Below are 57,849 nucleotides of genomic sequence, written 5' to 3'. Positions count from 1 at the left end.
ATGGACAGAGACCTATACATCGCCAACACTCTAATAAATTACAGGCCAGCAAAAACACTGCGATCATCAGCTGCTGGACTACTAGAGGCTCCCAGAAAGAGGATCAGTGATGCAGCCTTTATCAACTACGCCCCAAAACTATGGCACAAACTATCCAAAAACATCAGGGAAGCCAACTCGCTAGACATCTTCAAAAGACAGCTTATTTCTTTGCTCAGGCATTTAAATGAAATATCAGGGACATCCTGACACAAATTGTACCTTACCTGCACTTGTCTTACCCTGCCTACTTGTATACACTTCCTATCAAATTCATGTGTCGGTTCTATGCTAATTTTATCTCACTGCCTCCTATGCACTGTAATTTTAAGAGCGCTGCTCTGTTGTAATTCAAAACTGATTAAGAGCGATGCACTGCTCTGTTATATTTTTATTGAACTATTTTATCACACTTTTTACTTTTCACTGATGCACTGCTCTGTTGTATGTTAAATACCCTGTTGTGTGTCCGTTCTATTTTATAATTTTTTGCCTATTTTTTAAATGAATCAAACCGCACTTTTCTTTAAAACATTAAATTTTTTATTATTTGTATTATTGAATGAAACTCTAAACAGAGAGCCTATTGGGATGCTAGATCCTAATGTGAAACACTGTGATTTAGTCTATTCTATTTTTATTATTTGTATTACTGAATGAAACTGTAAACAGAGAGCCTATTGGGATGCTAGATCCTAATGTGAAACACTGTGACTTACCTTACCTCTCTATCTTTTTTATCTTTTTTATGCTCGCTTATGCCTGTATTTTTCACTGTTGTGAAGCACTTTGAACTGCAATTTCTGTATGAAAAGTGCTATACAAATAAAGTTATTATTATTATTATTATTATCTTGTGCTTAGAGGGGCCATTTTCTTGATTTGTGCTGAAAATTATTTGTGCATTACTGGTCCATATACACTGAGAAACAAATTACCATTAAAGTATTGTGTTTGCCCGCTATATTTCATATTGCAGTGGTTACATATTACCTGTGTACATACTTGGTCCAAATTTGTGCTTACATATTAGTGGCATGTGGCTTGTGCCAATTAACCATTTCAACTCTCTTGTGCTTTCATAGGTTTCATAGGTTTGGACATTTGGAATAGTCATAACTGCATAAAAGCCAACCAGCGAGGCATTCCTTAATAGTCTTGTACTCAATTTCACACAATCATGCTATGCTTTTCTTCGCTTCCGTCAATAAAGAAATATGATGCTTAAATATACCTTAAAACAAAGTCTGTACACTTCACTGGCAGCACAATTGAACACATATTTCATATTATTGTGATTCAAATATTGTTGAGTTCAAGTGTTGTTCTTACTCTCTAGATTTCATTCTTTGGTGGAGATGATGGCATTTAGCACATCCCTACAAAACAAGCTACTACATGCGTAACATGGCCAGAAAGACTCCAGCAGCTTACACACACACTACAAAAATATCCTAGCTGTGCCACATTACGTCATTTATGAACAATACTGGCTACACAGTAAATACACCAAGAGGATTGGCATTAGGTGAGAGAGACTCGCTTACTGTATGTGTTCTAGCAAATGTGTAACATACATGTAAATGGTGTCCTTACAGCAGCCTTAAGTGTAGTTTTATCATACAGAGACCTCTAAGGTCTTGGCTTTGAAAACAAAGCTAAACAATAAACAGTGTTTTCTATTTTAGTACTTCAGAGGAACAGTATATACACTGCTTATTAATGCTACACTACTCTATAAACACATACACTTTGAAAGATTTAATACAAAATATGGTATAAAATACTGAAACATATTTTGTATTTAAACAAGGTATGGCTTGGACATGTGACTGCTATAGAGAACAACAAAAGCACTAAACACTAAAAGGCTTGAAACCTTTCAAACTAAAGTCACATACACCTTGTAGCTGTTATGGCTATTTCTGACAGACTACTGAAACACACAGGTTCCATTAGAATCTCTGCACTGTGCAGAGCAGAATGTGAATACTGACTGGTAGGTCCTTGAACACTAAGGCAAAGAAAAGCAGATCACAGAACCTTATTGGACTAGTATCATTACCATATATCACATTCAAAACAGTACCTGATACATCTGTACTGTGCATGACTGTCAATCCTGTACTGTTATCATGTATTGTTATTTGATCAACCATGAAGGGCAAGAAATAGAAATGTCAAATCTTCTCTTAGATCTGATTAGTTGAAATATATTTATACCAAACTGACTATATACTTGCATAACGCTATATTCATAGGCTATACACTCTTTTGCAGGTGGCTTCTTTCACCTCCTTACTTGTAGGGAGATCTGTGCTATAGTAAATGGCAGGTTGTGGTTCTTGGTGATATTCATCTGAGATTGCTAGGGCAGTGGTGGGGATTCTAGCCAGCGCAGCAGTGCCCCATGGCGGAGGAGCTGAAACAATGACATTGAAGGGTAAGAAGAGAGAGCACAGCTTCTGGGGGGGGGGGGAAGAGTGGACAGTGATCAAGAGTCTGATTCTGGGGTGATGGGTGTGATTGGTGTGGTGGGGCTGATGGCGGCGTTCTGGTAGCCCGTCCCGTAGCAGATGTTTGGGGACAGGGAGTTGGCGTCCGGGGGCTTACTGCCTCCAGCTGCGAGGTAGGCTCTGTGCACGGGCAAGGGTGTGGGCGTCTCCCCGGGCTTGGCGCCGAGGATGGACCGCGCCTCATCCTGCTCTTCCAGGGTGGACATGTCCTTCATCATGCCTTTACGGTAGGCGACGGATAGCTTGTTGGAGCCGTCGGACACCAGGTTGAACTGGCGGAGGATGAAGACTATGGGGAGAGGGAGCATGGCCACTATGATGAGGGAGAAACACATGGCCAGCGCCCAGGGAGGGTAGCTCTGGAAACGCTCCTCAGCCTAGAGGCAGCGGAGACATGGAAATAAAAATGCTCCTTAGCTCGACACATTCACAGGATAATTAAGCTGCTTTTTGACATTTTACACCCAAGCATGCACACACACACACACACACACACACACACACACACACACGCACACACACACGCACGCACACGCACACGCACACTAACCAGTTCCTGGACCCAGGCGTTGTACCCTGGTGGGCTTACAGCCATCTCTATGACGGTGGCAGAGATGAGTACGATGAGACACAGCGGGGAAACGTACTTCCACATGTAGAAATAGAAACTATAGGGACGAAACCCCAGCATGTCCTCCAGATCCTGCATGAACCTGACCGCCAGAGACAAGACAACATGAGTTGACATCACACAACTCTGCACTTGTCCTGTTGTGTTCTCCATACAGGTCTTAACCGATTCATCTTTTCGTAAATTAATATAATCAATAATGGGTCATTCAAAATGTGCATGCATGTACAGTATACATACAGTACTCACTTGGGTCGTAATAACTAAGTACAAAGTAGAAACCTGAACACCATTTCACACACAAACACACGTGCATACAGATCACATACACACATTGTTAATCTGTAGCTGCCTGCTGAGGTAGCTAGTCCTAGTCATACCTCTTGGTTCCATAAACCCAAGCGACAGACAGGTTTTCCAGGATGACCACAATGGTGAGGGGCAGACCAGCAGAGTAGTCATCAAACATGGTGACATAATAGTTGCCTGAGCGCTGGACGAACAGCAGGCCACAGAAGAACGCTATGATGCAACAGGCCACTAGAGGAAAGAGAGGGATGTGTTTAAAGCCTGGTTTATACAACAGGCCACTAGAGGAAAGAGAGGGATGTGTTTAAAGCCTGGTTTATACAACAGGCCACTAGAGGAAAGAGAGGGATGTGTTTAAAGCCTGGTTTATACAACAGGCCACTGGAGGAAAGAGAGGGATGTGTTTAAAGCCTGGTTTATACAACGGCATGCAAATTTCTCGATTCTGATTGGCTGAAACAGTCCATTTACACGTCTTTATTGGCAACAATCCACGGTCCTGGGCTCAGGACCCGCCCACAACCGAATCACATATCACTCCGCCGGCTCACTCCGGGAGAAAACAAGATTGCGGACAACAAATGGATATGTTGATAGCGCCATAACGACTAAATATGAAGCGATTCTGTCACTGCGAATGTGTTAGTCCTTTAAACAATGTTGGATGATGTAATTGATGGGTCTTGAGTCATTCTAGAACAAAAGAAAAATCGCGATTTGATTGATTGATTAATTTGCATTATTTTTTTCAATTTCTTTTTCCTTCTCTCTGACTGTCAGCGCTAGCTCTAGTCTCCACCCACCGCCACCCCCCCCCCCACACACACACACACACTCCTGTGAGTTGATTGATTGATTGATTGCTAATTTTATTACTGTACGCTTGGTTTCCAACTGGTTAAGTTTAGGCCCTCTACAGTAGGTTTAAAAAAATAAATAAAAAAATAGGGCGAAGAAAACGTTTTTTTCCTATAGGGCAAAGAAAACTTTTTAATTTGTTTTACCTACTTTCTATAGAAGCATCTAAGAATGAAGTTCTATGGAAAGTAGGTCTGCATTCCCTTAACAATTGTGTGTATTGAGCCATACTGTATTGTACCCATTCTGCATCTGGTAATAAAATTTTCAATCAATCATTCCAATAATACACAGTTGGATGTGTTAGTTGGTTGGATGCACTTCAAGCTGCTTCCACATGAGGCAACTTCTCTCAATCATTCCAATAATACACAGTTGGATGTGTTAGTTGGTTGGATGCACTTCCGATCTGCTTCCACATGGAGGCAAATTGTCTTTTTTGTAGTTGTGGGAACTACTTTTTCTGGCGGATGGTTTTTTCAATAAATCTTCGATTAATGTGTGTTTATTGTATAGAAATAAGGTTGGATGAATGTGGCAGTTGTATAAAAGCTTTACACCACTTGCAGTCGTGATTTGTGAACAATAAACCATGCCTAGGGGGGTCTAACGACCACCCCTAGGCATGGTTTATTGTTCACAAACCACTCCTGCGCGTGATGTAATGCTTAATTATACAACAGGACACTAGAGGAAAGGGATGTGTTTAAAGCCTGGTTTATACAACAGGACACTAGAGGAAAGAGAGGGATGTGTTTAAAGCCTGGTTTATACAACAGGCCACTGGAGGAAAGAGAGGGATGTGTTTAAAGCCTGGTTTATACAACAGGCCACTAGAGGAAAGAGAGGGATGTGTTTAAAGCCTGGTTTATACAACAGGACACTAGAGGAAAGAGAGGGATGTGTTTAAAGCCTGGTTTATACAACAGGCCACTAGAGGAAAGAGAGGGATGTGTTTAAAGCCTGGTTTATACAACAGGACACTGGAGGAAAGAGAGGAATGTGTTTAAAGCCTGGTTATACAACAGGCCACTAGAGGAAAGAGAGGGATGTGTTTAAAGCCTGGTTTATACAACAGGACACTAGAGGAAAGAGAGGGATGTGTTTAAAGCCTGGTTTATACAACAGGACACTAGAGGAAAGAGAGGGATGTGTTTAAAGCCTGGTTTATACAACAGGCCACTAGAGGAAAGAGAGGGATGTGTTTAAAGCCTGGTTTATACAACAGGCCACTAGAGGAAAGAGAGGGACGTGTTTAAAGCCTGGTTTATACAACAGGCCACTGGAGGAAAGAGAGGGATGTGTTTAAAGCCTGGTTTATACAACAGGCCACTGGAGGAAAGAGAGGGATGTGTTTAAAGCCTGGTTTATACAACAGGCCACTGGAGGAAAGAGAGGGATGTGTTTAAAGCCTGGTTTATACAACAGGCCACTGGAGGAAAGAGAGGGATGTGTTTAAAGCCTGGTTTATAAGCCAACCAGGCATGGAGAGGGACATACGGTGGTAAGAGAGACTCTGTACGGTGAGGGAGAGTGCCAGAGTACCAGAAACCAGAGTACCCTGAAGAAACCAGAGTACCCACGTAAACACAGGGAGAACATGCAAACTCCACACAGAAAGGCTTCCCACCGGATTTCGAACCCAGGACCTTCTTGCTGTGAGTTTAGCTAATGAGCTATAGTTTTCATCCGTAGTCCCTGCCTGACATGCATGTCTCTGGTGTGGGAAGAAACCAGAGTACCCAGAGGAAACTAGAGTACAGATAGGAAACCAGAGTACCCAGAGGAAACTAGAGTACCCAGAGGAAACTAGAGTACCCAGAGGAAACTAGAGTACCCAGAGGAAACCAGAGTACCCAGAGGAAACCATAGTACCCAGAGAAAACCAGAGTACCCAGAGGAAACCATAGTACCTAGAGAAAACCATAGTACCCAGAGAAAACCATGGTACCCAGAGGAAACCAGAGTACCCGGAGAAAACCATAGTACCCAGAGGAAACCAGAGTACACATAGGAAACCAGAGTACCCAGAGGAAACCAGAGTACCCAGAGGAAACCATAGTACCCAGAGGAAACCATAGTACCCAGAGGAAACCAGAGTACCCAGAGGAAACCAGAGTACCCGGAGGAAACCAGAGTACAGAGAGGAAACCAGAGTACCCGGAGGAAACCAGAGTACAGAGAGGAAACCAGAGTACCGAGAGGAAACCAGAGTACCCAGAGGAAACCAGAGTACCCAGAGGAAACCAGATGAGAGTACCCGGAGGAAACCAGAGTACCGGGAGGAAACCAGAGTACCCAGAGGAAACCAGAGTACGCAGAGGAAACCAGAGTACCCGGAGGAAACCAGAGTACCGAGAGGAAACCAGTGTACCCGGAGAAAACCATAGTACCCAGAGGAAACCAGAGTACCCAGAGGAAACCAGAGTACCCACGCAAACACAGGGAGAACATGCAAACTCCATACAGAAAGACCTCCCACCGGGTTTCGAACCCAGGACCTTGCTGCGAGGCAGCAGTTCTAACCACTGTGCCACCGTGCTATGGGAGACCTTGTATGGAGAGGGACTGCTAGTGGTAGCAGAGACTACATACGTCGCCTCCTTTCATAGTTCTTCCATTCCTCCAGTGTTGTGTGTCATTGGGGGAGGGATTGTCTTTCGTTGTACTCCAGCATGTACCACCCCAAAGACCATCAGCCAATCACATGGTTGCTCCGTACAGACCCTTCGCAAGCTACTGGAGTCTGCATCATGTTGCTGTGTGGCCCGTCCAAATGGTGCCTGCTGGGTTGAGCATAAATCACGCAGTGTCTGCAGCTTTCTAACTCTTTCCCAGGTTGCAGGAAAACCTTTTTATTTTATTACGGTATTATGCTAAACAATTCTGGTCCAACAATGGATTCAGCGTGATCATGTATTTTCTGCACACAATGACAAAGGATAATGCAGTACATTCCAACATTTACAAATTATTAATTACTGTGTAATAACATAGAAGGTAAGATCTGTAAACGACATTTGTAATCATAGACAAATAATTATAGACAATAATAAAAACAATTACTTGTGATTATCATATAATTAAGTTATTTATATGTTATTATATAGTAATTACCTTGTAATTCGTGTACCATAATATGAAGTGCCGCCTATTTTTGTCCTTCCTCATTGAACTATCAATAGAAACTAAAGGGCCACCGTCAGCAAGCCTCACCTGTGAACACCTCCCTTTGCACCTTGTAGGTGTCGAGAACGGGGGTGGTGATGCCAGTCATGGTGCCAATCATGCTGCCCAGACCCAGGTTGATCAGCATGAAGAAAAACATCACGGACCAGAAGGGGGAAGCAGGGAAATGAGTCATGGCCTCAGTGAAGGCAATGAAGGCCAAGCCCGTACCCTGGACCGCCTGTAAGAAGTGGAAGGAGAAGGGAGATCACTTCACAGTCAATTTATACAAAGATATAGTCCCCCACCCCCAGACATATGCATTTGTTCAGAGCTTAGGGTCCAGTGTTGCCAGATTCATGTTAATTATCGTCCCAGAGGCTTATAATTATCGTTTGTTGAGGAAAACTATTGTTTGCCAGTCATAACCAGAGAACAAATAGACATACAGAGGGAAAATTATCATACAGAAGGCAAAACAAATCATACAGAGGGCAATACAATAATGATCTGGCAACACAGATGACACACCTTGTTGAGTTCATCCTCCAGCAGACAGGGATTCAGGCCCAGCTGTGAGAAGCTGTCCTCCTTCACTGTCTTGATAACTCCATATATCTCAGCATAGTCCTCCGTGGTCAGGTGGGAGAAGTTTAGATGTGGAGGGATGAGGTCATGACTCAGAACATTAGAGGTTACATAGCCAAGGATCTTCTCCGCATTCCTGTAGAGGAAAGAGTCACCAGTCACTGTGGTGCTAAATGTGGACTGTTAAGTGGTGCTGTTTGAAATTAGATCATACATAAGATAAGATCAGATATTCCTTTATTGATCCCCTTGGGGAAATTCAGGTATCATAGCAGCATGGGGGAGGGGGAGGGAAGGTACAGGTACATGGTAATAGTAGAAGACATGATACAGATCATAACATTATAGTACAGTAGAAAAGTAAAAATAGGCAGTGTAGTGCAGAGTGTCGGGGGGTTATGAGTCTGTGACTGAACGTGCTTCTCATCTTGGGAGGGATTCTCCAGGATAGCAGCCAGCTTCCTTCTCACCCTCCTCTCCGCCACCACCTCTAGTCTGACCAGCTCGACTCCCACCATGGAGCTAGCCTTCCTCACCAGCTTGTTCAGTTTGTTGGTGTCCCTCGAGTTGATGTAGCCCCCCCAGCATGCCACAGCATAGAAGAGGACACTGGCCACTACAGACTGGTAGAACGATTGCAGCAATCTATTGCATACATTGAAGGACCTGAGTCTCCTCAGGAAGAACAGCCTGCTCTGTCCCTTCCTGTAGATAGAGGACCTCTGTGTTGTCCTGCTCTGTCCCTTCCTGTAGATAGAGGGCCTCTGTGTTGTCCTGCTCTGTCCCTTCCTGTAGAGAGCCTCTGTGTTGTCCTGCTCTGTCCCTTCCTGTAGATAGAGGGCCTCTGTGTTGTCCTGCTCTGTCCCTTCCTGTAGAGGGCCTCTGTGTTGTCCTGCTCTGTCCCTTCCTGTAGAGGGCCTCTGTGTTGTCCTGCTCTGTCCCTTCCTGTAGAGGGCCTCTGTGTTGTCCTGCTCTGTCCCTTCCTGTAGAGGGCCTCTGTGTTGTCCTGCTCTGTCCCTTCCTGTAAAGGGCCTCTGTGTTGTCCTGCTCTGTCCCTTCCTGTAGAGGGCATCTGTGTTGTCCTGCTCTGTCCCTTCCTGTAGAGGGCCTCTGTGTTGTCCTGCTCTGTCCCTTCCTGTAGATAGAGGGCCTCTGTGTTGTCCTGCTCTGTCCCTTCCTGTAGAGGGCCTCTGTGTTGTCCTGCTCTGTCCCTTCCTGTAAAGGGCCTCTGTGTTGTCCTGCTCTGTCCCTTCCTGTAGAGGGCATCTGTGTTGTCCTGCTCTGTCCCTTCCTGTAAAGGGCCTCTGTGTTGTCCTGCTCTGTCCCTTCCTGTAGAGGGCCTCTGTGTTGTCCTGCTCTGTCCCTTCCTGTAGAGGGCCTCTGTGTTGTCCTGCTCTGTCCCTTCCTGTAGATAGAGAGCCTCTGTGTTGTCCTGCTCTGTCCCTTCCTGTAGAGGGCCTCTGTGTTGTCCTGCTCTGTCCCTTCCTGTAGAGGGCCTCTGTGTTGTCCTGCTCTGTCCCTTCCTGTAGAGGGCCTCTGTGTTGTCCTGCTCTGTCCCTTCCTGTAGAGGGCCTCTGTGTTGTCCTGCTCTGTCCCTTCCTGTAGAGGGCCTCTGTGTTGTCCTGCTCTGTCCCTTCCGCGTCTATACTTTCCACAACAAACTTGTGTTTCCGCGTTCGAGTTTTGCGCTCTGATTGGCCAGGTCATGTGACATGTGTGCCAATCGTGGGACGGCAAGTTCTGCGCCTATTTCCGGGTCGAACAGCCTGCAAACTACCTAACGCCTAGTTTATCACTGGTTAAGCTTAGGCGACTCTTTCGCAGTTGGTTAAGGTTAGAGTTTGGAGTCAGGGCAGGCGTTCTATCGCCACGCTCTAAGACAAACTCTAACCTTAACCAACTTCGAAAGAGCGCCTAAGCTTAACCATCCAAAAACTTGCGGCCCCACGATTGGGCGTACATGTCACATGACCTGGCCAATCAGAGACGCGGAAACACTAACTTTGTTGTGGAAAATATTCAGGCGTACTTTCCTGTAGAGGGCCTCTGTGTTGTCCTGCTCTGTCCCTTCCTGTAGAGGGCCTCTGTGTTGTCCTGCTCTGTCCCTTCCTGTAGATAGAGGGCCTCTGTGTTGTCCTGCTCTGTCCCTTCCTGTAGAGGGCCTCTGTTGTGTTGTCCTGCTCTGTCCCTTCCTGTAGAGGGCCTCTGTGTTGTCCTGCTCTGTCCCTTCCTGTAGATAGAGAGCCTCTGTGTTGTCCTGCTCTGTCCCTTCCTGTAGATAGAGAGCCTCTGTGTTGTCCTGCTCTGTCCCTTCCTGTAGAGGGCCTCTGTTGTGTTGTCCTGCTCTGTCCCTTCCTGTAAATAGAGGGCCTCTGTGTTGTCCTGCTCTGTCCCTTCCTGTAGAGGGCCTCTGTGTTGTCCTGCTCTGTCCCTTCCTGTAGAGGGCCTCTGTGTTTTCCTGCTCTGTCCCTTCCTGTAGAGGGCCTCTGTGTTGTCCTGCTCTGTCCCTTCCTGTAGAGGGCCTCTGTGTTGTCCTGCTCTGTCCCTTCCTGTAGAGGGCATCTGTGTTGTCCTGCTCTGTCCCTTCCTGTAGAGGGCCTCTGTGTTGTCCTGCTCTGTCCCTTCCTGTAGATAGAGGGCCTCTGTGTTGTCCTGCTCTGTCCCTTCCTGTAGAGGGCCTCTGTGTTGTCCTGCTCTGTCCCTTCCTGTAGAGGGCCTCTGTGTTGTCCGACCACCAGATACATGCCCATACCGACCGATACATGCAGAAATAGCACATTCTGGTGCTAAACCAGCAGTGGGATCAATTCACTTTCAATTAAATTAATTCAGGAAGTGGATGAATGTGCCATCATCAGCAGGACAAAAGCCATAGTATTTACATTTGGTGGGGGGGGGGGGGGGGGGGGGGGGGGAGACTCACAATGCAACACATTTCTCATTCATGAGGTTGGCCTTGAAGCCCAGCACAGCGAATACCACTAGCGTGGCCAGGATAGAGGTGATGAAGTTGATGATGGACACGAGCACAGCGTCAAAGTGGCAGTTGTTGTCTATTTTGTTGTAGCTGGAGAAGGCAATGACTCCTCCGAATCCAAGACCCAGGGCGAAGAAGACCTGGGTGGCCGCCTCCCTCCACACCTTGGGCTCCAGCATCTTCTCCAGCTGTGGGACACATTGACTTCATTTGAATTGTACATTTCAGACACTATAACTGCTGTTATCCAGTGTAATGATTTACAATGAGTGCAAATGTAAAACGAGGTAAAGATCACATGATCTCACGTACGTAGCAGTAAGCAGCAATAATAATAATACACCCACATACACACTTTTAGAAAGGTATGGAATGAAAGTATTGCCTTCCCCCGCCCCAAAATGAATGAATGAATTGATCATTTAAAATATCTATGTTGTTGTTTACATGTTGCATGCATGTATCCCCTCCCAACTTTCCATTTCCCCATGTGGAATGCACCGATTGGATAAATGACATGCTGGTGCACTAGTACGACATCCAGTGGCTTAATGTTATCTGTAGCACCTTTAAGTAGAATGAAAGAGCTTACAAAAGAACTGAGGAACTACGCAGTGAGTTATTTTCATTCAATGAGTGCAAATTACACATAAAGATAGAAAGAGACACTGAGGGAGTGAGAAGGGTGTCGTCAGTCTCACCTTAGGAGTGAACATGTGGGCGATGCCATCCACAGATCCCTTCAGCATCAAGGCCCGGACCAGGAAGCAGAACAGCACCACGTAGGGGAATAGAGAGCTGAAGTACATCACCTGGGAGAGGGGAGAGGGGAGAGGGGAGAGGGGAGAAGGGAGAGGGGAGAGCGGAGAGGGGATAATGGAGAGGGGAGAGGGGAGAATGGAGAGGGGAGAGGGGAAAGGGGAGAGGGGAGAATGGAGAGGGGAAAGGGAAAGGGAGAGGGGATAAGGGAGGGGGGGAAAGTGAGAGGGGAGAAGGGAGAGGCAAGAGGGGAGGGGAGAAATGTAGTAGATATGGTAACTTTACATGACTGTACTGTAGGTGGCACAGTTATATTGATGAAGTACCTACAGTAGGAACTAATGAGAAAGTTACTCAAGTCTCAGACATGATGTTGAAAGTGCATTGAAATCTTGTATTTTACTCCCCAATGACATAAGAACCATTCATTTGACTCTCAAATCGCTTACAGTTCAATAGTATTAAATACTGTTCCCTCACTTTGTTAAAATACATTTCCTCATAAATTCCTAGGTGCTCATCATTATGTCAGGGAACGGCAGTCTCTACTCTGAATTTTCATAATTTTTCATTAATGAGGTTTATTTTTTACAATATGCATTGATAAGCAATTGATTATACGGTATGCCCAGTTTATCTTAATTCTCTCCTAGGGGAGATTTTCCAATGTGCATTCCATTAGAAAGCAGTTGTAGCAGTTGTAGAAAGCAGTGTTCAGTTCTGTATCGTTAGTGGCTTAGCTTGGCATCACTACTGCACTATCTCGCGTACGTGCACGCGTACTGAATAAACCACAAATGTACCTCTAATACCAGTATTAGTCTGACCACACCCCTCATCAGCTTACCTTCATAAGCAGGTGTGTGGTCACCTGCTCTCCTCCTTCTCGCTTTCACCACAAGGAAGAAGTGCCTCGGTAGATCCCCACACTTGACACCATGATGGAAGAAATTGGATTAGGAACAGCTTGGGAAACAAGGATACGTTGACATCATATCTTTATTTTCTCTCTCACTATTTTCGAGAAAATACGGCGATATTGTCTTCGTACTGGAGTGTCTAGAAGATGATGATCATTCTAAAAACCCTCCACCGGTTTTCGTATTGGGAGCACGCCGCTGCATGCTTCTCAACTGCAGTTCCTTGCTGTGTTTGTTGGGGTGAAACCTGTCAGGCCACAGCTGAACTGTCGGACATGCCGCTGTTGTGAGAAGCGGTGCGTTCCAGGTTGGGTGAGTAGTGTTTGCTGGCGGGCTCCACTTGTCTGTTAGTGCTATGGGGGCTACTTGACAAAGTTTATGGAAACCGGCCCCAGGCTAGGGTCCTTTGTTTAGCCGCCTAGTCGACAGAAGGCCTTGGTCTGGAGACCATTATAGTTTTAACTAGTGGGCCGCGACCATTGACACTGGTGATCCCTGTGTGTTCTGGACGAGTGGATTCTCTCTGTCACCGTGTTAAGGCCCCATCTTTCATATCCAAATGAGAGTATTCCTTCACGAGGGGATATGTGCATGTAATGTGCGATAGCGGCAGATTCATGTTCAAAGTCAGCCACACAGGCCAGTTGGTACTGTGCTGATTCCGCCGGATGTGGTAAAGTCACCGTTGTGAAGCGGTGTTGACATCTTGTTTTCTCTCTTCTCTTAAAAAGTGAGGAGAGGTTCAGAACGGCGGCCTGTCTGGGTGAGTGTTATGTCATTGTTTACATGTTCATAGCTTACGGTTAGATGGCTGGCGCGGGGTAGCTTTGCTTCTCGCGCGCCGCCGGGAGCTCGCTTCTGATCGCCGTTAGCTTGATGCTATTCTGTTGAACGTGCTTTGATTTTAACATGTTTTACACTCTTGACCGCGACGTCATCCTTGACAGGGGATGTTTCGTCAACCCTGCCCTGAGCCTGGACGGGGATTGCGTCAACAAAGAGGACTGTAGCGACTGGTTGGAGCGGCGACGCTGCCCGGATCGAACAACACAGGACGGCTGTGTTCTACGGTGTCTTGTGACTGCACTTCGCTGATCTGCGTTCCGGGTAGGTACGGGGTTGGCCCGGAGGCCCTAAAACCAGTTTTTTACATGGCTCAAGGTGCAATATATTCTTTTCAATCTGTACAGCTCGCGTGGGAAGTCTCTCTGGGGATCCCCGTCTCTTTCCTATGGGAGGGTGGTGGGATGTAAAAATGTGAACATTTTTTACCCCGGCTGTGTAGACTGGGATACATGCTGTTGATGCTTCCTTCTTTCTATTCCAGAAGTGTTGGAGTTAGGGAGTGTCACACCCCTCTTGTCGTTCCCCTGGGCGCCTTGGGGATTCAATGACAGGTCTAAATAGCCTGTTCATTGATGGGGGTGTGTCCCGACGCACGTATAGTGCTAGCTCGCTGTAAACAGGCGATTGACTGGCACGCCTTGGTTGCTTGTGGTTGAAACAGCGTTTTTATAAAGCAACTGAGATGGGGGTTTTTCCTCTTCCGACGACCACATCCCATGACCTGGGTGGGTTGTCGACGGATTCTCGTTCATGTCTGGGGGATGATGACGGGATGGATCTGAACATATGTAGTGGGGTCTCACGCCCTTGGGGTGGGCCACCAGGCGCGGTTCGTCCGAACGTCTGGGTGGCGCCTTCTTTTCATGTTAAGATCAACACGCATATCTGCCCTTCTCCTGGAGTAGGCATGTCGGCGTGGTTAGGGCACGGGACTGGTTCTGGTCACGCTGGTCCAGATCAGTTGAACCCGTTGTCCGCCGGGGATGCAGATCTGCTGTTCTGGTACCCTGAGGGACTTGGGCTTTTTTCAGGGGGAAAAATGCCAGGTCGGTCTGGGTGTCACAGGGTTAAGCGCTATGGAGACCCTGGTTGGGTATGTTTTTACTCAGCACTGTCGTCATGGCTTACAGCCATGCCATTCTGTACTCGCTCGATCTCGTCGGATCTCGGCCGCTACACAGGTTGGTCCTGGTTAGTACTTGGTTGGGAGACCGCCGGGGAATACCAGGTACGGTGTGCTTAGGGGCTGGTTCTCCATTATTTTTCGCTCCTCTCTCACGCATGGCGAAGAGGGGCCTGTGGGGGTGGTTTTTTGACCTCCTCTGGTGACCCTGTGCTTCCCGTACCGCCAGGCCCGGTCCGAAGTGATGTTTGCGACCCGTAGGCCTGGGTTAACCCTTTTTGGAAACTGAAACACTTGTACTGCGGTATAGCCGGTGTATGCCCGCAGGTGTGTTTTGGAGTTTTTTCTTGAGGGGTTATAGGAACAACCACCGCATTGGGTAACACCGAGGTGGTTGATTCCCTGGTGTGTTGGAGCAGTGTCAACTCCCGGGTTCACCGTTTGAGGGTGCCCCTGCACGTTCATGACGTCTGCCAATCGTGTCAGCCTTCTCTGCCTCGACCCCTCTGGGTGGGGGTTTTTAAATGGAGGCTTGGTCATGCAACACCGCCAGCTTACGCTCCTTCCGCCGGGGCGGCTGTGTTCAGCTGTCCCCTCTGGCGCCTGTCTCGTCCGCAGTCTCCAGGCTAGGGTTAACAGCCTGTTGTCTGGTTTTTCCCCGGTGCGCTGCCTGCTTCCGTTGGTTAACCTTTTTGTGTGCTTACGGCCATGCTGACTGCCTGTTCTGCAGGGTCAGTGTGCCAGGCGGTGTACTATTGGGGGGACGGGGCCCGCTCGGCTTACGGCCATACCAACCTGAACGCGCCCGATCTCGTCCGATCTCGGAAGCTAAGCAGGTTCTGGCCTGGTTAGTACTTGGATGGGATTCCGCCTGGGAATACCAGGTGCAGTAACTGAGGGGCCTTTGTCCGAATACGCTGGCGATGTGGGGGGCGGGGCACTACGTGCCCACCTGGTGGGGTCTTGATGCTGGCATCATGGACTTCTCCGGGCCCCCATTCCAGGGAGTCCAGTCCTTTTGGTGGGTCTGGGTCTTCCTTTGCGCTCCGCTGCTACGGCCTTGCCACGGGGTTGGGTTTGCCCTTGGCCCCGTGATTCTGGGGGCAGTAACGAGGTTGTTCCTCCGTTCGTTCCCGGGTGGCATGCGGGTTGTGCGTGTGTGTAGTCGTGGGGTCAAGCCACGGTCTGCTCACCCTGTGCGTTAAGTTGCTTGAGTGCCTCTTCGCACGGTCGGGTCCGTCGCCTTCCCGTGAAGCCTCTAATAGGGGGGATACCCTCCATTAGGGGGGGTCGGGGGGGCTCGGCCCTCCCTGTTCTGATGGTTTTGGGGGGCTGTCAGCGGGGTGTATTTGTCAGCCAAGTGGCTCCGCTTGGCCTCCCTTGTGCAGTAGTGATGCCAAGCTAAGCCACTAACGATACAGAACGATAGGTTATGACTATAACCAAGTTCTGTTAGTTAGGGGCGATGCTTGGCATCAGACGGCCGCTGCAGCCCTTGTCCTCACCTTGTGGTGAAAGCTTGGGAAGGAGGAGAGCAGGTGACCACACACCTGCTTATGAAGGTAAGCTGATGAGGGGTGTGGTCAGACTAATACTGGTATTAGAGGTACATTTGTGGTTTATTCAGTACGCGTGCACGTACGCGAGATAGTGCAGTAGTGATGCCAAGCATCGCCCCTAACTAACAGAACTTGGTTATAGTCATAACCTATCGTTAACACAGTAACTACAACCAACAAGATCGTGAGACTGAGTCATATCTCTAAAAAGAAATCTAAATATTTCCCCCTAAAAGATTAATAAAACTGTTTCAGTTTCACACTTCCCATTACCATGCAGGCCAATTTGATAAGATAAAAATCAAATGTCTTACGCAACATGTAATTATCCATAACAAGGCATATATCATAATGTATATCAATATAAAAAAAAGTCCCTCTCAACATGGTGATATATGTACCGGTATGTGTTTCCATATGGCCTGGCTCTACTCTGAACATGGTGATATGTATGTGTTTCCATATGGCCTGGCTCTACTCTGAACATGGTGATATGTATTTGTTTCCATATGGCCCGGCTCTACTCTGAACATGGTGATATGTATGTGTTTCCATATGGCCCGGCTCTACTCTGAACATGGTGATATGTATGTGTTTCCATATGGCCTGGCTCTACTCTGAACATGGTGATATGTATGTGTTTCCATATGGCCTGGCTCTACTCTGAACATGGTGATATGTATTTGTTTCCATATGGCCTGGCTCTACTCTGAACATGGTGATATGTATTTGTTTCCATATGGCCCGGCTCTACTCTGAACATGGTGATATGTATGTGTTTCCATATGGCCCGGCTCTACTCTGAACATGGTGATATGTATGTGTTTCCATATGGCCCGGCTCTACTCTGAACATGGTGATATGTATTTGTTTCCATATGGCCCGGCTCTACTCTGAACATGGTGATATGTATTTGTTTCCATATGGCCCGGCTCTAGTCTGAACATGGTGATACTGTATGTATTTGTTTCCATATGGCCTGGCTCTACTCTGAACATGGTGATATGTATGTGTTTCCATACGGCCCGGCTCTACTCTGAACATGGTGATATGTATTTGTTTCCATATGGCCCGGCTCTAGTCTGAACATGGTGATACTGTATGTATTTGTTTCCATATGGCCCGGCTCTACTCTGAACATGGTGATATGTATTTGTTTCCATATGGCCCGGCTCTACTCTGAACATGGTGATATGTATTTGTTTCCATATGGCCCGGCTCTACTCTGAACATGGTGATATGTATTTGTTTCCATATGGCCCGGCTCTACTCTGAACATGGTGATATGTATTTGTTTCCATATGGCCCGGCTCTACTCTGAACATGGTGATATGTATTTGTTTCCATATGACCCGGCTCTACTTTGAGCTCACTACCTTTCCAGACGAGGCGATGCCTCTGATGACGGCGAGGCAGACGATGATCCAGGCCACCAGTAGAGACAGAGTCATCCTGACGTTGAGGCCACCGCTCTCTGCAATGGTGCTGGTGGTGTTCAGGGTCTGACGGTACCAGAAGTAGGTGGTGGCAGAGCTTTTCTCACACTCCGGCTCTACAACTGTGCAGGGTGGAGGTCAGCAGGGAGACGAAGAATCAGAATCACAAAATACTCTTTAAGTAAGCTAACAGCTTTGCTTCAACTACACTACTGGCAAGTATTTCATACTAAATGTCCACACATCTGAACTATCCCTTTATATAATGCCATGGTATAATCCAACTTAAATCATCATGGTATTTGCACCATTTCTTTGGTCACTACCATCCTCGTAAAGGGCAAATGATGGAAATACCATGAACCTTTTTCTTAAAGGCAGCAGGAAATGTATTGCTCAGGGTCAACATCTCAATGTTCTGCGGCTCTCAGATGTCTCTCTCAGACAGGGGGACTAAACAAGGTTATCTCTGCACTTAGTATGCAGAGTGTGAACAAACACTTGACATTTATCTATGCACATATATTCAGCAGTCAACCTTGGTGAAATTATACATGTTTCTGGATCTGGGAGAAGCATCTCTCTCTCTCTCTCTCTCTCTCTCTCTCTCTCTCTCTCTCTCTCTCTCTCTCTCTCTCTCTCTCTCTCTCTCTCTCACACTCACACTCACACTCACACTCACACTCACACTCACACTCACACTCACACTCACACTCACACACGCACGCACGCACGCACGCACGCACGCACGCACGCACGCACGCACGCACGCACACACACACACACACACACACACACACACACACACACACACACACACACACACACACACACACACACACACACACACACACACACACACACACACACACACACACACACACACAGTTTCTTTACCTAGAGCTAGAAAACCTTTAATTTAATCTGGGGCTGCTCATAGACAATATTGCATGCATATTGTGGGTGTATGAAATATATTACAACCAAATTAGATTACATTTAGATTACAACCTGTTGGCAGTACTAGAAGATTGGCAAACACCTAATTTGGGGGAGAACTCTACATTTTACAGCAACACAAAATCATATCCCCATTTATTGTCTATGGAGCAGAAACATCATAAATGAAAGGGTTCTCTCTCTCTGATTTATAGCTTTAGGAGTGAGTGCTGCATGTTCACAAAGATTGACTGTACTGTCTGAGGCACAAGAATAACGTATTACATATAACTGTGGGTAAGGATGTGTTCTATAGGACCGATCAAAAGGATTCCATAAAGGATGTGTTCTATACTCTATACAGGACCGATCAAAAAGATTCCATAAAGGATGTGTTTTATAGGACCGATCAAAAGGATTCCATAAAGAATGTGTTCTATAGGACAGATAAATATATATAAAATAAATTGGGGTTTTATTACTGGATCTTGTGAACAAGTCACAGTGGAACAGTATAAGATCATGCTTTTCCAATGATTCAACTACTGCACATAAATTAGGTATTTTCTTTCAAAAGTGATTACCAATGCTTAGAGGCAGCCATGTCGGAAGAAAGAGAACTACACAAACATTCTGAGTTAAAATATTAGACTAGACAAAATGAATGGTTAACACCAGGGTGAGATATTGTATTTTTACTTGATTCTTGTATGACAATTTCCTGACTTTTCCAGGTTTAAAACATTTGAAAGACTTCTCTATGACTTTTGCATGACTTTCCAGGTTAAGGTTGTATTCCCTGATTGTGTTCACATTTATCCATGACCACGGGCAGGGCCGCCTGGGAGAAATGCGAGGCCCTGTGCGAGATTTAAACGCGAGCCCCCCCCCCCCCCCCCCCCCTAAACGGTAAAAAAAAAATTATATAAAATTTTTTCTTCTTTTTTTTCATACAGTCAACATATTCTTAAATAATAGCGCTGCCCAAGGCTGGGCATGATACAGTCAACATATAGCAAGAGAGAGAGCGAGAGAGCGAGAGAGAGCTCCCGTTCTACAGTCAATATACAGTGTTATCGCTGCACAGACCCGGCAATGCCCCTGACCCTCCACCAGAGCAAGGCCAGAGAGAGAGAGAGAGAGAGAGAGAGAGAGAGAGAGAGAGAGAGAGAGAGAGAGAGAGAGAGAGAGAGAGAGAGAGAGAGAGAGAGAGAGACACACATTGGAAAGAAACAACCCAAAACCAGAGCAAATTGAAATGCTATTTGGCCCTAAACAGAGAGTACACAGTGGCAGAATACCTGAGCACTGTGACTGACCCAATACTAAGAAGATCCTTGACTAGGTGCAGACTCAGCGAGCACAGCCTAGCCATCGAGAAAGGCCGCCATAGGCAGACCTGGCTCCCAAGCGAAGACAGACTATGCACCCACTGCACACAAGATGAGGTGGAAACCGAGCTCCACTTCTTAACAACCTGCCCACTATACCAAGACATATACTTCCCACAAATTGCAAACACCCAAAGAGACTTTGAAAACATGGACAATAGGGATGCCCCGATCGATCGGCCACCGATCGTTATCGGCCGATATTCAGTATAAATATGCGATCGGTGATCGTGATAATGCTTTATTTTCACCGATCGTCAAACCCGATATCACACGCTGTCGCTGAGTTCTGTCTCAGACACCGGTGGTGCGGCGTCTGCTCATTCCTCCAGCCCCTCCCGTACGCATGTAAACACGGGTCTAGTCTAGTGAGACACGGGACACGGGAGGACGGCGTCTCCTTGAGCTAACGTTAGCTTAGCTACCGTTACAAAATGACCCAGTCAACTATTCACTTTTAGTTTAATACATGATGAGGCATTGTCTAACCGAACGGTATCTAGCCGGCCAGCTACCGATAGCTCCTGACATAAACGCTCCACAAAGTCTAGTAGAGACGTGTATGATACCTGTTAGCTGTTAGCTGTTAGCTGACGTTAGCGCAAGCTAGTTCACTGTTCAAATCGAAATGTCCCATTGAACTAAATAATTCGTTAGTATTAACATTAACTAAAATAAGGCGTTGTATTAACGTTATATATCCGGCTAGCAGTAGCTACAGATAGCTCCTGATATCAATGTCTTATAACACTGATTCGATGCGTATTCGAGCTGAGGGCTTGTGAATGTGATTTAACGTTATACCAATACTAGGGTCCAGCTGCAGCGCCGGAGAATCCTGGCCGTAGCTCGAGGCTACTCGAGTATAGGTCCAGCTGCAGCTCCGGAGAATCCTGGCCGTAGCTGGAGGCTACTAGAGTACACACAGACAGTGGAGCTTGTTGCGTGGTGGCGATGTCTCGCAGATAATACAAGTACAAGTCTAATTATATAATATATATATTTTATAAAAAAAAAATCTTTTTTATATAAAATAAATTTTAATTTATTTTAATCAAAAACGATCGGTATCGGATCGGTATCGGCCGATATGGCTCACGACGATCGGTGATCGGTATCGGTGGCAAAAAACGTGATTGGGGCATCCCTAATGGACAATAACTCAAAACTCCCATACCTACACAAGAATACAAGAATGTGAAATAAATCCCATTTGAATTGAAGAGAGAGAGATAGATAGAGCATGTCTGTGTGTGTTAGAAAGAGAGAGATAGAGAGAGAGAGCATGTCTGTTTGTGTGTGTGTGTTAGAGAGAGAGCATGTATATGTGTGTGTGTGTTAGAAAGAGAGATAAAGATAGAGAGAGAGAGCATGTCATTTTGTGTGTTAAAGAGAGATATCATGTCTGTGTGTGTTAGAAAGAGAGAGAGAGAGCATGTGTGTTTGTGTGTTAGAGAGAGAGAGCATGTCTGTGTGTGTGTGTGTGTTAGAGAGAGAGCATGTATGTGTGTGTGTTAGAGCAGTGGTTCCCAAACCTCTCCTCGAGACACCCCAGCCGTTCCATGTATTTGTTCAATTCCACCACCAGCACACCTGATTCAACTAATAAAGGGCTTGTTAAGTTGAATCAGGTGTGCTGGTGGTGGAATTTAACAAATACATGGAACGGCTGGGGTGCTTCAAGGAGAGGATTGGGAAGCACTGTGTTTTAGAGAGAGAGAGAGAGAGAGAGAGAGAGAGAGAGAGAGAGAGAGAGAGAGAGAGAGAGAGAGAGAGAGAGCTCAACGGCGGGAATAGAATAGGTTGCATGAAAAACTCACCCTAACGCAGAATCAATGGCAAAGTTGGAAGGAGACGACATCGACGTATTTTCCGTGGAGATGAAAAGTACCAGTCCCTTGGGAGTCCTAGTTTATCTGCCACACGTTAGCACTCGATAACTTAGCAATTAGCTAAAGGCAGGAACGGGGCAGGCGTCGGTAACTAGCGTTAGCTAACGCTAGCTAGCTAGCATTAGCTAACGCTAGTTACGCGTCCCTGCCTTTAGCTAATTGCTACTAGCGAACATAGCTATAGCCTGACTGAAGGTTCTAACATGCAACAAATTTCATCTTCAGTCCATCTGCCGAACATCCTCTTCGTCTTGGCAAAGTTGGCATAACCATCATACTTGGTATTGATAACAAGCTTATGGCACACAGTGTTATTTCTTCTGCTCCATGCTGCTTTTCAAAAGACATCCACTCGCTCCTCTGGATAGCGCTGAATAGATCCTGTACCTGGCTGACTGTAGCCCCTTCCCTCGTGGATCCGGGAAGAGCCCGGAACACTATTCTACAAATGTGTCTATCTGCAGAGCAGCAGAGCCGCAGAAACCGGAACACTATTCTACAAACGTCTAATGTGAAATATATAAGCATGTAAGCAAAACTAGATTTTAGGTCTGTGAAGAAAAAGGGCCTCGCAGGAAGGGGGGCCTCGCAATTTCTTTAAAAAAAAATAAAAATGATTAAAAAAAAATAATAATAATTTTTTTTTTTTTTGCGAGGCCCCCCTTCCCGCGAGGCCCTGTGCGACCGCACTGCTCGCACACCCCCTGAGGCGGCCCTGACCATGGGAACCCTGGGATTAGTGTCAGAGGAGCTGGAAAAAGTATCTTGTTTACACATCCCATGTTAGCATTTGTGGTTCCACTCACTAGCAAGAGTTCCATTCCATCTGACCGGACATTCACTCCATGGCAGAGGATACTGGAAGGACTGGAAAAAGTAGAAGATGCTCCAGCCAATGATCACGTTGTAATAGAGCCCCACAAAGCCACACACCTGCAGAGACAGACATTATGTTCACAGTGTTAGAGATGGAGAGTCCTTTAACACAACAAAAATCACAGAGTAAATTTTACTGTAAGAGCACATAGAGTCAAATATACACTGGGATTTGGAGTTGGAATTGTGCATGAACAACATTGCCTCTGCTTGTGGCGATAGGGATGGGCAGCAAAGAAAGTATACATTATAAGTATACAGTAAGTATACAATAATAAAAGGTCCAGTATTAGATGTTCTCTCTTATTACACTGACCAAAATCATATAATAAGATCTGCATATAGAGAGAAAGAAATCAGTGAATGAGACTCCAAACATGGCACATGTCCCATGTTCCTGTCAATCTTCTCAGACAGACACTGCTATCGTGAACATTCAGGAACCACATAAGGTTGGGAAATCAATTAATTATTGTGTGAATGATTGTATTATTATTATTGTTGTTGTTGTTGTTGTTGTTGTTGTTGTTGTTGTTGTTGTTATTATTATAGCTACTTCTTTGCTGGTCATGTGACTCCAAAAAGAGGCTGTAATGCTCATCGTCAAACAGCTCAATACCTATCTCCACTTCACTTGCATCATTCAAGAGGGTAATAGGCTCTTGTGTCTACTGTATATGACTCGTCCCTCCTGGGCCCTGTTCCCCGTACGTGGCTAACTGAGTTAGCCGGATAATCTTCAGGATAACTTGACATAAGTCAGGCTTTTCGGTTCCACAAAGCAGGTTTATCTAAATCACTATGGCAACAGATCGAACATTTTTAACCTCTTCCAGCGCAGGTTTAGTTAAAAACCCATCTCCCGCCAATGACTGATTAACACGTCATTCTCCACCATGCGTTGTCTGCCAATGACTGATTACCACGTCATTGAGATCAATATTTCAATATATCAAAATATTTCAATATTTTCATCATGGTATTCACATTTCACCCACAGAGTCTTGACTGGTGCTGTAGATCTCCGCTCAACTCTCCAACGCTTCAATACCGCCACCTGGTGGCCGATCGGCGAGTTGCCAAAACCGGAAGTGACCGGAAATGCTTGGTCCGCACGCTATTCTGTCCGGCCACTCGCTATCGCTCGCGGGACTCCATCTTGACACACTGGATATCGATCCGTTGCCATAACTCAATAAACAACATTATTTAGGACGTATATAGTATTATACAACCTGGAAATGGATCGCATAGATCAACATCCCATAATAGCGATCTTTTTGCTCCAGTATAATCCCCCATCGCTACGAGGAAGCTGCCGTTGTTTCAAAAGACAATATATACCCTGTGAATATTATTGCACGGATCAGAATACGGGCGCATGCGTGGGAGCGTGCGCTGATATTTTGCAACACGTTGACAGTGATGCAGCGAGTGCTGATACGAGAGAGAGAGAACGAGCGAGAGAGTGTTGTGAAGGGCCAGATTAAAGCTGAGAATCTACATTTATTGTTTTATATACCTTGTATATTATTTATATATACACGTTATATCCCTTTAAGCCTGCGTTTGAATCCTAGTAATATTCGCTTTCCTTATTGGATAACGCTATCGGCGCCAGACCGCAAGCCCCCAAAGTCAGGTTCAAAGGTGAGTCCGGGCATGTCGCAACATGCCCGGAGACGGCGCATTGATTCGAGACGAGAACTGAGGTTCGGCACTAGATAGCCACTTAAGTATATATATGGCGGCAGGTGCGAACAGTAGCTGTTCGTTCATCCAGTCATGTAGTGAGAAGCAGTTCGTCTAACAGAGCGTTGAGAACCACGTGCGAAGTGAATAGTAAAAGTGTCAGATTTAATGCAGTAACGTCAAGTTCGACTTAGCTTAATGTGAAGTAAAGAGTCGTTAATTATTGTGTATCGTGCCAATAGCGGTTCGTTCGTGTGCAGCATTACCCAGCAGTTCGTTCGTTTAGCTAGTGGACCTTAGCCAGGGTGCGTGGACTAAATACATTGGTGCCAGCACACGAGGAGGCCTAGTCGGAGAACCTACTGGACATGTGCACATTGGAACCGACGGCGGCGATTGCAGAACCAGTATTGGTTGGATTATATTGATTGTGGAACGTACCCTTGGAGAAGAGCATCGTTAATCTCCACTGTCGTTTGGATTTAACCACCTTGAGGATCTACATTCGGGCTGGCCTCATGGACCGAGGCTAGCTGGCTATCATCATTGCTATCGTGCAATTGGATTACAGTTATTGCTTTTGATGCTGAGCTTTGGATTACAAGGACTGGATTCTGTACGTGAACCCCCTTCTTCTTCAATTGATCAGACTGAGTATCCGAACATTCCTCTCTCCTCCAGAGCTTACAACTCTGGGAGGAACCCCATTGTCTCCAGCGGTACCAGCGTTTCCCCCTCTAATTGCCATCCTACGCCAGGCGGCGTTAGCCTAGTACCCCATCGTAGGAATTATTCTATTCCCATTGACTTCTGCTACTGACTGACTTATGCATATTCTTCGCCATACAAGCGCGACCCTAATTCTCATATCTGTACATTTACTGCATAATAATAAATACCCTCAATGATATTTCTTTGTCAGTGCCGTGTTATTATGAGTGTCTGCCATATTTAGATGTACTGTCTGGCCAGTAATACTAAGTACATAACTAGCAGTGGTTTAATCTATCACAATCTTTAATACAGTCAGGGTTTTGTAACCCCTCAGTTACAGAGAGCGAGCGAGAGAGAGAGAGCTCCCCCCCAGTCACTTCCTGGCTTAAGAACAGCTGTTTACAATTGAATGTCTCTAAGACTGTCTGTATGTTCTTCTCCAAGGGCCATAGAGAAGTTGCAGAGCAGGATATCTTCATCTCTGGTCAGAAATTACAGGTAGTATCAGAATATTTAGGATTACACATAGACCCAAACCTTAGCTTCAAAAATCACATAAAAAAAGTCTGCAATAAGATAAAGTTCAGCCTATCAAACTTCAGGTACATAAGAAACTTCCTTTCAACCCAGGCAGCAAAGCTATATTTTCATTCAATGGTTCTTTCCCACATCACATACTGTTTGATAACCTGGTCCAATTCACATTCCACCATTCTGAAACCACTTCAATCACTTTACAAACAAGCAATAAAAATTCTAGACAAGAAACCATTCAGGTACCATCATTGTCACATTCTAAAGAAATATAATCTACTCAGTTGGGAAAACCTGACCCTATATCAAAACGTCTGTCTAGTTTTAAAAAATAAAGTGTGGATTGGCTCCTCCTCCTTTGTCCGGTTTCATCAACCTCAAGTCTGCCTCAACAACACTAGAGATGCGGCAAGGGGGGACTGTACAATCCCTTTCAAAAAAAGTGTATTTGGCCATGCCGTCTTCTCATACAGAGCATCCCACCAATGGAACTCAATTCCTCAAACAATTAGAGTGTCCACATCATACCATTCATTCAAGTGCAGGGTTAGGGAATGGCTCATTGAAAACCAGAACTGTCAACACTGAGGTGTCTGTGTGTGTATGTGTGTGTGTGGATATGGTGCGTCTGTCTATGTCTGGGTCTCCTAATATGTCATGATGTGCTCTGTCCTTGTGTCCATGACTGTATTGTGACCTGTATCCCTACTATGTCTATGTGCTTTTGTTGTGTTTTTATTCTAATGTTATTTATCTTGATTCTATTCTGTTTTTATTGCTAACCCTTTTTTTTACACAGGATTTTAGCCTGTACTTTCTGGCAGGGGGACTGCCAATGGAAATTAGCCTTTTGGCTAAAATTGGGTGCATTTACATTTGTAAAATGTTTTATTAATGTACACTGTCCCCCTTGAACAAATAAAGTAAACCTAAACCTAACCTATTCCCTCCCACCCGTTTGATCTAGTTCTAGTATCTGTGTGTGATTCACTGTGTGTGAACAGCTGAAGGTCTCTGCTGTCAAAACCACTTCCACATTATTTCCACTCGCTGCTCATATAAATGTATCACATTCTTACACGTCACAGATCGATGTAAATTCAGAATGGCTTGGTTTAGTGGGGGAGGTTTTTGTCTCAGCTGAACTGGAGGAATGGGACTGAATTTCACATCTAGTCAGTGTTGGTACAACCCCACATTGCTAGAAAACAATGCAAACCACTGGAAAATGCCATTTATAAGATAGTTCCCCTTTAACCGGAGCACCCGGATTGTGTTTCATTCAAGCATAAATTGAAGCGTCTTTACGTGTGGATTGTGGATGTGAATTACGAGGAATCTGAATCTGTGGATTGTTGAATTGTATCACTGTCACACGTTATTGTGATATTGTCACTGGGATTAAAATGTCTGAGGAGATGCGCTGTTTGACGGACTTGATGACGTGGACGTGACTTGAGAAAAGTGAATGAGCAATTGCAAGCCTTTGACGTTTTGATGAATGAATTTGAGAAAATACATTTATCTGTTCAAGCACTGTTATCTGATGATGAAAAAGAGGGTGATGAACATGACTGGTATAAACCAACGGTTAATCAATTCAATGCATGTATGGATGATGTCCGAAACAGATTAAAACCTGATTAATAGTGAAACTGTTAATAGCCTCCAAGCCTCTCTGACACCGTTATTTCGGGGGTCGCGCCTTGAAAACTTTGGGAACCATGTATTTATATAGTACATGATACCAAAGCGAATACAGTACAGATATCCTCATAAGTATCTATTAATTCGTATCAATTAGATACTATTTGGGCTTGTTTTTATCTACTTATTCTGAAAGAGTTGAAATAATCATTTTCGCCAACAAGATCTCATTAGATTATTCATTCCATTAAGCCTACTGCCAGCAGGCACATTTAAAGAAATATAATCTGATTGATTGGGGTAATGAGGGACTTAAAATGTGCCTATAGATATGCATTTAACTTGTCTGTGATATCTTCTCGTTAGAAAATCATGGTTTTCGGGGATCGACCCCTTTTCAGGTAAAACGGCCATTATCCTGGTTACTGAAGTCTGGTTCGAATCAGCCTTAGCGAAACCGAGATAGCCTGACTTCAATCATCGGGTTAATTTAAGCTGGCTAATGGGACTTTTGATCGACTTAGTTGAACCAGGTACGGGGAATGGGGCCCTGATCTATTACACCAAATACACATGATTATTGGCTGTTTACATACTGTTACATGCACTGTACTATCAAGCACATTGTATTGAGCCCGCGATTACACCTATTTAAGCAGAACCAACATTCCACCATCCTCTGTCATCAACGGGGGGCGTTACTCAGGTGGAAGTAAACACAACACAACTATATGAACACAACAGTGGGAAAATGTGCCGTGTGCAAAACAGCTTCAAAGGTTCGGCATTGCATCTGCACCATGTACTCAACAGGTAGCGATCTCAAGATGAGATCCGATTCAAATGTATTGTCATTATACAGCACAAGTACAATACACCATCCAACCAGAGTGGATAAAAAAAATGCTCCAGAAATAAATAAATGCATAAATTGAAAAAAATAAAACACGTGTAACCGAAAGATTTGAACCTGGGACCATAGGATCCACAGGCAGCCGCACTAACCAGTTGAGCTAAAGGGTCTGACGTTGTCATTGACTGCAACTGACTAATCCATATTTTACACTTGTCAAGAGACAATTGCGCAGTCGTTCAGTATTGGCATTAATAAATCAGATGTCATGCTAATATGTCATGTTCTACAGTAGGACTTACTAATATGATACCCAATAAAACAAGTCATTAGAATAATAGAAGCCTACTTTACTAGAACGATTCATTTAGAACGTATACAGTACGTGTGTGTGTGTGTGTGTGTGTGTGTGTGTGTGTGTGTGTGTGTGTGTGTGTGTGTGTGTGTGTGTGTGTGTGTGTGTGTGTGTGTGTGTGTGTGTGTGTGTGTGTGTGTGTGTGTGTGTGTGCTTGTGCGCTGAGGCTCACTAAGCCTTTTCTCCACGCATATTTATTTCTGGAGCATTTATTTATCCACTCTGGTTGGATGGTGTATTGCACAGAAGCCCTAAGCGGCCGTACATTCATACATTTTATTTACTCCGTTTTCCCGTGATAACGAGTTAATTTAATTTGTTTTCTCGTGATAACGGGATAATTTTCTCGAGATCTCGAGAAAACGAAACGATAGTCTAGTATATATTAGATCACTGCAGGAAACATCATTCAGTGTCAGAGGAGCAGGTAGCCCCTTGATGCGGTGCATCACAGTCACAAAAGGGGCTAAAGGAGCAGGAGGATATTGATCACTGCGTCACATTCACATATCTCTTCAATCAAGGCCTGACACAGGCTGAAATAGCTGTATACCTTGCTGTTACAGATAATATATATATACACATTAGTGTGCGTCATCTAAGAAGACGGTTAGCAACAGCTTTACCGGCGGTGCAATCAAAGTGAGCTCTCAAAGAGCACCTGGCTACGGGAGGCTGCAACTCGAAACTGGCCCTCGTATGTCCAAACCCCTCCCACCCCCTCCAAATGTACAGTTTCCTCCCCATCCATTGTATGTATATTTTCTGTTAGGATCTCTGTTTAACAGTACTGTATATTTGCTTATCCTGTATGTCACAAATGTAACAGTACTACTGTGTATACCTGTATGACATGTACCCCCCTGAAATAAATTAATCCGTTATCACGAGAAAATGGACTTTGTTTTCTCGTGATAACGAGAAAATTATCCCGTTATCACGAGAAAACTAATTAAATTAACTCGTTATCACGGGAAAACGGAGTAAATAAAATAGAATTAGGGCTTCCGTAGTATTGTACTTGTGCTGTATAATAACAATAATCTAATCTAATTTTGAGATCAGTCGCAAATCGCTTCCTGGTGTTGAATGGATCGATTGAGTGCAATGCCGAACCTCTGCTGTTCGCCGTTTTCGCTTGTCCTGACAGCCTAGAATATGACACGCCCACTGATGATGTCACGGTTCGCAAGGAAAAAACAAAAAATTTTCGGTTCCAGCTGAGCACCGATTTTTCACGTTCCGAACCGGTGTGAAAGGCCTATAAGAGAGGCAGGATTAGAATGATGCATCTCAGTTTCACAGATAAAAAATATACCTTTGAATAATATAATAAATATATATATATATAAAGAAATGTAAAAAGAAATAACTTTTCTTTTTTGATCATCAGGGGAGAAGTATTCTGTTTCTGCCTATGCGGAAAAAAGGTACCTTCATAAATCACACACTCACTACAGTAGCTTGTTTCTCTTGAGACCCAGACACACTCAGCAGAAGCTCTACTGATAAAAAACTATTCTACGATTCTAGCCTCTCTGATTCTTATCACAGGACCCACCCACTTCTCTTTCTACGATGCCATAGTCAAACTGTTTCCCTGTATATATCATATATCAAACAAAGGAGTATTAAAACATATAACATGTGTCATGTTTATGGCAATAATGACGAGAGGCAGTAATAACAAAGCCTTCTGATTTATCCATCATGTTGTTTTCCCTCTGCCAACTTTTGCTGCCTTTTATGGTAAGGTCTTATTTCTTTCATTTTGCAATTGTATTACTGTATTTTTAGACTATTCTGTGATGCCAATTGAAACGTTGTTTTGAAAGGTGCTTTCATCGTCATCATCATCATCATCTTCATCATTATCATCATCATAATCACCATCATCATCACCACCATCATCACCATCACCATTATCATCATCATCATCGTCATCATCATCATCATCATCATCATCATCATCATCATCATCATCATCATCATCATCATCATCATTATCATCACCACCACCCCCATCACCATCACCATCACCACCACCATCATCACCATCATCATCAACAACACCATTGTCATCATCACCACCATCATCATCAGTTGAAATCATGCTGCAAGTAAACATCTCACTTACCATCAAACTGGACACCCCTATCCCTCCCAGACGAGGACAAACATAGTTCCAGACCCCAATGCTCCCACGCCGGACCTTCTGGCCCACTGCCAGCTCCAGGAAGAAGAGAGGGATGCCAATAATGAGGAGCAGAATAAAGTAGGGGACCAGGTAGGCACCTGAAAGATACGGAAACACGTTGTTTTAAGTGCAGCAGTTAAAAGGATAGCTCTTCAAATTATTTAAACCAACCATAGAACGCAATGAAACTCCCCAGGTTTGTAAACTGAATTAATTCAAATGTTTAGTGTAGGTACTAAATCCAATTGCAGGTGCTGACACACTAAATGTGAGTTTGTAAAACCAGAATTTTGGTGTTTGCAAACGTTCAATGCATGACTTACAGTACGTGTCTCAAAACACCAAAGAATGTGTTGATATACTTAGTGTTGTTAACAACAGCAATAGAAGTGAGTCTTGACACACTTCATTGGAGGTATTTTTTTGGTAATGTAGGGGAAGGTAGGTCGGCTTGATGAGAGACAAACTGACTTACTTTTATACATAATCTAGGATAATTCCTAACTAGGTATTGATTTTACAGCTTCCAGCCATGCTTGTTTCTGTATACTTAAAAGGTTTTGCATAACTTTTCTGTGAGTGGGGCAGCGGTGGCCTAAAGGTTAGAGAAGCTGGTTTGTGACCGGAAGGTCGCCGGTTCGATCCCCGGGACCGGCAGGAAAAATCTGGGCGTTGGGAAGTGAATTCATAACTCTCTCCCATCCCCTTAACTACCGCTGAAGTGCCCTTGAGCAAGGCACTTAACCCCCAACTGCTCCAGTGGAGTTGCTCAGTGGCCAATGGTGTCGACTGTGGTTGTACTGGGCAGCTCCCAGGTATGAATGGAACTGTGTGAATGTGAAGCAGGGCGTTCCTGAAAAAGAGCATCTGTGCTCAGCGAACCTACCCTGGGTAAATAAAGGTTAAACAAACAAAAAGTCTGGCATTTTGGATAACATTACAATACTACCCATCTTTGTAAGCCAAAGACCATCCAACCCATGTGATGTTTATTTAAAAAAAAATTGTGAGTTATGGGGACGTTTAAACGTGTTTTTTCAGCTTAACCCTTTCACTGCCGCACTACCAAAACGGTTAACCATCGACCGTCGGTTGTGTGATAGTAAATGGTTAACCTTCTGTCATGTGGCAGTGAAAGGGTTAATCCAGGGAGCTTCAATCAGGACACCTCTGTGTTTGATGTGCACTGGGGTGAGTCACCGTTAGCTGTATACAAATATTATTCGCATAACACATCACAATGTAGGAGTTACGTCCAGTGGCTCACACATCGTGAAGTACAGTAGTGGATGGAGTAACGTGGCACAAGGGGGAAAAACAGGGCTACGGGGAAACGGAGTAGCGGAGATAGTGAGGTCAGTAAGACAAATCGGTCAGATGTTTTTGGGCCTCTGCCAGTGTCCTTGGATCAGATCAACAAATACTGTGCCTCTTCAGCCAAATCCAATCCATCGTAGCCCCGTCTGAACTGGGGCCAGCTCAACTGTGTGATTACATGGCTGGCATGTTCACTGGTCTTAAAGGTGATGAGTTAGAGTGAGAGAGAGGGGGGGGCGGGGGCATTAAGTGAGGGAGGAATGGAAGGGAGCCGACCTGAAGAGCGATAACCACCAGGCAGCATGGACCTTGTAATGTGTCTGTAATTGTCTGTCAGGAGGCCAATTAGAGAGTGAGAGATGGTGTTCCTCCTGGTGTTGCTCACACAATCTGGCTGTTTGATTACCAGTCGCTAAATCCTGCCTAGCCAAGTGCAATAAATCAGTACATTGGCCATAACAGTGAGTGTGGGGGGTACACAAAGACACTGATATTTAAGTGAATTCATGATGTCAAAGAGGTTTTTACTTTTTACCTGTTATATCAACGCAAGTTTACACTCTTTCTGCGCATACCATTACATGTATACAAGAGAGATACTGTAAATGATCATCACTATACAGACTCATTCATTTTTAATGGAGCACTATCTCTTTCCTGTTGATACCAGAGGATCACTTGAGTCCTGGCCTGCTCCAACTACAGTCATGATCAATAGCGCAGCTATATTTAGAGCTGGCTGATGTTTGTGCAAACAGCCTGTCTCTCAGCAGCCCAGTCTGTCTGTGAAGGTGGGCCAGTGGAACAGTCATGTCGTCCCCGTTGATTGGAGTCACTGAGCTGCCAATGGTGTACGTAAAACAGAGGTTATGGTGTTTGGTCCCAGCAATACGCATGTGTCTCCTCCTGGTGACTTTGACTTTTTGTGAAGCCAACTGTCACAGATCTAGGGGTGAAGATATATTGTGACCTTAAGTTGGACAAACAGATCAATGCTGTAGTGGGAAAGAGCTTTTTCCAACTTAGGAGGCTGTCCAAGGTCAAACCTTTTTTTATCCGTAGTGTTTTTGAAACTGTTATCCATGCTTATACAATGGCATGCAAATATCTTGATTCTGATTGGCTGAAACAGTCAAGTTAGCCGTTGTTATTTCGTATAACACACTCCAGATCCCTCCCACAACCGATTTTTATTTTTTTTTTTTTATGAGTCTGAATGAGTCCGCCATAGATAGACAAATGGAAGTATGAATATATTTTGAACGAATCCTCCAAAAAAGATACAGTCAACTGGAATATGTTAGTTCGTTACACATGTGTTGGATTATGTAATTGGGTTGTCATGACCTATTGTGAAACAAAAGAAAAATCGCGGACTTTTAAAACAAAAACAAAATGGCCGTCGATATATATATTTTTTTGTCAGACTTGGATCTACTATTGGATCTACTTTCTCTGTGGATGGTTTTGTGAATAAATCTCCATTATGCTTCAATTACTGTGTGTTTATTGTATAGCAATAAGGTTGGGTGAATTCGGCCATTGTAATTAAGCATTACATCACGCAACGGAGTGTGTTATACTCATTAGATCATGCTGCACGTCGGGCCTAACAACCACCCCTAGGCGTGATCTAATGAGTATAACACACTCCGTCGCGTGATGTAATGCTTAATTTTATGACCTCTCGCCTTGACTATTGCAATGCCTTATATGTTGGCGTCAGTCAGGCCTCCCTCTCTCGCTTGCAGTTAGTCCAGAACACCGCTGCTCATCTGCTAACTGGAACACGTAAGCAAGAGCACATTTCCCCTGTACTGGCTTCCTATGCGTTTTAGGATTGATTTTAAGTAGGGATGTTCGATATTGGCTTTTTTACCGATATCCGATATACCGATATTGTCTAACTCTTAATTTCCGATACCGATATCAACCGATACCGATATATGCAGGGTTCCCCCCCCCCCAAAAACACTGGAATGGATTGGTGAGCAGCTAGAATACTCTTTATCAGACAGCAGCAGACAGCAGGCTTTATATGTGCAAATTTGTCTGCTTGTCTGACTCATCTCCACAACAAATAACTTAAAATATTCTACTGAGTTACAGTCTGTGTGAGGGATTTGGACAACTGAAATACCTTCACTAGTATTCATTTAGACATTATTAAGGATCCAGAAGGGTCCTTGTCAGATGGTGGTGGTAGGGTATACTGCCAGCTCCCTGACCTTACCCACATCTGTCCTGAGGTGTCCTGCCACTGTTCTGGGGTGTCTTGCCACTGTTCTGGGGTGTCCTGCCTCCGTCCTGAGGTGACCTGCCACTGTTCTGGGGTGTCCTGCCTCCGTCCTGAGGTGACCTGCCACTGTTCTGGGGTGTCCTGCCTCCGTCCTGAGGTGACCTGCCACTGTTCTGAGGTGTCCTGCCTCCGTCCTGAGGTGACCTGCCACTGTTCTGGGGTGTCCTGCCTCCGTCCTGAGGTGACCTGCCACTGTTCTGGGGTGTCCTGCCTCTGTTCTGGGTCTCATGCTGTTGAGCTCCTAATATCCTGAGATGTCTTTCCTTAGGTGTCTATTTCCTACTTTCCTTCTTTCTTAAGGTGTCCTGTCTCTGTCCTTTGGTGTACTGCCTCTGTCTTGGGATGTCCTGCCACTGTCCTTGGGGGCACTGCTGCTGTGCTGCTAATATCATGGGGTGTCCTACTACTTTAAGGTGTCTTTATCCTTGGGTGTCCTTCCTCTGTTCTGGGGTGTCCTGCCACTGTCCTGGGTTGCCCTGCCACTGTCCTGGCCCTGGGATGTTCTGCCACTGTCCTTGAGTATTATGCTTCTGTCCTACTAATGTCCTGGGGTGTCCTGTCACTCTCCTACGGTGGCCTGCCTCTGTTTTTGGATTACCTCCCCTCATTCTGGGAAGTTATATGTGGCCTACTGTAACCCAGTAAAATAATTTAAATTGTAATTGAACGTAAAATTGCTGTATTTTCTTCAGTATGGTTGTTGATTGTGCTACTCCACTACAGCCGGGCCTACAGCGAGGCCTCCGTCTCCACCTCACCTCCTCCGTTCTTTTGGCACAGGTAGGGAAAGCGCCACACGTTTCCCAGCCCTACGGAGAAGCCCACCTGGGCCAGGATATACTGCAGCTTGCTGTTCCAGGCGGGTCGGCCATCATTTTCAGGCACCTCAAGCCGAGGGACCTTTGTCCCAGCGGCACCTCCGACATCCAGCGAGCTGCTTTTGTGGTCCAGCGACTTCTCGTGCGCGAGCAGGTCTGTCACCGACTCTGTGACGTGCTCGTGGCTGTTCTCGCGCTGTGTCACCTTGCTGTTCTTAGGCATCAGAGACACTGACGGTCGGGACCCGGGAGGGGGGTGGGGGGTGGAGAGAGAGAGAGAGAGAAAGCGAGAGAGAGAGAGAGACAGACAGACAGACAGACAGACAGACAGACAGACAGACAGACAGACAGACAGACAGACAGACAGACAGACAGACAGACAGACAGACAGACGGAGAGGATGAGGTGTAAAATGTAAGCAGCGAGAGGAGAGGGGTTGGTCGGATGTTGAGGAGAGAGAGGAGCAGCTGGATTCCAGATCTGGTCTTCAGTCCTGTGTCAGAAAAACATGATAGCTCAAAGTGAAAACTGTCGTCATTTCAAGTTGTCAGCTAAGTACAACCGTATACATATTCTCTCTCTCTCTCTCTCTCTCTCTCTCTCTCTCTCTCTCTCTCTCTCTCTCTCTCTCTCTCTCTCTCTCTCTCTCTCTCTCTCTCTCTCTCTCTCTCTCTCTCTCTATATATATATATATATTTCTGTATAGAAACCCCCCTCTCTCTTAATAAGTGACTCTTGACAAGGCGAGAGTCAACTCCTCAAGAGAGAGTCCTACGTTTGTTTGATTGTCAGCAGACCTTAAGTGTCACTTCTGGCACAGAGTCACAGTGACACAATTACATTGTCCCATTTAATGCTTGGTTAGGCTTGTAATAAGACACTGTCTTGTAGAACATAGTTTAGTCTCGCTCAGGGCGTGATGTTTATCAGCATAAAGACAAGAGATCATTTGTCAGTGATTCGCTGCAATAACCTGATTCTTTCAATAAAAGCTGCACAGTAACATGTTTTAAGGGTGCAGACGTTCTAAAAAAAATAGTTCTAGAAAGAGGAGGCCTTCCATGTTGGTTTTTGGCTTTGAAAACATTCCCAATCCTGCATTGTTGGACTTTAATTTCCCTGTTCTGTGAGCTTAACTTTCGGGAAGTGTTTCACTATAAATCCTCTAATCCTCTGAAGCCTTACATCATCCTCACCCATTTTCAGGGAGTGGTTGGTTTAACCCAAATGTAAGGGAGGAAACCAGGCCCTGGGTGAACCGCAGTCATGTGTTCTCTTGTGATGTGGAGGCTCATTTACTTATTGAGATGTTCTAAACAATCTACCAGCTTCTGAAACGCTGGACAGTGAGACAAAGTAAACAAAAGCACCAACAGACATGAGAAACGGATTGTTGCAGGATGTCACTCCTGCTCACCCTGCTTACTCCTTTACCCTCTAACGGTAACTATGAGATGTTGCTTAAATTCCACTTAAGAACAACATTGGGTCTCATTCTCCAACGGACTTAAGACAAAAATGTTGCTCTTAAGACATCTTAGATTCTTGATTAATTATTTGAAAGAATGCAGGTTATAGCTACATAAAACGACAAATGTCTCCCATTGTACCACCAATCAATGGGATATATTGCATGTTGGCTATAACCTGCATTCTTTCAAATGTATAATTATTAAGGCTGTCAAAGTTAATGCGGTATTAACGCGTTATTGCCCGATTCTGTTAACGCCACTATTTTTTTTTAACTCACGATTAACTTTTAAGAAAAAAGAAAAAAACTTACTAGACTTCACTCAGGTGTATTATTGATGCTCTCATTGATACTATGTTTGTTTCTGAAGTGTGTGTGTGTGTGTGTGTGTGTGTGTGTGTGTGTGTGTGTGTGTGTGTGTGTGTGTGTGTGTGTGTGTGTGTGTGTGTGTGTGTGTGTGTGCGTGCGTGCGTGCGTGCGTGCGTGTGTGTGTGTGTGTGAGATATATAGAGAGAGAGGGGGGTGAGAGAGATGAGGAAGGGGCAAGAGAGAAAGAGAGCTGGGAGAGTGTGTGAGAGAGAGAGGGGGGTGTGTGTGATTACTCAGCCCTTGTGTGGGTGAATGTAACAAGTTCCTAACGTTTTCTTTCCCCTATTATTTCATGCACACTTTATTCATTGTTTTAAATTATTATTTTCTTTTAAGTTATTTTGTGCATCACTCTGTTTTGAATTTGATGCAAATTTGCAATGCATGAGGGTCATCCTTTTGTGTTAAATGGCTGCATAAAGCAAGCATTTGTTGACTTGCATGTTAATAAGAGTATTAAAACATGGAACTTGAAAAAGATCCGTTTAAGGTAGAAAAAAAATATGCGATTAATTTGCGATTAATCAGTTAACTATGGACAATAATGCGATTAATTGAGTTAAATATTTTTATCGATTGACAGCACTAATAATTATTAATTAATCAATAAAACAGATATTTAACAAATAAGAAATACAAATGCCACAGAAGGCATTAAATAATAATTATTTTCAATAATTTCACAATAATTGCATAATTGTGTTTGAATATCTCAGTAATTAAGTAATTATACATTGTCCAAAATAGCTGGTTGAGATATGGTTAATCCAGCTGCCCTGTGATCAGATGAATCCATATTATTTATTTTTCCGACATCAAATGCATAATTTTTTATCGTACAAATATTGTCATATTTATTTAAATTATTATTAATTCATTCCAAGGAGGCCTGTAGAGTTGACATGAAGGAATCACTATGATTCCTCCCAAATAAAGCCGAATCCAAGCTTAGGGATGGTTGGGGAATCCGAAAATCTAAGATGTCTTAAATGGCCCTAAGAGCAATTTTTTTGTCTTAAGTCCGTTGGAGAATGAGACCCATTGTCTTTACTTGCCAACGGTTTCTACATCACAACAGATTTTCTCCTTTGTGCGTGTCAACTCTGGTGCATGCGTGAAGTAAATTCACACCCATTCAGATGTTGCGCAGGAAAAAGCTCTTCATTATCCCATGTGCATTAACTCTGAACGCTGCACCGGCTCTGCTTCTGTCCAGACATTCAATCCCATACTGTACATGAAACCTAATGTTAATCAGCCGCTGTATCATCCAGTTCTGACTGTGACAAATTAAAACACATCAACAGAATAGTCCTGCTGAAATAAATCTGCTTCCTATTGTTGACATCATTTCAGGTAGATGGCACTGAAGCTGTGTCCTTGGATGACAAAGTCACTTAACGGAACACACCAACATTATGGGAAATGTGCTTACTGTCTTCTCCAGAGTCAGACAATAAGATAGATATCAATTTCCTCTCTGTGCGTTCAGTAGAAAGCTATCCGGCTACAAGCCAGCCTAGCTTAGCACTAATGAAAGTGGATACGGACCACTAGGCTATAGCTTACAATTCTGGGAGAGGTGTTTTTGGCCAACAGCATAGATTAGTGGTCCGTATCCACTTCCATACATGTCTGCTAATCTAAGCTATCTTGCAACTGGATAGCTTTCTACTGAACACACAGAGGGAATTGGTATTCATCTTCTTTTCTGACTCTGGAAAAGACAGTAAGTGCATTTCCCATAATGTTGGCGTGTTCCTTTAAACTAGATGAAACTGACTCTTTCAGTATGCTGAAATCAGTATGCTGACGGTAGGCAATCGACTGCAATTGCGGTCAGGATTTTAGGAGCAATCAAACTAACACAATTATAGTCATTACAACCACCCATTAGGGTTTGCCAACCCCCCACCCCATGTACATAACCTGTCTAAATATCTGCCTGATTTTTACCTTTCACAGAAATTTTACACCAAATAGTGTAATAAGGAAACATTCATTTTAGCATTAAAAAAAAAGTGAACAAAAACATCAAACACTACAAACTATGGATGCACTGATACCTATTACTGGTATCAGATATCGGTCCAATATCCGATACCAAGAATCATGTTTAATACCAGAGACACCATGAGATGCCAACCAGCAAACTTGTGCTGTGGGAACCAACACACGGGCATCGATCACGAGGACGTCCCACGCTAACCTACGTGGACGTACTCAGGAGAGATGTGGGAACAGAAAGCACCGGCGAGCTAGCCAGATGCATGGAGGATCGGGATGACTGGAAGCACAGATGGAGGGCCCGTCCGAGGACGACCTAGATAGATATGTTTAATATGTCATGAATCAAAGCAAAGTGACTTGACCTTTTCTGCATTTTTGGCACACAGAAGGATATTAGATTTCTCTAGTGGTGGAAAATATATTATATCTCATTTAATTATACTGTTCGATCAAATTAATTGGATCGGATCTTAAAAGTACTTGGAATCGGTATTGGCAATGAAAAAGTGGTATCGGTGTAGCCCTACTCCTAATGACACAGGCTCTTGCCCATTACTGGTCAGACACAGAGCATGAGTGCACCACGGCTAACGGCTATAATGTAATGCAGAAGCAATAAGCATATATTTATGGAAAATCTGGAAAATTTTCACTGGAAAATGACCAAGCACTGATCAGCACTTGCCACAATGAATATCTATCAACATGTTTGCAGGTTCATAATCACACATAACACTTGTCCTTATTCCAGTGAAGGGGGGTTCACAAATATCCATACAAAATGATAACTTAGTTTCCATACAGACAGGTTTCTGTATACATACTTTTGCCACGCACGCACGCACGCACATCATGTAGAATGTGTATTTTTACGTCTGATACGTACATACATTCAATATCAAATACTTCTCTACTTTTACTTAAGTAGAATTTTGAAAGGAGGACTTTTACTAGAGTACTATTTTATCTGGGTATTTCTACTTTTACTTAAGTAAAGGAACGGTGTACTTATTCCACCACAGCTTATACTTTAATAAAGTCCATATATTACTATACATACTGTACAATTCAACACCAAGCCTCAGAAAGGAGGAACTCCTGAAATAGGTTACACAAGAGGCAAGAGCACTGTTTTACTTTTCATTAAATTAGGTCTTAAAAAAATATAGTTCACTCAGAAAAAACACACAACAAACTCTCAAACGTTACCCTCGATTAGTGAAGTTTGTGATCATAAAGCTCTGTTGACCAATGACAAACGGAAGAAAGTGCAGTTTGATCAACACAAGGTAGCCTGCTATCCTTCACACGTATGACAACATAGATCATGTCTTCCTGTCTATCTCGGTGTGACAAATTCACATTTGCGCAGATAATGATAGTGCAATATTTCCTACACACCTGTTTAGCGTTCTAGGCCATTATTGTTTGCATGAATGAAGTGTGTGACGATATACTCAAGGTCACATAACTATGTGACTCACGAACGCACTGTTTTATCTGTGAAAACACAGCTACATTTTGACATATAGGTCTATTCTTAAAGTTCACAAAATAATCGTAAACGAATAACTTCATTTGAAGTGATTCGAGAAAAGTAGATGTCGCAATTAAAAGTATTTCTCGTCTTGCTGAAAAGTTCTGCGCACATTTCTATTGCTATTTTTTTAAATTTATTTTTAAACATAAGCTACCGATAATATTTAATTTTTTTATTCAGGTGATCTCGCTGAGTTTGCCTCTGACATGCATGCTCGCTGAGTGGATGGATGATACAACGTAATGTTCTGGCGACTATAATAATAACTTTATTTATTTTATTTTTTTTGTATAGCACTATAGTCAAGAAAACGTTTAATTTCTCACCATAAATGCTGTGAAGCGATACATAATGTCCAATGCTTGATAAGAATGCAGTGTGAAAAATATCCTCAGATGTATGACTGGAGGAGATAATAACATCCACGCACTCCCCTCTTTTTCAGAATGGTACCCAGCAGCGTACGCGCGCGCATGAGGCAGGCTTGTGAATCACGTGCTGCCGCGGTGTCGCGCGAGGAGCGCAAGAGTGACGCAAGAGCTTTCATCGTCACATTGATAAGTCATTATCTGCTATTATTACATGGCGTTTTAACATTCGCCGAAATGCTTGATTGTGATTGGTCAATAGCGCTCGTCAGAGGTCCGTTATTATTACTCGATAACGGACCTCTGCCGAGCAATAATGACCGCTGTGCGCAGCTGTTCGCAATCAAGCCCTGCTGGTCTCTGACAAGAACACGTTACAGGTTGAAAAAACCCTCAGCTCGGAACTAGGCAGAATCTGCATATGGCTCGCTGATAACAAACTATCATTACACATGGGCAAAACAGAGTCCATTCTCTTCGGTTCAAATAACAAACTCAGCAAGACCGACGGCTTCTCAGTTACAGTGGGTGACAATATTGTCACAAGGAAAGATGAAATTACCTACCTGGGTTCCATCCTAGAGGCTAATCTCTCCTCATGTGACAAAATGGCATCCAATGTAATAAAAAAAGTCAACCAACGAACTCGATTCTTGTACCGGATCTCCTCTCTGGTAAACAAGAATACCCTGAAGACTCTGGCAGGAGCACTCATTCAGGGGTACTACGACTATGCTTGCACCTCATGGTACCAAAGCACCTCAAAGGCGCTAAAAACAAAATTACAAACATCTCAAAACAAACTGGTCAGACTACTGCTTGACCTTACTCCTAGAACCCACCTCACCCCTGCCCACTTTGACAACCTAGGATGGCTTAGAGTAGACGACAGAGTACAGCAACTTGCAATGGGCCTGGTCTACAAGATACACTACACGACCAAGGTACCCATGTACATGTCAAAATACTTCCCAAAGGTCAGTGAATACCACGATCACAACACCAGAGGGAGCTCCACAAATCATGTTAAACCCAGATTCGGCTCAAATAAGGGACTAAACACGTTTCGCAATTATGCCACATCAATGTGGAACGCCCTACCCAAAGCTGTAAAGGAATGTGGATCACTACCCACTTTCAAAACCTCTCTCAAGGGACACCTACGGGAGACTGCAATTCAACACTGGCCCCTGTAAATATCCTAACCCAACCCCCTCCAATGTACAGTCATTTACCTAGTATGGTTTTGTCAATAGTCCAATGTACAATTTTGTTTGTTTGTACAGTGTCCCCCCCCCCCCCTCAATGTACAGTTTTGCCAATGTACAGTCATTTACCTAGTATGGTTGTCAATAGTCCAATGTACAATTTTGTTTGTTTGTACAGTGTCTCCCCCCCCCTCAATGTACAGTTTTGCTTGTTTATACAGTGTGCCCCCCCCCCCCCAACCACCTCCAATGTAGATTACCCAGTATGGTTGTCAATATCCCAGTGTACCCAACCCCCCCCACCCAACCTCCTCCAATGTACAGTTTCTACGTCAAATGTATATACTCCCTTTTCCTGACTCCTTCTGTATCACAAACAGTACTGTATTTGCAAATCTGGTATGTCATAAATGTATAGATGTAGCAGTACTGACTATCTGTATGTCATGTATGTCATATATGTCCTGATGAATTGAAAATGGGGGACCCTGATGTAAACAAGACGAAAGTCTTTCTCTGGTCTGCATCCCCTTAACAATTGTGTGTATTGAGCTGTACTGTATTGTACCCATTCTGCAATCTGTTAATAAAGTTTTCAATCAATCAATCAATCAATCAATCAATCAATCAATCAATCAATCAATCAATCAATCAATCAATCAATCAATCAATCAATCAATCAATCAATCAAGCCCACTGACATCAGTGCAATCAGACACTGCCAGCTGCCGGGGAGCTTGTATCCTTTTGGCAAGCAACAAGTCCTTCCGCGTTGCTCGGATTGGCCGAGCGCGCGCATGCGCATGAGCAGCGACAAGCCACTCAGCCAGGCAGGAATGCGTCTCTACATTTCGTAGCTCCATTTCTGCAGACCCCTCTCTGATTGGTTGAACTCCATTTCTGCAGACCCCTCTCTGATTGGCCACTATGCCCATGTGACTGCGGCAGCGCGAGAGAGCGGCAGTGCGGAAATAGGCTGCATTCTATTGCCATTCTCTGCGACAAACTCTAACCTTAACCAACTCCGAAACAGCGCCTAAACTTAACCCTTCTAACCTTAACCAACTCCGAAACAATGCCTAACCTTAACCCTAACCTTACCAACTCCGAAACAATGCCTAAACTTAACATGCCTAAACTTAACCGGCGAAAGAATGCACGTTAAAAAAGAATAAAATAAAAATTGAAGGGAATCAAACTTGTCACCAACACACCGCAGGATCCACAGCAAGGCGGCGAACCAGTTGAGCTAGTCGTCGACCTCCATAACCTAACGCGCACCCCCTCGCATACCTTAGAGAGGGGCTTCGCTCAACCAATCAGAGAGGGGTCTGCAGAAATGGAGTTCAGCCAATCAGAGAGGGGTCTGCAGAAATGGAGCTACGAAATGTAGAGACGCGGCAGGCGTACTAAGCTCCGCTTAACGCAATTTATACAAATGGAAGTATTGATTTCGCCGTAACGAATCATTAAAAAAATATACCGTTAACTGGAATATGTTGTTTCTTTACACATATGTTGGATTATGTAATTGGTTTGTCATGACAAACCAATAAAAAATCGCGAATTAACCGGTGGCTACAACAACACACAGTAACTACATGCATCATTGTTTACAATTAACGGTGGGGCTAATCGAAAGGACTGGACACGGACGCGTTAAACAGCAATCAATTAATTTAATATAACAGTCCGGTTCTGTGTTTGTTTGTGTCTGTAGATTGTTGGTGAACAACTAACTTTAGGTTAGTTTAACTTGTCCGTGTCCAGTCCTTTCGATTAGCCCCACTTATGATGAATTGAAAATGGGGGACCCTGATGTAAACAAGACGAAAGTCTTTCTCTGGTCTGCATCCCCTTAACAATTGTATGTATTGAGCTGTACTGTACTGTACCCATTCTGCAATCTGTTAATCTTTTCAATCAATCAATCAATCAAACCGTTCATTGTAAACAATGATGCATGTAGTTACTGTGTGTTGTTGTAGCCACCGGTTAATTCGCGATTTTTTATTGGTTTGTCATGACAAACCAATTACATAATCCAACATATGTGTAAAGAAACAACATATTCCAGTTAACGGTATATTTTCTTAATGATTCGTTACGGCGAAATCAATACTTCCATTTGTATAAATTGTGTTAAGCGGAGTTTAATATTCCTGCCTGGCTGAGGAGCTTGTCGCGGCTCATGCGCAAGCGCGCGCTCGGCCAATCAGAGCAACGCGGAAGGGCGTGTTGCTTGCCGAAAGGATACAAGCTGCCGGGGAGCGTAGCTGCCGGCGATGACAGGGCGGAGCGTCAGAACAGAACTGCGTCTGCATTTGATCTCGTCTTGTCGATGGTGTAAAATGAAGTATATTGTTAGTAAGTTAGCCATGTAATACGCAGGATAATGTATAGCTATACTCGGCCATTGTCGCAAAATAATTGACCTTCACTACGTTTAAAGAACACCTCGGCGAGGTGCCTCGGTATTCTAAACTCTGTGTCGGTCAATTATTTTGCGACAATGACCTCGTAGCTATACATTATCCTTTACTTAGCTACATGCCATTAACACGACTGAAGACACCCGCCCACAATATTGTCACTGTTAAGTTGGCTATACGCCGGGGATTGTATAGATTGTCCTAAATTGTGCACAGCTATATTTTCTAATATGCACAATATTTTTAAGTTGCACCAGCCAATTTATATTATTAGTCAAAATCATAGAAGAAAGTGGAAAATGCAGGACTTTTGGTCTCACTCTCAGCAGTAATTTTGCAAGCAGATTGAGTGTTGCTATCTAGTTCTACACTAAATGTGTAAATGTTCAAGGTGTTTTTACACCTCTTAGTTATTAGAGGGGTAATTGAAGCAAACGCTGCTATTAAAATAAATAACAATAATGTTAATTCTGTTTAATGGTGATTTTCACCTCCAAATTAATCAAAAGATAGTAAATTGAGATGCCAACAATTCAGTCTACATTTGTGAGCATGTGTTACGTATGGGGGTGAGTAGTAGTGAGTCCAATGGTGGAGGAGACAAAGAGAGACGGAGATAGGTAGCTATTTCTAAGGATATGTCTTTATTAAAACACACAGAGCAGCGATAATCCAGGAAAGACGCTGGGGGCGTCAACAGAGAGAACAGGCAAAAGTAATATAAGTGCATCGCGAGTGGCTCAGCAAACTCTGCCCAGCTCCTTCCCACACGAACGGTATTCTGAAGCCTCGACAACAAACAAGGGAACAGAGAAAGAATAAGTAGTCACCAACCAAACATTCCAATCAATTAGCAGTGACAGCAAATTGACAGCACAGTGACAGCAACAGTGGAGAGTACCAATCAGTGACAACACAGGAATGTGGGCGTGACAACCAAAATGCAAATACCAACCACCAGGTGAAAACATTCCAGACTGACAGCTGGGTTCCCGGGAGAGGGAACCCAGAACGTTACAGCATGGACAATTCAGTCTACATATATTTGTGAGCATGGACAATTCAGTCTACATATATTTGTGAGCATGGACAATTCAGTCTACATATATTTATATTTATATTATATATCGCACGCAAGACAATCGGGGTTAGCCAGCTCTAGAAGAGATCTATGGTGCCAGGCTGCTTTCCCGTGCCTCTGGCATTATCAACGACCCCTCTGGTCACCCAGCCACCAGGCCTCTTTGTCCCCCTCTCATCGGGCAGACACTACCGCTCTATCACATGCTCTACCTCTCGGTTTACTAAGAGTTTCTTCCCCAGTGCTGTGCGCAGCCTGAATAACTCCAAAGGCTAGATTTGTATATGATCCTATTTTATTTTGGTGTGTTATTAGTCAGGTTGTGGAAGTGCTGTTTCTGTGTGTCTGTGCATCACGCACTTTGATTATATGCACTTTTACTGTAAATTGTGCCTCTATGCATTATTATGCACTTTAATATGATATGCACTTTAGGGGATGTTGATATCAACCTTAGCATTTTATTTCTGTACTGTTTCTACTCTGCTCCTGTATTGGATTAGTTGTAGACACACAGTGTTGCTCTGTACCTGTATTCCAATGTGGAATACATGGCAAATAAAATCTCTGACTCTGACTCTGATATTTGTGAGCATGGACAATTCATTCTACATATATTTGTGAGCATGGACAATTCAGTCTACATATATTTGTGAGCATGGACAATTCAGTCTACATATATTTGTGAGCATGGACAATTCAGTCTACATATATTTGTGAGCATGGACAATTCTCTTCCAAAAGTGGAAACTGAGGCACCAAGAACCATTTCTGATCTGGCTTTGTTTTCCTAAAAAGTCCATAGCTCACAACTTCTCCAATCATGGTGTGTGTGGTAATGTTTATATGGAGACACAGGACAGACAGCAGCCAGACCTGCAGCCAGACCTGCAGCCAGAGCATCAGGAATCACACGCCATCCAGCAGACTATTCTTTAACACCAAGATATGGGAGGTAGATGTATACAGGTCATTCTTCATCATGACCTTATGGATTTGTTCTGTCCTCCATTCCTTCCAAGACTACTTCCTTGGTCATCTTAATCTAATGTATTTATTTGCTTGCTTGTCTGCATTTTCTCTACATCTGCAATCAAAGCCAAACAAATCCATCTTAATTGCACAATTTGGTTCTGCTTCATTAGATGAATTGGCGTTACAATCCCCATGAGAAAGATCCCCGGTAATAATTTGTAAGATTCTGTACTGTGCTATTTATATGAAAATGATAATAATTTTGCAAACAGCAAAACAAGATACTCTCATATTATGGCTTTTACATTTGGATTGCAAAATGTATACTTAACTCTCTGTATGAGTTGGCATTATGCTTTACAAGAGCGTGGTAATTCAAATTATTTTGATTTGTTTTTAACTTTCAACGGGAGCCAATCCAGCCTGCAGCATCCGAGACCTGTGTCCATTCTGTTTATTCTGGTTCTAAAGTTGGACTTGCTATATGACGATTTTGACGCATCTTCCCCGAACTGACTACTGGGATCAGTTGCCACAGCAACCTCAAGATCATATGACAGACATTGTCTTATACACTCTCTCTCTCCCTCCTGCAGTCATCCTCCTGATGAATTGCTCTATCCTACTGTAATTTGAAAACAAAATGCATCCAAGTCCAAATGCCACACACATGCCTGACCTGAGTGCATCGCATTCAACCTTCAGTAAGAATCTGGTCAGAGATTCAGAGAACTGTTCACCTTGACTTGTCTCTCTACAGAATGTTACATCTTCCTTTGCAGCCCTGCTGTCCCACTGGGTGCTCCTCCTCACCCACTTCCACTCACATGCAGCCACACATTCCGCATCTGCACCACTACGTCCTTCCAGTAATTTTCCTTCACTCCAGAGACTCTCATTTATATTCCCTCCCTCCCTCCTGTTTCTTCACTGTTGTCTGGGTCACCCGCAGCTTCTAAAAAAAGCTTCACCCTGCATTGGTATTTATATGCCCAAACATCTCCCGTGGATTACAGGTTTCATCATTGCGCAAGTTGTTATTGAATTGTGCACCACATAGTGGTATTAACAAACGTAAATAATGAATGAAATGGAACACTTATTGGAGTGAAAAGATTAATAGACTCAATTGAAGCAATTGAGATTAGCCTCCATACACGACCAGGGAATGTTTTACATGGTTAATACATATATGTTTTGATGATGTTCCTTGGCTAAGAGTGTGAGTTTTCTCATTTTGCTGCTGCGTTATTGTACTCAACATACAGTTACATGCAGTACAGTATGTGTGTGTGTGTCAGGCTGTATGTCAATTTGTGTTAGTGGTTTTAATGCGCACAACAACTATATCATCATACTTGTCTTTTCAGTATAACTACCACTTGGTTCTCTGGTCTCTTCACTCTTCACTCTTCCAGATGCAACCTACTGCTCAAAGTGATGTGCATGTGGAGAGTGATATATACTGAGCTGTCTGTTGCTAATTATCTTGCCGTCTCTGTGGACTATGTGTGAGAGGGGAGAGGACATATTGTATTCCAGTATGGAATAAGCCATACCAGGAATTTATCCTCTGCATTTAACCCATCCTAACTATTTATTGGAGGTGGGCAGCCACCGTCCAGTGCCTGGGGACCAACTCCAGTTCTAATGTCAGTACCTCAGGGCAATGGCAGGAGTTTCCAAGCATGCATGCCTCTTATGGTGTGGGGGAGGAAACCAGAACACCCAGAGAAAACACAGGGAGAACACGGTGAGAACAGGTTGAGAACAGGGTGAGAACACGGTGAGAACATGGTGAGAACACGGTGAGAACACGGTGAGAACACGGTGAGAACAGGGTGAGAACAGGGTGAGAACACGGTGAGAACAGGGTGAGAACAGGGTGAGAACAGGGTGAGAACAGGGTGAGAGCAGGGTGAGAACACGGTGAGAACAGGGTGAGAACACGGTGAGAACACGTGAGAACAGGGTGAGAACACGGTGAGAACAGGGTGAGAACAGGGTGAGAACAGGGTGAGAACAGGGTGAGAACACGGTGAGAACAGGGTGAGAACAGGGTGAGAACACGGTGAGAACACAGTGAGAACAGGGTGAGAACAGGGTGAGAACAGGGTGAGAACAGGGTGAGAACAGGGTGAGAACATGGTGAGAACATGGTGAGAACATGGTGAGAACACGGTGAGAACAGGGTGAGAACACGGTGAGAACAGGGTGAGAACATGGTGAGAACAGGGTGAGAACACGGTGAGAACACGGTGAGAACATGGTGAGAACATGGTGAGAACATGGTGAGAACAGGGTGAGAACAGTGAGAACACGGTGAGAACACGGTGAGAACAGAACACAGTGAGAACATGGTGAGAACATGGTGAGAACATGGTGAGAACATGGTGAGAACAGAACACAGTGAGAACATGGTGAGAACAGGGTGAGAAGACGGTGAGAACAGGGTGAGAACACGGTGAGAACAGGGTGAGAACATGGTGATAACAGGGTGAGAACAGAACACAGTGAGAACATGGTGAGAACAGGGTGAGAAGACGGTGAGAACAGGGTGAGAACAGGGTGAGAACAGGGTGAGAACAGGGTGAGAACACGGTGAGAACAGGGTGAGAACAGGGTGAGAACACGGTGAGAACACAGTGAGAACAGGGTGAGAACAGGGTGAGAACAGGGTGAGAACAGGGTGAGAACAGGGTGAGAACATGGTGAGAACATGGTGAGAACATGGTGAGAACACGGTGAGAACAGGGTGAGAACACGGTGAGAACAGGGTGAGAACATGGTGAGAACAGGGTGAGAACACGGTGAGAACACGGTGAGAACATGGTGAGAACATGGTGAGAACATGGTGAGAACAGGGTGAGAACAGTGAGAACACGGTGAGAACACGGTGAGAACAGAACACAGTGAGAACATGGTGAGAACATGGTGAGAACATGGTGAGAACATGGTGAGAACAGAACACAGTGAGAACATGGTGAGAACATGGTGAGAACACGGTGAGAACAGGGTGAGAACATGGTGATAACAGGGTGAGAACAGAACACAGTGAGAACATGGTGAGAACAGGGTGAGAAGACGGTGAGAACAGGGTGAGAACACGGTGAGAACACGGTGAGAACAGGGTGAGAACACGGTGAGAACAGGGTGAGAACACGGTGATAACAGGGTGAGAACAGGGTGAGAACAGGGTGAGAACAGAACACAGTGAGAACATGGTGAGAACACGGTGAGAACAGGGTGAGAACACGGTGAGAACAGGGTGAGAACAGGGTGAGAACAGGGTGAGAACACGGTGAGAACAGAACACAGGGAGAACACGGTGAGAACAGGGTGAGAACACGGTGAGAACAGGGTGAGAACAGGGTGAGAACAGGGTGAGAACACGGTGAGAACAGAACACAGGGAGAACACGGTGAGAACATGGTGAGAACATGGTGAGAACATGGTGAGAACACGGTGAGAACAGGGTGAGAACACGGTGAGAACAGGGTGAGAACATGGTGAGAACAGGGTGAGAACACGGTGAGAACACGGTGAGAACATGGTGAGAACATGGTGAGAACATGGTGAGAACAGGGTGAGAACAGTGAGAACACGGTGAGAACACGGTGAGAACAGAACACAGTGAGAACATGGTGAGAACATGGTGAGAACATGGTGAGAACATGGTGAGAACAGAACACAGTGAGAACATGGTGAGAACATGGTGAGAACACGGTGAGAACAGGGTGAGAACATGGTGATAACAGGGTGAGAACAGAACACAGTGAGAACATGGTGAGAACAGGGTGAGAAGACGGTGAGAACAGGGTGAGAACATGGTGAGAACATGGTGAGAACACGGTGAGAACAGGGTGAGAACACGGTGAGAACAGGGTGAGAACACAGTGATAACAGGGTGAGAACAGGGTGAGAACAGGGTGAGAACAGAACACAGTGAGAACATGGTGAGAACACGGTGAGAACAGGGTGAGAACACGGTGAGAACAGGGTGAGAACAGGGTGAGAACAGGGTGAGAACACGGTGAGAACAGAACACAGGGAGAACACGGTGAGAACAGGGTGAGAACACGGTGATAACAGGGTGAGAACACGGTGATAACAGGGTGAGAACAGAACACAGTGAGAACATGGTGAGAACATGGTGAGAACACGGTGAGAACATGGTGAGAACATGGTGAGAACACGGTGAGAACATGGTGAGAACACGGTGAGAACAGGGTGAGAACACGGTGAGAACACGGTGATAACAGGGTGAGAACAGAACACAGTGAGAACATGCAAACTCTAACAGAAACCATTAGGACCTCTGGCGGCTGGGTGGCGTAGCGGAGATTGCGCTCGTCACCAATGCAAGAGACTCCGGTCTTGAATCCCGGTGTCAGCATTGCCTGCGGCTTGGACCAGTCGTCATACTATCTCAATTGACAGAGGTAGCGGGTGGAAGTGGATGGGTGGGGATTGGACGTTGTGGACAGCGACTCCTACAGGTCGGTTGGGTGACGCCTGCACAGCAGAGACAGGAAGTATCGGGGGAAGCGTGAGCCTCCCACGCGTTACTCCTCGCCAATGAGAGTCCGCGCTGTCTGGTGAAAAGATGCGACAGGCTGCCTCCTCGTGTACCGGAGGGGACACGTGATGCAAGGCTTCTATCCTCACTACAGGCGACCAGTGGGAGGCATAGTCTAGCTGCAACGTTCAAGACAGGTGAGGGGAGAATTGGCAATACGAAATTGGGATAGGAGAAAAGAAATTTGAAAAATAAGGAGAAAAAGTGGATAAAAAAAAAAAAAAACATTAGGACCTTGTTGCCCCAAGATATCCCGTCACTGTACCGCTTGTTCTTCCCATACGGTGAATCTTGTGCAGGGCAACATGACTCAGCGCATTGTACTCAAGACCGATCCAACATTCACAATTTGTATTTTGTGAATAAAGATCTAAAAAACAAAAATGTATTATTATCTGCAGATTTACTGCACAGTACCTCAACCACTTCATCCTTTTCCCAGAATGCAGCAGAGACTAGGGATCTGCTGGCGCTGTGCAGGTGTTCAGAATGGGAGAAAGTGGGTCAGGTCAGAACTCCTCACAGACCCACTGCGGTACTACACGATACAGGAAGCTACCATGTTTTTATACCTTGGTGTATTTTGATTTCAGATAGAGAGAAGAAAGAAATCACACCAAAAAAGCACCACGCTCACTTTGCTCAGTTTTTAAGGTAAAAACAATAGTTTGTCATGTAGAACTGGTGGAACATCCTACTGTAGCCACAGATGGTATGTTGTCCACACAAAACATATCCAGGCTTACTTAATTTCCAAGTATGAATACACTATGATAAGTGGTTTAACTAATATGAGTATGAATATGGATACTGTATATATACAGATATATACAGTGTATACAGTGTTATTGTACATTGTTAGAATACAGTGTTAAATGGATAAACTACAGGTTGGATATAGTGGTATAATGAAAGTAGGTATGAGTACAGACTAGACTCATAAGACAGTTGTAGGCAGTGAATAAGTATGGATTGAGTATAGGCAACAGAGTTCAGAGTTGCTCATGTCATGCTGCTCGCTTAATTGCAATAGACAGAAATAGAGACTCATTAAACTCACTATTTTCATAAATAATTCATAATGAATTATCTATGATAAATGAATGAATGAATGATTTTATTTCTGTCTTCTTTTTATTTTTTTTTGCATAGTAGTAGAACTTCCAAAAAACTAAAGAAATAAAATTACCGAAAAGGTGTAGGCTGATGCCGAGGCTTATAATTGCCTACCCCTTCCCTTGCCTAAATAAAAAAAATAAAAACATAATTCAGTATATAATTTAGCAAAGATTACAACCGTTTCATAGTTTTATGTACAAAATGTATTCACATTTTTTTTTTTTTTTTTTTTTCACTATTTGAACACAGCTATGTTATAGATAAAATATAACTAGGATAATAATGAGGTTATATATTTATGTATCACCTTATATTTGAGTAATTTCTTAAAAGTATGTAGCGAACTATACATTTTTACTTCTTTGTCAAAGCTATTCCATAATTTTGAGCTGCAATTTCTGTATGAAAGGTGCTGTACAAATAAAGTTTATTATTATTATTATTATTATTATTATTATTATTATTATTATTATTATTATTATTATTATTATTATTATTATTATTATTATTATTATTATTATTATTATTATTATTATTATTATTATTATTATTATTATTATTATTATTATTATTATTATTATTATTATTATTATTATTATTATTATTATTATTATCAGCAGCGTCAATGTGTAGGCTACTACTTAAACCTGCATCCTAAATGGGTATCTACAGATAAATAATACATGAGCACATACAGTAAGTAAGCAAATCATTCTGATCTAATAATTTAGTATTATGCTGCTGCACTGCCTCATATCATCACTAATGGCTGGAGATGCAGGCAAATGTCTCCCCCTCTCATACTATATCTATATAGACCCATAAGCCAGTGTTTATGGCGGGTGGCAGATTGCCTTGCTGGGCCGCGTGTAGCTTATTGCCAGCGGAAGAGTGCAAGAATGCTTCCGCATTCGTCACCGCACGCCAGTACGGTAATGCGCCTTTCCTTTCGTCCCGCTCAGACAAATGCATGTAGTACATTGCAACACAACGCAGCATTTCCGCGTACATTGCAACGAATCACTTGGAGTTTGAAAGTGATATCAGAAGAAACTACTCAACCTCGGCTGTCTTTAACTATGAGTGAACACAACACATTGTAACGTTAACGCAGCTGTCAACTGTACTTTACTATGGAATACATGTATATTATCGCGACGCGTCGTCACAGACTAAACAGTGTTCTGGATTTTCCTACAATGGATTATTGATTGTAAATTGAACCCTTGCACTGAAGAACCATTATGAATCTGTGTTAGAAAATGTTTTGGATCTAAATCACTTGGAGTTTGAAAGCGATATCAGAAGAAACTACTCAACCTCGGCTGTCTTTAACTATGAGTGAACACAACACTCTAACTTACCATGTTTAGATAATGAAGTACTCAACCTCTACTGTATTTAACTATGAGTGAACACAACACTCTAACTTACCATGTTTAGATAATAAAGTACTCAACCTCTACTTGTCTACTGTCTGACTGAACACAACACTCTAACTTACCATCTTTAGATAATGAAGTACTCAACCTCTACTGTATTTAACTATGAGTGAACACAGCACTCTAACTTACCATGTTTAGATAAGTACAGTTGACAGCTGCGTTAACGTTACAATGTGTTGTGTTCACTCATAGTTAAAGACAGCCGAGGTTGAGTAGTTTCTTCTGATATCGCTTTCAAACTCCAAGTGATTTAGATCCAAAACATTTTCTAACACAGATTCATAATGGTTCTTCAGTGCAAGGGTTCAATTTACAATCAATAATCCATTGTAGGAAAATCCAGAACACTGTTTAGTCTGTGACGACGCGTCGCGATAATATACATGTATATTCCATAGTAAAGTACAGTTGACAGCTGCGTTAACGTTACAATGCGTTGTGTTCACTCATAGTTAAAGACAGCCGAGGTTGAGTAGTTTCTTCTGATATCACTTTCAAACTCCAAGTGATTCGTTGCAATGTACGCGGAAATGCTGCGTTGTGTTGCAATGTACTACATGCATTTGTCTGAGCGGGGCGAAAGGAAAGGCGCATTACCGTACTGGGCGTGCGGTGACGAATGCGGAAGCATTCTTGCACTCTTCCGCTGGCAATAAGCTACACGCTGCTGGGCCCATGCAGTGACATCATGTGACAACCTATAGGAGCCTCACCAGCTGGTCTCTCAAACAGGGGCCAGTTCAGCCCACAGCTGGAAGATAACTTTGAAACTCAGAGAAGTGATTTTTTTCTTTCATATGATTGTATGCAGACTTACAATTGTGTGTGTGTGTGTGTGTGTGTGTGTCTGTGTGTGTATGCGTGCGCATTTGTGCATAGAAAGGAAGTATCTCGACATGTACATGGGTACCTTAGTGGTGTAGTGTATCTTGTAGACCAGGCCCATTGCAAGTTGCTGTACTCTGTCGTCTACTCTAAGTCATCCTAGGTTGTCAAAATGGGCAGGGGTGAGGTGGGTTTTAGGAGTGAGGTCAAGCAGTAGTCTGACCAGTTTGTTTTGTGATGTTTGTAGTCTTGTTTTTAGTGCCTTTGAGGTGCTTTGGTACCATATACCCTTGAACGAGTGCTCCTGTTAGAGTCTTCAGGGTATTCTTGTTTACCAGAGAGGAGGTCCGGTTCGTTGGTTGACTTTTTTGATTACATTGGTTGCCATTTTGGTCATTCCATAAATCGCCAACGTTTTACCAGCTGCTATTGCAGCATTGTCCAATTGTCCATTTACATACACAGTACATACATAGTACATACATATAGTATACATTACAGTACATACATATAGTACACATTACAGTACAAATTACAGTATAGTATACCTGCAGTATATAATAGTATATATAATAGTATATAGTATATAATAGTGTATACAACACATATATAATGTGATATGAGATATATAGTACATGCATGATATAATATAATATAGTACCATAATATAATAGTATATAGTGTAAATATAGTTTAATATAATATACAAATTAATTATAATATGATTATATAATGTAATATAATATAACGTATAATACAGTATCATATGTATTTTCTTTATTAATTAAATGCAATTTAATTCTTCCCTTCTGTACCTATCAGCATGGTATGCTGATTGAAGCTGAGGTTATTGTCCAGTGTGATGCCAAGGTATCTGATCGACTCCACCTGCACCGGGAGGTCACTGAATCCACCAGGCCAAACCTGACAAACTTGTCTGAATCCACCTTCATTTATAAAATGTTCTCAAATAGGTGTGATAACATTTCAGTTTGTAGAGTATTTGAGTTGCATCCACTACACTTCCAACATCCCTGATGTTGAATTAGCTCTGGATTTCTTCACAAAGACATTTATCTCAGTGATCAATAAACAGGCTCCTTTCAAATGATTTAGGATAAAAAGATAGATTATGATTCTCACCTGAAATTGAGTTAATACATTTCTTTTTATAAAAAATTAGTTATTTAGAGAAAGAACCAGAGCCTCGTCTCTTGCCAGACACTCTGGACTCTGGAGAACCTTCCCATTGGTCACTATTTAGACAAATTAGAAATAAACGAGGTAAGGAATGTCAAATCAAACAATTATTTTAATTGAATCATTAGTTCCTATTTAGATCCTTCAAAACGTTGATGAGAGAACTAGACTACTACTTCTAGACTACTACTTCTTCCCCTATGCATGTAGAATTTAATGGTATAATATCTGAGCAGAAAGAGATTGGTCTGGCCTTTAATAGGCACTTTTATTTGTTGAAGCTGGTCATTTGTTTGATAATAATTACATGGAGCCCCCTATTGGCGGTCATTAGCTGGTGCACACTGTGAGGCATCCTTCACAATTTTCCTTGCAGCCTTTTTCTTCCAGTGTTGTTTTCAAAGCACTATCCATTGATACAAAGAAATCAACTAGAGGGGATAAGCTGGATCCTTATTTTCTCTGGTTATTAATTACAGAACAAATAACACATATCTTTAATCTTTCATTATCATCATGTATAGTTCCTAGTATCTGGAAAATAGATCATGTTCTTCCATTGCATAAACATAGAGATAGTAATTTAGATAACTATCGACCAATATACAAGCTATCCTCTCTAGCAAAAGCAATGTTCTCTCAGATCACTCTATATTGAGCCCACATCAATCAGGTTTTAGAGCTAAACATAGCACTATAACAGTCACAGTCAATTATAGTATCTGATCTTGACAAATGGAAACATTGTGCTGCCCTTTTTGTAGATCTGTCAAAAGCATTTGACACAGTTGACCTCTCTCTTCTATTGCAAAGGTTAATGAATGTTGGCTTTGACACATCTGCCTGCAAATGGTTTCAGAGCTATTTATCGTGACGCGAGTGTGTGAAAATGATAGATGTCCAGTCAGAATTTTTGCCTATTACAAAGGGAATACTGCCGGTTTCAAACCTGGGGCCAGTCACCAAAATTGCCCTCTTCCATCTTCGTAATATTGCAAAAATTCGCCCCATTTTAACTCTGGCTGATGCTGAAATCCTAATTCATGCTTTTGTCTCATCACGTCTAACTACTGTAATGCACTTTTTTCAGGCCTACCTAATTCAAGCATAAAAAATCTTCAACTTGTGCAAAATGCGGCTGCATGGATACTAACTAAACCTAGACAATTTGATCACACCAGTTTTGTCCACCTTACACTTTTTTAAATGGGCTCGCACCGCTCTATCTATCTGATCTCATCGCTCGATACTCGCCCACTCGTGCTCTGCGCTCACAAAATGCGGGGCTTCTATCGATTCCTAGGGTTAAAAAGAAATCCGCCGGCCACAGAGCCTTTGTCTACCGCGCTCCCTACCTATGGAACAAATTACCTGCCGTCGTCAGGGGCGCCGGCTCTGTCGAAGCTTTTATATCCCTGCTTAAGACCCATCTTTTCTCTCTCTCCTTCAACGTACCCTGATCTCACCTGGTCGGGGACTGACCCTTACATTAATCTGTCTAGTTTAGTTAGGATGTCTATTTGCTCCCATGTCTGCTTTTCTGCAGACATGGGAGAACCTTTTTAATCTCTGTCTCTGTCTCAACCGGTCCCATGGAACAGCTTCATATCACCTTCTGTCTGGCCTGCAGTGCTGAACCTTCTGAGTGGCTTCTCCTCCCCCCCGGGGCATACGGCCCTGAGCTATTGTCTTATATCTCATCCTGTATCCATACGCCTGCAGTAGTTCTATCTATTACTCAATTTCACAATTTTCTTATATACTATGATTCTATTGCCACCATGCATTCTTATGCTCACTACATGTATTTATTGCTCCATCTCCACCCACTACAAACACGGGAACTCTCTAACCCCTGTCCCAAACCCCCCCCCCCCATCTCTCTGAGTGGTTGTCTCGTAGTGCTGACCAAGGTGGTGGATGTCTCTGGGTCTTGGCCAAGATTGCAGTGACTGTTCTACATGCACCACCGAG

The 57,849-nt window shown here is 43.7% G+C and overlaps 1 protein-coding gene across 1 annotated transcript; it reads right to left on the bottom strand.

The window, feature by feature from the left end:
- Positions 1–2,533: 2,533 nt before the first annotated feature.
- Positions 2,534–35,476, bottom strand: LOC311230496 (sodium-dependent neutral amino acid transporter SLC6A17-like; the record flags this gene model as incomplete). The annotated part of the gene is made up of 11 exons (XM_084316785.1): positions 2,534–2,932; positions 3,106–3,268; positions 3,567–3,726; positions 7,570–7,762; positions 8,053–8,245; positions 11,033–11,274; positions 11,788–11,898; positions 17,670–17,851; positions 22,758–22,884; positions 30,760–30,917; positions 35,194–35,476. 11 exons carry the CDS (start codon positions 35,474–35,476, stop codon positions 2,534–2,536), a joined length of 2,211 nt encoding a protein of 736 aa, XP_084172911.1.
- Between the last annotated feature and the right edge of the window lie 22,373 nt (positions 35,477–57,849).

The sequence above is a fragment of the Notolepis coatsorum genome (genome assembly GCF_963971535.1).
Source record: "Notolepis coatsorum genome assembly, chromosome: 6".
Taxonomy (NCBI): Eukaryota; Metazoa; Chordata; class Actinopteri; order Aulopiformes; family Paralepididae; genus Notolepis; species Notolepis coatsorum.
Note: the sequence above shows the minus strand (reverse complement) of the source record. Positions and strands in the feature narration are given on the sequence as shown.